Consider the following 72089-nt stretch of genomic DNA (forward strand, 5'->3'; position numbering starts at 1 on the left):
CAAATTGGGCCAATGGCTTATGTGCCAAAATTTAAAACTGTAAAATTGGCAATTACCCTTCAGATGACCCGCTCACAAAGTTATGTAATGAATTCAAGATTTTTCAAAAAGAGTAGAAACCATGTTGAGCCAAAATTAGATCACAATTGGAATGTACAAAATATGATTGGAAACAGAAGTTTAAGTGTAACCCAAGTCCCAAAGATTACTAATATGGGATTCTCTCCATATCAATGCCCTATACCTGTGTATAGACAGGGCAGAGTTGGCAAGAATAGGAGAGACAAGAGCTCTTCAGGCTTCTTGAGTCTCTTCAAGTCTCTTTGGGCTTCAGGCACTTCTAGCTTTCACCTTTGACAGAAGATGGACAATGCCAACCTCCCTTCAGGTTGCTGAATGAAAAGACTGGGAAGAAGTTAACATAAGAGGAATCTGCATTCTCCATCATGTCCCTATAACCAGCTTCCTATGTTAAAGAATTTAGAGAATTTGCCCTTCAGTGGGATGTGGAACTCTCTTTCTCTCCTGGTTGAGCTGAGTTACCTTACTCCCAATACCTGCCTTCCTTCCTTCCCTCTTCTCCATCTTCCCCTCCTTCTCCCTCCTCTCCTTCCTTTCCCTCTTCTCCTTCCTCTCCCTCTGTCCACATAGAGAATAATACCCTTGCCTGTGTGTGCTCTGCACAAAGGAATATAAATTTTGATTGATGAAACCTAGTGAGATATCTTGGGGTTTATGAACTAGATTTCTTTTTTATGGACCATGCCTTAGACCCAAATGTCATTGATTGGCTTTCATTGATTGACCAATAATAAGTCCCAGCCCAAGCCTCTCTTGGTCATTGTTTGGATTCTGATGGCTCAGAGTTAGTGTAAATAGCAATCATTTCTGTTTTGGCCAGAAACTCTGAGGTTCTTCTCCTCCCAGGTTGAATTTTTTTTACTAGATAATAGAGACCATTATTTTTATTTATTTATTTATTTTACCTAGTCTTAATCATTGAATGGGTGTTGCCTGAAATAAACTGGCAAAAACCTTAGTTTAAAAAAGCCAAAGCTTCCCACTGCATCTGGGGAGATCTTCAGTCATCCTTATCTATATCTTGCCACTGGACCCAGATGGCTCTGGAGGAGAGAGTGAGGCTGGTGAATTTGCACAGCCCCCCTCACTTAAATACAATTTATTTGCAAGTTATGATATCTCCTTCCTGCTATCATGGTCCTCTTTGAGAACAAAGGACAACAAAAACAATAAACAACAACAACAGCCAATGGGAAGGTTCCTTTGCTTTATATTATCTAATATATATTTTCCCGTGTATACTATTTCCCTGATTTTTTGGGGGGGGCTATCAACTTGGATAAATGGGTTCCTTGTTTACTTACTATATATGTTCACTATGCAACTGATAATTGGTAGGAATGGAATTAAGCCTTGCATATAAAGCTTTGGATATTATTAACCTCAATTAATGAAACAGAAATCATCAGTTAGCTTAAACATGAAAACCACATCCCCTAGATTGGTCTTTGAAAAAGAAGGATAAACAACAACAATCTGGTACCTCCTCTCTCTGTGGAAAGCAGAATGGCCAGGCTTCTGGCCCAGACCTCTTGCTTCCCTTCCTGGCAGAAATTAAAGAAAGAAAAGGATGAGCGTTGAAGAGGTTAGAGATATCTCTTTGAGCCACACAACAATATCCCATGCTATATGTGGGGAATAACCCTCATAATATAAGATTAATAAATTCATGTGGTGAATCCAAAAAATGGGGGAGGAAACAACAATGATTAGGCACTTATGATGTGCCAAGCACTGAGTGAAGCACTTTACAAATATTATCTCATTTGATCTTCTCAACAACCCTAGGAGGTAGGTCCTATTAAAATGCAAATACTGTAACAAGAAGGAATGTAACTGTCTAGAGTTCAGTTGAAGGACATTTTGCTCCAAACTGAACCCCAGATAGCCAGCTGATAAAAGTCCCTACATGGTTAGGATAGCAACTCCCTATCTTATGGGGACATCCCAGCATCCTCATCCTTGCCAAACCCTTTTTTGGAATCCCATAATCTTATCATGATGCCTCTGTTACATCCATTCTCATTAGAGTATTTGCTTTGGGTTGGTTTTTATCATGTTAATGAAGTTATTCTGTAGCCTGTGAGCAGAGAACCCTTAAAAACTCTTAGAAATAATGGGAGCTCTGAGCTCTCTTCTTAGGGGGAGAGTCTCCACATGATCATATGTTACATTTTTTCTTGGGATAAAATATTAAATTGATATTATGTTTTTTCTATCTGTCTCTAATCTGTTTTATAGGAGGACAGGTATGGACATCATGTTCTTTTATCTGGTTAGTAGGAGATTAATTTCTCTGATCTGGTTTTGGTAGGAGATATATTATAATTTCTCTGATCTGTTTATTAATTTTGTGGGAGAGATTAAAGATTAATTTCTCTGATCTGTTTGTAGGAGACATGCAGATACAAAAACTATATTTTAATATTCAACATCCAAAAGTACTAGTAATATATTCCAATGGTTTAAACATATTGAGAGGGTGTCAGGAAGTTTAATTTTGCTTTAAATAGAAAATTTAAGAATGAAAATTTTGTAGCTTGGCTTGAAAGTCAATGGATAAAGTTATAGAAGGATAGGAGGAATAAAAATGGAGGATACCATGTATTTCAATCTCCTCTTTTTTTTGTTTTGTTTTTTTAGTGAGGCAATTGGGGTTAAGTGACTTGCCCAGGGTCACACAGCTAGTAAGTGTTAAGTGTCTGAGGCTGGATTTGAACTCAGGTACTCCTGAATCCAGGGCCGGTGCTCTATCCACTGCGCCACCTAGCTGCCCCAGCTGTGTGGTTTTAAGCCAAGTTACCCAAGTTATGGGATTTGTATAAAAATAATGCCTAACATTAATTCTATAACTTATTGTATTAGAAAGATTATTAGAAATGTAAATTCTTCTTTAATTCTTTTGGGTTATGGATTTAATTGTTAAAAGACTGCTTTAAAAAAATAAGAAGAAATCAGCAGCAGATTAGTAACCAAGTTAGGGTGTTAGTATTTTAGGCTTTCAGGATCTAAGCACATGTTAGGTGGTCAAAGTGCAGTGATTTGACTTCAGTTTAGAACTATAATCACAAAGGAAAAGATTTTTTAGAAATCAGTCTATAACCAGCTATAGTCTAAGAGTAAGGTTTGATAATCATTTGGTTAATCTGTCCACCTACCTTTCAGGATAAATCTGTAGGAAAGCCTTCTTAAATCTAACACTACAAAAATATTGGGAATAGCACAGATATTGGTTATTGTGATTATTATATAAAATCTTAACTGTTTCCTTGTACTGTTCAATTATCTAATTATTATTTTAATTCAACTACTTAAGTAACTCTGTAAAAGCTCTTCTAGGTTTCTGCCTGGGGAAACTGGCCACCCTGCCAGCATTAAATAAAATTCCTTAGGTCTCTTTGCTTGGACCAAAAGCATCAGGTCAGCTTAGAGTCTTAGGAAATTTTAGCCCAGCACATTTTAAGCTAACCTGATAATAACAAGTGTGAATTCAAACTGTTTGTAAAACTTATACGTATTTCCTAGTATATACAGCTCGAAATTCTCAGGAAGATGGGAATAGGGGGTTGGAATACCTTTTATCTTGGCAGGATTTTATCTAATAAGTCTCAAAAGTAGAAGCAAGGGATCATAGATCTTTCAGGAAGTACAGGAAAAAATTTACAGAGCTGGGAATTGTCACCATATGTCATTTAAAAAAAAATATATGAAATTAAAAAAAAGGGGGGGGGCTAGGTGACACAGCGGATAAAGCACCGGCCCTGGATTCAAGAGTACCTGAGTTCAAATCCAGCCTCAGACACTTGACACTTACTAGCTGTGTGACCCTGGGCAAGTCACTTAACCCCCATTGCCCCGCAAAAAAAAAAAAAAAGAAAAAAGAAATATATTAATTTATGGATAACAATCTTTTTCTTTTAAAGTGCTAAGAGTACTGGACTTTAGAAATTAAAATATTATCATTAGCAATTATAAATATGGATTTTATTTGATTTAAGTAAAAAGTCTGTCCTAAAGAAAATAGGAATGGGGTCTAAGAGCTCTCTCCTTATCAGTAAATGATGATAAATTACAACTAAAAGATATTTATTTGGCATTAAGAAATTTATTAGCAGGGCATCTAGGTGGTACAGTGGATAAAGCACCTGCCCTGGATTTGGGAGGACCTGAGTTCAAATCCAGAATCAGATACTTAACACTTACTAGCTGTGTGACCCTCATTGCCCTGCCAAAAAAACAAAAAAAACCCCAAAAAACAAGAAAAAACGAAATTTATTAGCTGTATCAACTCAAGAGAGTTCTATTTACCTCAGTTTACTGTTCTGTAAGGGGATATAATAGAACTCATCTCCCAGGGTTGTTATAGTGATCACATAATTGTAAACTGCTTGGCATATGGCAAATGTTATATGAATGTTAACTGTTTTTATCATCTCTTTAATTACTTGTAATTGCTTAAGATTTGATAACTTTAAATGGGTTTTTAGATGTGATTAATATGTAATGCCAATGTTGAGAGGAATAATTTTCTGTGTAAGGTAATTTGGAAGTGCATTCAACTAAATTAAGGTCACCTGGTTGGTAATGGGTTTGTTTCAAGTTTTAAATACATAATATTTTTAGGGTACTGTTGTATTTCTAAATTTTCTGATATTGTGAAATTTGGTAAACAATTATATCAGCTATGTTGTTAGAAATGCAATTTCTTTTATAATCTAGATGTTAGATTAAGACTTGTACTGTTGTGTGTGTGTGTGTGTGTGTGTGTGTGTTTGGTTTCTTTTTTTGTTTTGGGTTTTTTTTGGTGAGGCAATTGGGGTTAAGTGACTAGCCCAGGGTCACACAGCTAGTAAGTGTTAAATGTCTGAGGCCAGATTTGAACTCAGGTACTCCTGAATCCAGGGCCGGTGCTCTTTCTACTGCACCACCTAGCTGCCCCATGTGTGTGTTTTTAAAGAATGAATGAGTTAAGACACTATTAGGGATGTAATTATTTTTCTTGATTTCTAGTGATATATTTACAAAGGGAAGGAAAAAATATTGAGTAAGTTTTTAAAAGTCTGGTAAGCCTTATTTTTGTGATAAGGACAATTTAATTGAGTATATATATATTTGGCTTATACAAACTGAATCACCTCCCCATTGCAAATATCTTTTGATGTAAGGGGGTGGTATTTAGGAACTTGTGATTAGGAATTTATTTTGTTATAGTACTTTGGGGATTTATTTATTATATTTTAAGACATTTTACACCAATTTAGTTTTGGTAAATTCTAATTTTAAAGATTTATTTTTGCTTATGGTTGAATAAGAGAGATACCTGTCATTTTAGAGAATTCTGAATAATTTACTTCATGAAAATTTATTGATTATTCCTTTTAACATCAGGATACATTTTTTAATTTAAATTTTAAGAAATTTTAAAAGGAATATTTAAGTTTAAAAATCTTTTGCGAAAAAAATCTTTTGTGTGATTTTTAGAAAGGCTACTACATTTTATTTGTAAGCTAATTTATTTCAATAATCTGATATTAATAACAATTGTGTCCAAACCTGTGATTCATCTTGGGTCTATTATGTCCTTGGACCGGCCTTAAATGGGTGCTTTCAGAGAAACTAAATCAGAGTTAGCATCTCAGTGGAAGCAACATCTGAGATCTAAGGCTAGTGAATATCTCTCTCTGGGAATAAGGTAGGGAGGTTACCTTGGGAAATTTAGGATTGGGCTCTTCTAAACTCATTTTCCCATACAAGAAATCTGTCCACCTAGTTCCATAGGATAGGCTACTTATAATGCCTTAAGGACCAGTTTTAATGCTATTGTAACCATGTCTCTGCTTATAGCTCTCATAGCAAACTTCTATTATCAGGGTAGACAAAAAAAATGGAAGTTTGTCATTGCAATACTGAATTATTAGTTATTAGAATAATACTAAAGCATCTAAGTGACTGTAATAAGCTGTAAGTGGGAAAGATCTTGCTGTTTTGATCAGATTTTGTTGTCATTCCATGGCCCCTGCGAGAGTTAAATTAGTGTTTGAACCTGTCATGTGTATAAGATTCAATTGCTGAAGTATCTCATTCTTTTAGAATGATATGAATACAATTAAACAAAGGTAAACAAGCTTATGAAATAATGATGTAAATCTATGAAGTTGTGAGATTAAAGTCAGGAACCTCTTTTGCTTTTGTTTTGAGGAATAGAATTTCAGTATAGACAGTTATGTTGGTGAAAAGTAGTAACTTATGAGCTATCTTATATCACCCTAATGGGAAATCTGATTTTACTTATGTTTGTTATTTAATCTGGAACTAGAACACATGTAGAAACACATGCAAACTACTTAAGTATCACCTTTAAGATGTTCCCATTGTTTAAATGGATTCTGAGAGTAATCAGTACTAATTGGTGGCTAAAAACTGAACATGTTTTATTATATATTATTATATGAAACATTGTCTAATCTGTTCTCTGTATACAATTTGACATTATTATATTTACACATCCCATTCCAAGTCTTTTTTGTTTGTTATTAAGCATCTTAAAACAGAATCATTTGTATAATGTTGGAACTTAGGAATGAAAAATGCATCTAATAAACAGAAGTACTAGTTATATCAAGATACAGTTTTTCTATAATGAATCTCTTACTGTTACCAATGTGAGATTATAGTCAATATTTATTATCTAGAGAATGTGGTCCTTGAAAGCTGAACCCACCTGAAGCTTTGATTATTGAAATTTGCTATTTAAGATGTTATGGGACTGATAACTGATCTTTTGCTAAATCTGACTCCGGTTATGATCATCACAGAATACTGTTGAGCCAATGAGTCATGATACCAGCAACCCTATGGAGTTTTACATGCATAAATTGCAAGTGGAGTTCTCATGAGAGGGTCTGGGAGATTGACTATTCACATGGTCCAATAGTAGAAGTCTCCTGACTCAATTTCCCCAATATGACATTTTTTGGAATATCTCACCTGGCTGACTTTAAGCCTGCCTCAATGCTATCTATATAACCATATAGATTGGTTATCTATATACCTTTTGCCTTGAATTGACATGAAGTTAGGGAAGCATTATTCCCTTACTGTATAGTTATGTCCATATTCTTCTATTATAGCAAATTTCTATAATCATGTCAGATGATCAGTATGAACATGGTATAAAATTTTTATCTTGTAGGCTAATACTAAAGCACATCTAAGTTACTATAGTAAGATGCAGGTATAAGATTTGAACTATTTGGCCTAGAATTTTGGTCCTTTCTATATTCCAAACAATTAACCAATCAATTATTTAGCCTTGACATCTGTTATGAGTTATATATTCCTGTGTAAGTTAGGATCCTTTGATTTCTCACAATGGTATGGGAATAATTAGGCAAGTGATGCAAATATTTGTGAAACCAGGATATGATTCTGTTATTTAGTGAATATTATAACTGTGTCTCAGTTCTGTGTTAAGGAAAAGCGGTATCAATAGAATTAGTTGCAAGATGATCTGTCAGAGAGAGAGAGAGAGAATTCAAAAGTAGTTCTAATTGGCACAATGTAGACTTGAAGCTCAGTAAATGAGGAGGAGGAATATAAAAAAATGATCTTGCCACTAAAAGGAAACCCCAATAAACATAAAGCTGAAGAATAAAGATAGAGCCTGGACCTATGATTTAATTGGTATAAGTGCAACCCCACTTCCACCCAAGCACAGGGTGTTTTTCCAGAGAGATAGCTGGTGTATGGAACTCTTCAATGAGAAATTCTCTGTCAGTGTAGGGCAGCATCTTCTTTGCAGTTCTATGGTCTATAGCCTTATGGTACCTAGAGTCGTGAATTCCAAAGTGGGGATGGGGGCTGTGAAATGGCCCTAAGGAACATGTGATCAACAAATCAGAGGGTGAAAAGAAGCATGGCATCTGACCCTTTCCCATTACAGCCAATCATTTGGACTTGTCGACTAACACATCATCACGTATGCCTTGACCCTGCCATATCACTCATCCCTCATTTGTGCAAGTTCCCAACTTCTTCCCCTTCTGAGCTAGAAGTATGTCCCTCAGGGTCATTCTAAGGGCTATGGGACCCCTACAGCAGCAACTAAGTAGGTACCATTGGGAAAATTTGCCTCCTACCACCTGCTCCCCAGATGACTTTGTAGCTATAATTATGTCCTTCAAAGAATGAGCTCAGGATGAGCAGGCATGAATATCATTGTACTTCCAAACTCCCATTAACCCAGGTTTTTATAACCTTGAGTCTTTTCCTCATCAATCAAGAGAGGAAATTCCATCATATGCAATCAGCTTTACATGTCTATCTCCATAACATCTTTCACATCTGTTCCCTTCTCTCACACAATGAGAGATAGTGGATAGAGCTCTGCAACAAGAGTCAAGAGGTGAGTTCAAATTTGGTTTCAGACATTTACTAGATGTGTAACTCTGGGCAAGTCTTAACTTCTATTAACCTCAGTTTCTTCATCTGTAAGATGGGGATAATTATAGCACCTTCTTCACAGAGTCATTGTGTGTGGATCAAGTGAAATGATATGGATAAAGTGCTTAGCACAGTGCCTAGCACATAGTAGATGCTATATAAATACTTATTTCCTTTCTTCCCTCTTTCATACCCACTACCTCAGTTCAGGCCCTCACTACCATTAATCTTGACCATTATAATAGCCCTATAATTAGTCTCCCTGACTCATGTCTCTCTTCATTTAAATCCATCCTCCTTGAGATATGACAAACACACCCCTAGTTAGTGGGATAATAGCCATAAATTTCATTTGGAGGAATGCTTGTTACAAATGTGGGGTGACTGTCTTGTAAAGAGAACAGCCTCTACCACTCATAAAAAGCATATGAGAAAAATTGGAAAAGTCCCTTAAATTATTGATAAGAGGTGCATCTACATGATAGAAACTGTCTGGGACAGGATACTGTGGCTGAAAAGACCCTTTCTTCCCAGGGAGTGGGAAAGAACTGAGATTTGTAATGATTTTTAACCTCAGTTTCACAGATGCTACTATTCTGAAGAGGCAGCTAGAATCATGAAGCAACATTGGAGAATGAGTGACTCAGATTCTGATTTATTTGTTTGAAAGACTGATTAGAAGCAATTATTATTCACTGCATAGTTGCTCTGGGTTCTGTATGGTAATTAATGGATAATTGTATATATCTTTGTAATTTTATCATTGACATCTAGCCAATTCTGTTTTTTTGTTTTGGGGGGTTTTTTTGGTGGGGAAATGAGGGTTAAGTGGCTTGCCCAGGGTCACACAGCTAGTAAGTGTCAAGTGTGTGAAGCCAGATTCAAACTCAGGTCCTCCTGAATCCAGGGCCAGTGCTTTATCCACTGCACCACCTAGCTGCCCCTGGTTTTGTTTTTCAGGTTTATTTGTTTGTCTATTTGTTTTAATGCAGTCAAGATAGAGTGGCAACACAGGGAGAGTCATGCATGGAGTCAATTTGCTTTTCCATGAATAGAATTTTAAAATATATTCAACTGAATTAATGTTAATAGTTCAAACAAGGGCAAAATAAGACTGTTTAATATTTTAATAGCTTGTGAGTGTTCTATGTTAGTGCTCTGTCTAGATAGATAGGGAGATGGATAAGTAGGGGAGAAAGAGAGAGAGAGAGAGAGAGAGAAAGAGAGAGAGAGAGAGAGAGAGAGAGAGAGAGAGAGAGAAACATACATTATATAACATTGTAGTGATTTTTGATCATCTACTGTGGGACACACTCTGCAGGCCATAATGACCAGCCCCTTTGCTGTAGGAATTTTTTCCTGAGACCTTAGGGTTGCTAATTATTACATCAGGACCTGAATTTCACAACTCCATATCATTAACCAACAGAACCACTCTGGGCCAATAACCCCCTCTGACGCAGTGGAGTTGATTCAGTATCAGGCCCACTACTGCCTCAGTCCCTGCCTAAGGGTCAGAGAAAGAGAAGAAGGGACTGACCTGACCCTGCCCATCTTCTGATAGAAAGATGATATATGCTCAGGGTGCAGAGTGAGATGTGCATATTTGGAAAATACGCAGTCCTCCGTGTACAAATTTGTTTTGCTTGGCCAGGTGTATTTTGTTTCTCTTTTATCTTTTTAAATTGGGGCGGGGGTGTGTGGAGATAAATCCTTGTTAAATAAAATATATTCTTAAAGGAAGCTAGCCTGACTACAAAATCAGTTAGCTCTGAAGGAATCTACTCTGAAGAGATGAAAAGAAAGGTAGCTACCAAGAGTGTCCTGAGGACACTTTCAGCTCCTCCAGAGATTCTATTAGGCAGTGAGCAAGGGTCAGAAGAGGGGAGGAGAGGGGACAGGATGGGATGGGAGAGGAAGAGAGAGAAAGATAGCAGAGGGAAGGGGAGGGGAGAGGAGAAAAGAGAGGGAAGGGAAGGGGAAAGTTGGAGAGGGGAGAAGAAGAGAGGGAAGGCATGGGAAGGGGATTCCCCTCACTCCTAATACCCCAGCCCCATCTCAACAATGGTGTCTCCTGGCAGAAACACGTGGCCATAACAGGAGTACTTGCATATGCCCTGAGTGGGGAACTTGGAATGTGACTTCAAGAAGCCTTAAGCTTTTGGGGAGGAAGGAAGTTAGGAGAAAGCTTGATGTCTGTAGCTGGGAGATGAACTGCTGCTGAGGAGATGACGGGCCTCAGAGCTGAGATTTCAAGGAAACAGAGCCAGAGAATCCTTACATTGGTCCAGGGTTACTGGCTCTGGCTTTTCTGAAAGAGCCCGACTACCTCCTAGTCAAAGATTTTAGCATAGCCTGAAATCAGAGGTGGCAGAAACTTTGGTCAACCAGAAGAGCCAAGTGTCCAGCCAACAAAGAACAGGCCCTGTGTACCTCGCCAAGGTGTCACCCTGTGAATCACAGGTCGGGGCATGGGGGGTGGGGGTGGGGGGTCCAAGAGAGGACACTGCACGCCATCCTGCTGTGTTGGTGGTACATTTTGCTCCTCCACATGTTTTCCTTATGCCAAAACTGGGTCTGAAAATATTCCTCTTTCAAAGAATTACTCGCCCATATGATCCAATCAGAATTTAAGTAAAAGTTTTTATTATTTGGCACACAGAGGTATGGCCGGGAGAAGAAGTCTAAACTTCAGCTCCCCGAACAAAGGAGAAGATGACAATTTTATAGAAGAGAGAAGAGAGTGGGGGGAGAGACTTAAGGCTGAAAAGTTACAGCAGTTTGGAAAATGATGATGCTAGCTATATGGATACATTTTTTTTTTTAGTGAGGCAATTGGGGTTAAGTGACTTGCCCAGGGTCACACAGCTAGTAAGTGTCAAGTGTCTGAGGCCGGATTTGAACTCAGGTCCTCCTGACTCCAGGGCCGGTGCTCTATCCACTGCACCATCTAGCTGCCCCTATTTGGATACATTAATAGTAGAAATTCCACATTTCTAATTTGAGATTATTGTCACTACCTGGTCCTAATCACATAGCAAACACAACTGGCTCCCAACTAAGCTCATGCTATAAATTCAAGGTGCTCAGCTTTCTGGGGGGCTGTGACATGTCTGCTTTATTATCTGTTTGACTAACCACTATCTGATTAATTAACTGCTTTGTTTTTCCAAAGAAAGAGTCATCTCTAACTAACCCAGCAAGCTGAACAACCATATTTCTCCATGGTCAGAGTGTCCCCCTCAGGTCCAGAGCATCCCTAACTGGGCACAGGCCTACCAGGCTGCTAACTACACTCACATGTAGGTCCCTCATACTCAGTCTCTGTACTTGTTCACGGGTCGTGGTACAAATAAGATCCCATGTCTGGTTCATTGTTGATGTTTATTTTCAAAGCTATGCATCTGAGGGGTTCATTCCCTTTGTCGGTGAATAGAATGGTGTATTTATCCAGTTCCAGTTCCCAGAGGCTATGTCATGGATGCTTTCTTCACCTCCACCTCCTGGATGTTCTGGATTCCTTCAAGGCTTACATTATTCAGGAAGCTCTTCCTACTCTCCACCCCACCCCCACCCCAATCCCATGCTGAAAATACTATGATAACCACAGGGAGAAGCACTAAAAGGTGTCTCTCTATTTATGATATCTCTTTACTTTTAGATCTGGTTTCTAAGTGCAGTTTCTGTTTCCTATCATCTAGGAATATTAATGGCTATTAATAGTTAATGGTCCCTGGTTACTGTCTTCTCAGGCTTCTGTTGATAGTAACCCTCTAGTTACTCAGGTCTGTTAAGGGGCTAAAATTCTAGCTAAACTGTCTAAAATATCTAATGAGTGGTCGCCAATAAATTATAAGCTTTAGCAAGAGTTAGACTTTTAAGCATTTATTAAGGAGAATAAGAATTTGGTAAAGAGAGAGAGAAAGGCCTAGATTTCTATCTATTAAAGGGAGAGCACATTTTTAGCTCCCTTCTCCGCCAGCGTCCTCAGGAAAAAGACCGAGACTGAGCGCCAGTCTCTTCCTTCCTCCTCCCACTAGTCTGCGTCACTTCCTGATGCCTGGTCTTGCCCTCAAAGACCTTCGCTTCATGGGCAGAACTCTTCTACAGTAAGTATCCAGCAGGTGGCGTTATTCCAATCGTTACAGGTCTTAGTTTCTCTCTTACCCTTTCTGGCTACTATTGATCAAGTCTTAGGTTATCTATCTTAGGATAGCTTAGGTTAGCTATCTTAGGATAGCTACAGTTGATTGGTTATCTGTTAACCCTTTTAGCCTCCTCCATTATTACTACTCTAGATCTTGAACCAGCACCTATTTTATTTCCATGTATTCAAACTATCCACTCACAATTATGATACTTTCCAATCTTAAACATAACCATTTACATAGCAATTAGGCAAAAGGAATAAAAACATCAAAAGTATTTACATATGATAAGTACAAATTTACTGAGAACTGGCTGATTTCCCACCCAGTCCTCCTACCAGGCAGATGAATTGCCTGGGGCTAACCAATCTTTGTCAATTTCAGACTATCCCCTCCCAATAATTCCCCTTCTTACTCCTTGGACTTTATGTTATTATGTAAAAGTACATTAAGTAGTTGCAATTTAGAGTTAAGTAGCTATATTTAACTCAGGATCAGTTCTATAGTTTCTTTTGTCAAAGGTCCATTTACATTAAGTAGTTAGTAGTTTCTGTAGTGACTCCTAGACAGTCTTTTGGTTCCCTTTTGTTCTGTTACCCCATAAAAACCCTATCCTTGAGTATTCCTAGCTTCTTGCTTTGTGATACCTCGAGCTATAGTTCCTCTGCCTGGATTAAAGACCTTATTTTCCCCTATATTGATTGTTTCCTTAATTTCCAGGTTAACATATAGTAAAATAAATTCAGGACTAATAAATATATTGAAGACCATGCATAGACCTGGGTCCCACTCCTCCACTCATGCATTTAGTATATATGGAAGTGAGCACATTTTACAAAAAATTGTCAAGGAGTGATGTGGGATGGAATTAGGGTCAAATTGATCATGAGTCGTCCCAAAAGAATTACAAGACTCAGTGACTCAGTTTCCCAAGTTTTATTGTGTAACGATTGGAATGATGCCACCTGCTGGAGACTTACTGTAGAAGAGTTCTGCCCATGAAGCGAAGGTCTTTGAGGGCAAGACCAGGAGTCTTTTCTTTGCCGTCAGGAAGTGACGTGGGCTAGTGGGAGGAGGAAGGAAGAAACTGGCGCTAGGTCTCGGGCTCTTTCCTTTGGACTCTGGTGGAGAGCAGAGCTAGAAATGTGCTCTCCCTTTAATAGATAGAAATCTAGGCCTTTCTCTCTCTCTTTACCAAATTCTTATTCTCCTTAATAAATTCTTAAAAGTCTAACTCTTGCTAAAGCTTATAATTTATTGGCAACCACTCATTAGATATTTTAGACAGTTTAGCTAGAATTTTAGCCCTTAACAATTGCAATACTGTGAGTGAACACAGGGAGAGAACCAGAAAAGTGGAAAGGTATCTCTTGAATTAGGAAAGAAAAGACGGTTATATTTATAGCATGGATAAACTAATTATCAGTCTTATAATAATCTCCACCTTAGGGAGGTATAGGGGAGGGCTTATCCTAATTTGGAGTTCCTGGAGTCCTAAGCCAACCCCCAAGGCAGGTTTCTTTTTCTGTGGAAGTGTGTTTTGGGGGTTTACACATCATAAGGTGAATCTGGGGATAAATTTGGCCTTTTCTGCGCATGTCACTTTTTGATTCCCATGTCCAGTTTCAAAATATCTTCATTTATCATTTGTTTCCAGTTTAAATTTCTATAGCCTGTCAGTTTATCATTGTTATTGCTAAAGTCTTTATGACCTGCCTCTGTATGTTCTTGTTATGGGTACTGATTTATGTGGGTAAGAGAACCTAGGCCCTGACTTGTTTCCCAAATCTTAAGTTAACCATCAACTGGGGTCTGAATCCCTTTTAGAGCTCATATCTAAATTAAATCTTGGGTTTTAGGTTTTTCTGTTAACCCCTTCTTTGCCTCCTACATCATTAGGACATGAATGAGGAAAACCTGTTATGGGTGTGCTGGTTCTTAGATAAACTCAGTTAAAGAATTAAACTCACACACTCCAAGATTTTAGATAAAAGTGGATTTGGTTTTATTGCAATAGAGTAACAGAGGGGGAGGAGAGAGCTCCTAATTCTCAACCTCTCTGAAGGAAGAAACTGCCAACTTTTTATAGGGCAGAGTAAACAAAAAGAATCATGTAAGGGGTCTTCCCTACTTCCTTGGGCTCCCTTGTGTGGGACCTCAGTGGAATATTTTGTCTTTTGAATATCACAATCCCCAGAGGCTCTATCCTTGGTCTCCACTGTATCTTGGAGCAGGGAGGCTCTAACCACATCCCTATGCCCCCAGAGGTTTACATAATTCAGCTCTTCTTTATTAGGGGAGAGAGCCCTTTCATGCTATGAAACTAAAAACAAAAACAATCAGGCCAGCCGGTCCAGTCCAGCTCTTTCTCAATGCCATTCTGCTATTTCTGACCCAGTCTCCCACTTCAAACCCATGTAATTAAAATAACCCATAACTCTGGAACTATAAACTTAAATGTCCTCTTTCTGCCTCAAAATCTGCCCATAAAAGTTCTGCAATATGATTTCTCTGAATTTATGTTTGAAAGTTTTAAGCAGAAATAAACTGTATGGGACAATTTCTTCAGTTTACCTAAATAATTTGAGACCAGCAAGTCAAGCAGAGACAGATTTATTTCATTCTCATGAGAAGGAGCGACCCCATGCAAGGAATGAGGAACACGCCGATGAGCTCAGGAGGTGGGTTTTTATAGAAGTTTGAGGGGGCAATCCCCTCGTGGACTAACATCCAATCTAACATCCAATCGTGTCCCAACCTGGTGGTACTCTTGTTGGGCTCATGATGAGAATATGGAGGCAAAGGGGAGGGGGAAAGTTTGCAGGAGGTTTCAAAACCACTGGTGGTTGTGAAACCACCTCACTGATGTGAGGGGAAAGGGGGAAGAAGGGAGGAATGGTACCAGGAGCTAGGGAGCTTGGGAATGCAAGAAGATAGGGCTGGTACCAGTGTGGGGTTACACTTACAGGAGACAGCAAGGAGAGGGTTGGGGTACACCATGGTCAGTAAGGCAAAATATGTGTTTCTAAGGGAGAGTGCTACAACACCCTGCTTCCAAAGAACAAAAGGGAGAGAGGGTGTGCTTTCGCAACAGGATGGAGTAAAGACAGAGCGGCCTAGCAATAACAGGGACTAGAGGCTAAGCTGACTCAAGTCCATTATATCCCATTCATAAACCAAAATCCAAATCGGCATCTCGATAAGGCTTAAGTTACCTCTTTTCTAATATGCTCTGTAAAAGCATAATAATATGCTTAAACCAATTATTTTGAGTTGGTCATGAGTACAGCTGTATCATAACTCAATAAGAAAAGCATATACCTCACACATCATTGTACGGTACCATTTATTTCAATAAAGCCCAATATAGATCAGAGTTTTTTCAACTTATGTTCTGGAAGTACTGAGAAGAATACAAATTGATTTTATCTCTAGGCCACTAAAACATATGCTGTTCAATTCGATTCCGATTAACCAATGCAGGGGCAACATTGACCATAAGAGCATAATTGACCATAAGATTAGTTTCACTACATGAAAGCACTTAGTCACAAAGGACAATTTTCCTTTAGGGTTCCTAGTGGATTATCTTTGTAATGATGTAGTGAATTACAGATCACCCTGTGATAACTTGGTTATATAATTTTCAGAATGCAATATATTTTCTATGTAACAGTTTAATCCATACATTTCAACCCTAATCAAGAGAAATACAATCTTGAATTTTTGTGCACAGTGTTTTTAAAGGTCCAGGTCTATAATGGCTAAATAAAAACTCCTAACAATGAAAATAAACTAGCACAAGGGTCTAGTGAGTAAACTTTATCTCCTGTAAGCCATCTAAAATGAATTAGCTTTTCACTATTATCTACAATTAAGCACAGCTTCAAGCTGTAATAAAGAGTAATAAATAGGAAAGGGGGAGGGATTCTATTTGAGGCTGAAATACAGACACTTTGAACAGGAAAAAAAATTAAATACATAATCTCCACACAGAATGACTCACTGCTATTGATCATGCATACAATCCATATAGCAAAGTAGACTCAGAATCAGCAAGATCCAGGCTCAAGAATCACCTTTGACAAATACTGGCTGTGTGGCCTACATACTACAAAAATTGCTTAACCTCTCTGTGCTCTAAGCCAGGGTTGTCAAACTCAAATAGAAATGGGGGCCCACCAATCCATGCATAAGGATCTCTGCAAGCCACATGCTGATTTAGTTTTAAAGTGTAATGTTATCTGTGTTTTATTGTATTTTTATTTATTTTGCTAAATATTTCCTAATTACATTTTTTTGGGCAGGGCAATGAGGGTTAAGTGACTTGCCCAGGGTCACACAGCTAGTAAGTGTCAAGTGTCTGAGGCCAGCTTTGAACTCAGGTCCTTCTGAATCCAAGGCTGGTGCTTTATCCACTGCGCCACCTAGCTGTCCCCCAATTACATTTTAATCTGGTTTGGGCCATACCACAAGAGCAGCTGGCCCACGTGTTTGATAGGTCTGGTCTATACAACTCCTCAAGTTGCCTAGAAGACTATAAGTTGATAACAAGAGCCAAAATGCATGGGTAGAAAGAGCTCCTTCATATGGGCATTCTCTATGTCAATGAAATCCCAGATGCAGCCCCTATCCCTGTCCTTCCTGTTGATGACAAGAGCTTTCATTCTGTTGAGAAGGCAAATACACACTACTGTTTTAAAGCATGCAATAAAATTAATTTCCGTGGAAAGCACAGTGACAATATTATATTGTCTAGTGTTAATTAAATTCAAATTAACAAATTATTTTGCCCAATAATTCTTTGCTCTTTTGACTCAAGGAATTTATTTGATAAGTTGTGAAAACAAATATATGTGTACAGGTGTATATATGTATGCTTATGTCTGTGTGTATATATACATATATACATACATATATAAACTCAATAGTTATTATTCTTGGGTTCTGTATTTGGGAATTTACCTACTTGCTAAAATTTATTTGTAACCCCAAACCAATACTTGTGGTGATTTAATTTACTGACATAAGCAGAGTAGTGAAAAATTTGAGTCTCCTGATGCACAAATTCCCAGCTTAGGCAGAACAAGGTGACATCTGCCTTGTTTCAGTTCGCATGTTGTACCCTCTTCACAATCTATTTAGAGCCACTTTTGCATTTTGGTGGTTTTTGTTGGTGATTTTGCTGTTTTAAATGGCCCCAAGTGTGGTGCTGAAGTGCAACATAGCATCCCTAAGCACAAGAAGGCTGTGATTCACTTTATGGGGAAAAAGGTACATTAGATAAGCTCCATTCAGCCTTGAATGATGGTGCTGTTGGCCATAAGTTCAATGTTAATGAATCAACAATATGGCCCATCCATACATGTGGCTGCTTCAGAAAGTACTAAAGTAAATGTGACCAGAGGCTCAAAGAAACCTAACCATGTATTTCCCTTAGAATATTGGTTCAGTATCTGCTAATTCAGTGTTCATGGAAACTTTATAGAACATAACTGTCACAAATGAGAATCAACTATCTATCTATCTATCTATCTATCTATCTATCTATCTATCTACCTATCATCTATCTACCTATCTTTCTATCTACCTATCAATCTATCTATCAGTCTATCTACCTATCATCTATCTATCTATCTCTCCACCTATCAACCTATCTACCTAGCTATCTATCCATCTTTGTGTGTATATATACATACATATATATATATATATATACACATATGTGTGTTTAACACACACATATATTAAACCCCTGTGATATATTTATCAAACTAAATAGTGTCTCTGTGTGTGTATGTATGTATGTATATATAGGCAGCTAGGTAGTACGGTAGATAGAGCACCAGACCTGGAGTCAGGAAAACCTGAGTTCAAATCTAGCCTCTGATAGTTATTAGCTGTGTAATGCTGAATGAGTCACTTAACCCTGTTTGCCTCAGTTTCCTCATCTATAAAATGAGCTGGAGAAGGAAATGGCAAAACACTCCAGTATTTTTGCCAAGAAAACCCCAAATAAGGTCACAAAGAGTAGGCACAACTGAAATGACTAAACAACAACCATAGATACACACATATGATTTAGTTTTTTAGTCATTGAAAAAGTCAATGTATAAATCTAAGGGGCTTATTCAGCTTTGAAATATTGATTCATAAACATGAACTTGTCATTTAGGCAATGTCTAGTCTGGTTGAATGAGAAAAACAAGAAGTATCGGCAGAAATGCAAAGCTCTTTATTGTAAGCAGGAAATAATTTATTCTATCACTGGAATGTGGATTAAAATGTTCTCTTTGTATTGACACATAGGCTAACAACCGAAAACCAAATCACTCTCTATACACAAATAGTCATTTCAAAATTACTATTTAAATGTAATGGCAGACTGGCCAATAAGCCCAGGCCTTATGATTGGGGATGAGGTGTACTCAGCTGCTGCAGTCCCCATGTGGACTTTATACCGTATGCTGATATTCTATAACTGCTTCTAGTCCACTAACCATGTAGAAGACTATTTTGATCAACTGGTGTGCCATTCAGAAAGAACCATCTAACCAAAGCAAGGTCAGTCCCCATGAAGTTCTTGAGCAGGAAAGACACCTCCCTTTATCTCCTCAACTAGGCCAAGTGGGTCTTGAGCACACAGTCCAGCTATCGTTGCTTCTGTCTCTCCTAGGTGTATTTTTCCTTTCTTTTACTTGAAGGAAATTGGAGATGGCTACAAACTTGTGAAGACAGGGTAAGAAACATGAGAAATAAAAAAGAATAGACCCATTTTCTATTGTTTTGCTTTTCACAAAGTACAACACACAGTGAATTAGGGAATCTGTATGTGATTATCCCCAAATTCCCATTTCCAACTCTGAGTTATATTCTTTCTATCCCTGACTTCCATCCCCCAAAGGAAAGAAGGTGGGGGTAGGCAGGGGAGGGCAGAGAAAATAAAACAATACCCAGGTATGGTTGGGTATCCTGCTTTCTGGGTGGTCTTCTTTGTATGAAGAAGGGGCTGAACTGTGGTTAACTGTTTGGAATGGTAAGGGGCTGTGAGTGAAGAGTGGGGAGGGTAAATTGCTTTGGGGAGGCCAAGCAGCAGAGAGGGTGGGCTAGGGTAAGTTCCTGGGAGCATCTGAATAAGCCCTGGATGCCCAAAGTGGATGTGCCAGGAGGCTGCAAAGATACAGCTCCTTCTCTGTTATGGAACTAAAAGTATTATGGGTCCATGTGGGACAGACAAGGTCCCATGATGAGTTCCTGCCCAGAGCTCTCAGTGCCCTCACTTTAAACTTGACCTGACTTCTCCACCTTCCATTTTGGTCCCTTCTGAAACACCTATTTCTGGCATTGCCTCCTCTTTCTTGCATCTTGACTCCCAACTCTCCTGTAAGATTGCCCCCAAACTCACTTGAGGAATTCTCAGCACCCTCTCCTACAAGGTGGCAGAGGTCAGCCCCCTCAGCCCCGCAGTCCCCAGAGTGAGGTCCTAGCATCCCACCCCTAGATCGATCCCTGCCCTGCCTCCCACTTTTCTGAGCTCCTCCACCCTCCGGGGCCCCACCCCATTAGTCCATGCCCTTCTCTGCCATCCTCTTCCCAGACCCAATAGTCCCAGGGTCTCCAAACCCCTCCAGGGTCTCCCAGTCATCTCTCCTCACTCTGGTGATTATCTACAGTTTATTTTGTCTATATTTTGTTTGCACTGAGTGATGTACACTATTAGGCTGAGATTAGATTAGACTGAGATGTACATGTGCCACTCCCCCCATTAGACTGAGATCTCCTTGAGGGTAGGGACTATTTTTGTCTTTCTTTGTGTTGCCAGCACATGGCACAGTTGGCTGGAACACAGTAGGCACTTAATAAATACTTATTGAAGGACTGACTGACTCCCATCCCAGGGAACTCAACATTTTCCTCCACCTCCTTCCTCCCATCTCATGCCCAAGCCCTGCCCCAGCCCTTCCCTCCTTCTCTGGGCACCACCTCAGGGCAGGAAGCAACTGGTTTGGTGATTTATGGGCATGTTGCCAAAAAAAAGCTTGGAGGTTAGCTTGCAACCATCTGACGTGGTGTCAGACACACAAAATCCCAGCAGCAGCAGAACCAGGAGAGCCTCAGGAAGCCTCTGTCCCAACATCTGTCTGTCTATCTGTGTTGCAGGTAAGTGATCCCTCCTGCATGCACCCCCCCCCCCACCGCCAACTCTGCCTCTCCTGCCCCTTTGCCCAGACCCTTCTTGTTCAGACTAGTCCTGCAAAAGGAGAGGGGATATTTGGAGCCTTCAAAGGTCTCCTCCATCAGTGATACACTCCCATCCACCCAAGGGAGGCTTTCTGGTAATGTGTCCAAAACCAAACTCATCATCTTTCACCCCAAACCATCCCCTCTTCCAAACTTCTCTTCTACTGTTGAGAGCACCACCAACCTCTCAGTCAGCTAGGCTCAGCTACTTAGGGGCCATCCTCACCTCCCCACTCTCTCACATTTCATATCCAAACACTTGGCAAGTCCTGGCCTTTCTAGCCCTAGAATATGCCCCCTTCTCTCCTCAGACACTGTAATGAACCATTACCTTCTCCCCTAATTGGGGGAGAACCTAAATGTGAACCACAGTTGTTTTGTTTTTAGATTTCCCTGGACATTTTTACTCTCTGGTAGGGACAGAGCTGGGGCACCCATCACCTCATGCCTAGACTGTTTCATGGCTCCTGGTTGGTCTCTCTCCACTCCAGTTTGTCCTCCTCTCATTTGGCCACTTGACCTTCCTAAGGCCCAGATCTGACCATGTCACACGCTCCTCCTTCATCCTGTTCAGTAAACCCCACTGGCTCCCTATCACCTCCAGGATCAAATATAAAATCTTCTGCTGAACCTTTAAAGCCCTCCAGAACCTCCCCCACCCCATCTTTCCAGGCTTCTTTCACCTTACTATAGGACCTGGAGTCTCTGGCCTTCTTGCTCTTTCTTGACTAAGACATTCCATCTCCCAGCTCCATTTTCTCCCTGTCCCCCTTACCCGGAATCCCCTCTCTCAGCTCTACCTCCTGGCTTCCCTGCCTTCCTTTAAGCCTCAGCTAAACTCCCACCTTCTGCTGGAAACCTTTCCCAAGCCCCCTTAATGTTAGTGTCTTCCCTCTGAGGATCTCCATTCTACATCTCATTTGTAAATAATTGTTTGCAGGCATTAGACTGGGGGCTCCTGGAGGGCAGGGACTGTCTTCTGCCTTTTGTTGGATCCCCAGTGCTTAGCACAGTGCCTGCTACATATAATAAATGCTTCTCCACTTGGCTTCAAGGTCCCCTACTATGACCCTTCTTACTCCCCTTCCCTCTCTCTGCCTTAATCTTGTGGGAGTGCAGTGAGGTCACTGCCCCGTCTGTCTCTTTGTCTGTCTGCTTGTCTGTCTCTGTCTCTGTCTCTCTGTCTCTCTCTTTCATACACACAAACACTTCTCTATCATACAAGAGCAATGTCAGATAGCCCATATCACAAATGCACCATGTCAAACATACACATACCTATCACACATACATCTCTGTCACCCTTGTGTCAAACCCAGAGAAAGGAAGAGACATAACTCCTGGTCGTTAGCAAGCCTGGAACACGGTTGGAAACTAGGACTCTCTGCACTGCACCAGGTGTCCTCCAGGGGCAGTGTTACACTCTAGCCTGGTGAGATTTCTCACCAGCTTCAGGTACAGGTAATCCCCCAAAGGAGCACAGATCACAGCCCGATCCCTTCGTACCTTCTCCCATTCCACCCCTACAGCTAAGGAAGGTCCCTAGGGCTGGTAGATAAGGTCGCTAAGTATGGGCCAAGGAAGCCTCATCGCTGAGCTCTGGTGGGAGTTATTTTTGTTGAGCTCAGCATCTCCCAAGACACAACTCCCCAGTTCCTAATTATTCCTCCTGGGAGAACGAAGTGAAATATCTGGTCCCCAGGAAAAGGTCAAGACTGGTTAAGAGGAAAGGAATTCAAACACATCCCCAAAAAGAGAAAAAAGGACTTATTTGTTCAAAAACATTTCTAGCAGCTCTTTTTGTGGTGGTGAAGAATTGGAAATCAAAGGAATGCCCATCAATTGGGGAATTGGTAAACAAGCTGTGGTATGTGATGGTGATAGAACATTACTGTGCTATAAGAAATGAGAAGCAGGATAATTTCAGAAAAGCCTGGAAAGACTTGTATGAACTGACGTATAGTGAAGTAAGCAGAACCAAGAGAACATTATGCACAGAGACAGCTATATTGTTTGATGAAGAACTGTGAATGACTTAACTATTCTTCAGCAATACAATGATTCAAGACAATTCCAAAGGACTAATGATGAAACATACAGTCTACCTCCAAAGAAATGGCTGATATTGATGGAACACAGACTGAAGCACAATGTTTTTAACTTTCTTCCATTTTTTTCTTTTATTCAAGTTTTCTTATATAAAATGACTAGTATGTTAATGTTTTACATAATTGCACATGTATAACCTATATCTGATCGCTTGCCACCTCAGGGAGGGTGAAGGGGAGGGAGGGAAGGAGGGATAAAATTTGGAACTCAAAACAATAAATAAAAATGTTTATTATTTTTAAAAAGAAGGAAGGAATTACTCAGCGCCAGGTGTACAGTAGGCCCTTAATAAATGTTTGTTGATTGTTAATTGAGGCAGGAAGGTGGTAAAGTGGACAGAGCAATGGACCTGGATTCAGGAAAACCTGAGTTCAAATGTGGCCTCAGACACTAAACTAGCTATGAGACCCTGCAAGTTAATTAACTTCTCTATAATTCATTTTCCTCATCTATAACATGGGGATAATAATAAAACCTACTTCCCAAGGTTGTTGTGAGGATCAAATGAAATAATATTTGTAAAGCACTTAGCATGCCTTAAAACATTATTATTGTTGGTATTAGACACTATAGAATGTTCCTAGAGAAGGAGGTTTTGTGTCTCAGAGAGGAGGGCTTTGGCCAAATTAAGTTGTTGGGATTTGGTCTGAAAGAACCTGGATGGCTTGAGAGCAACTGAGATATTTGTAAAACACTTAGCACATTTTGGCCTGGTATATAGCATGTACTTAATAAATGCTTGTTTCCTTCCCTCTCTTTTCCCCACCTGTTAACCTGATCCTCCTACAGCAGCATCTTGGCCCCCTGCTGTGCAAATAGAAACTTGGAGGAAAATCAGGATCAAGCAGCAGCCAAAGATACACACACATACACATATACACATATGTACATACATACATGCATACATACATATATATGGGGTTTTTTTGCAGGGCAATGGGGGTTAAGTGACTTGCCCAGGGTCACACAGCTAGTACATGTCAAGTGTCTGAGGCCAGATTTGAACTTAGGTCCTCCTGAATCCAGGGCCAGTGCTTTATCTACTGCACCACCTAGCTGCCCCAATATGGTGCTTCTTTTAAGATTTTCCATGGACTGGGTCAACAACTATTCTATGAAATAAGTGTTATAGTCATTATTATCTCCCATTTTACAGAAGAGGAAACTGAGGCACAGAAAAGCAAAGTAAGGTTGCACTGGGTCACACAGCTAATGTCTGAGGGAGAATCTGAACCTAGGTCTTCCTGATGGCAACCCCAGCTGTTCCCCCCACTGTGTTCTTTCATCTCCCACCCCCAGTGCATGCCCCAAATCTCCTCCAGGCTAAACATCCCCCTTTGCTTCATTGAATCATCCTCTGGCACCAATATCAGGCCTATCCCCATCCTTGTTGCTCTTCTCTGGTCACTCCAGCTTGTCCATTTCCATTTCTCTCTTCCATGTGAGGCTACCCCAAGAGATACAGAGTCCGGTATAGAGAATCACGTCAGACTTCTTGGAGGAGGGAGAGACTGGCAGAGAAGGGTGGGGTATCACAGGCTATAAAATTGAATGCTAGGAGGGGCCTTAGAGACCATCCCATCAACCCCCCTTTTATAGAGATAGAGACTGAGGTGCAGAGAAGGGCAGTGATTTGTCTAAGGTCATATAGCCAGGAATCAGCAGAACTCAGAATTAAGCTCTATCCTCTGACTGCGAATGAAACTCTCTCAGCACTGAGACTGGAGGGGTCCAGGATGGTAGGAGGGAGGTCTTTGAAGGACAGGAGGCAAAGGTTGAACTGAAGCCAATTAGAAAGACCTCATGGGTTGAGACAATCTGGTTACTAGTTGTGAATCAGAGAAACAGTGTAGTATGATAAGAAAGGAAGAAAAAGTCTTGGAGTAAGCAGACTTAGGCCTAATTCTTGCTGGGACATTTACTAGCTATGAGAACTTAGGCAAATCACATGCCTTTTCTTCTCTTCTCTTCTTTTCTCTTCTCTTCTCTTCTCTTTTGTTAATATTTTATTTTCCCCAAATTACATGTTAAAACAATTTTTAAATATTTGGTTTTTTAAAGTTCCAAATTCTATCCCTCCCTCCCTCCCCTTCCCCTGTCCTGAGACAGTAAGCAATCAGTTATAGGTTATACATGTGCAATCATGTAAAACATTCCCATATTAGTCATTTTGTACAAGAAGAGTCAAATGAAAGAAAAAGAATGAAAGAAATAAAGTGAAAAATAGCATGCTTCAGTCTGTATTCAAACAATATCAGTTCTTTCTCTGAAGGTAGATAGCATGTTTCATCATTAGTACTTTGGGATTATCTTGGATCATTGTATTGCTGAGAATAGCGAAGTCATCCACAGTTCTTCATTGTACAATATCGCTGTTACTGTGTACAACATTCTCCTGGTTCTGTTCACTTCACTTTGCATCAGTTCATGTAAGTCTTTCCTGGTTTTTCTAAAGTCATCCTGCTTATAGCACAACAATATTCCATCACAGTCATACACCACAGCTTGTTTAGCTATTTCCCAACTGATGAGCATCCTCTCGATTTTCAAATCTTAGCTACCACAAAAAGAGCTGCTATAAATATTTTTGTACAAATACATCCTTTTCCCTTTTTTTTCCTTTTGCATATCCCTTTTCTAAGTCTTATTTTCTACATCTGTAAAATGAGAATAGCAATGTAAGGGAAAGAGCATTTGTTTTGAAAAACCCAAATTCAAATGGTGTGTGACTTTGGACAAATTACTTAATCTCACTGAGCCTCAGTTTCCTCCCCTGCAAAATGAGGAGATTGGACTAGATGAGCTCTAGAATCCTTTTCCGGTTTGAATTCCTACAATCCTGTGGAAATCCTTGAAGTAGCTTTCTTTCTGGAATCCTTAAACATCCCTGGAAATGCTATGTTTTATTTTCAAAGGAAGGTTTGTAAGAGGGTCAAGGTACACATCTGGGTGTCAATTCCAGGCAATTTAGGGTCTGCCGCCTGGCTATGGTGGGCAGGATGCATTTGCACTCAATCTCTATCTGTTAACTAAGATATCATGGCCTGGAGATGAGTCCACTGCTGCCCTCTGGGGCTAAGGAGAACAAGTCTAATCCCTCTATGAACTGGCAGAATTTTAAATACCCGATGGCAGCTGTCATCCACCCTGTCCTTTCCTATCCCAGACCCAACATGTGCTCCATTGCCCCACATCTCCAGGCTAAATATCCCCATTTGGAGAGGAGGAGGGAAAGAGAGGAGAGGGAGAGGGAGGGAGCTCTTTGTCATCCTGAGCATTTGTCACAAGCTCGAGCTCCTTCTGAGCTGTGACCTTCCCTCAGCCACATTTCCTTGTCTCCATCTCTGCTGAGAGGCACTTTTAAGAGCCTGTGTAGCTAAGCTGGGCTCATTCTGATGCCTTCCCCTTTGTTTTCAAGTCATGGGGTTTAGAACTGGAAGAGACCTTGGAAATCATGTGATCCAATTACCTACCTCATTTTACAGATGAGGAAACTGAGCATCATAAAGGGAGAGGGATGAGTCATACAACTGGTTAGCAGGAGAGTTAAGATTGGAGCTGAGGGGGGCGGCTAGGTGGTGCAGAGGATAGAGCACCGACCCTGAAGTCAGGAGTACCTGAGTTCAAATCCGGCCTCAGACACTTAACACTTACTAGCTGTGTGACCCTGGGCAAGTCACTTAACCCCAACTGCCTCACTAAAAAAAAAAAAAAAATGATTGGAGCTGAGGACTTTCAATTACAAATTCTGAATTCCTTCTGTACCTCTCCTCACTGAAAACCTCTCAATCTGCCTTGAGCCATCCCCCATTTCAGAGTCTCCAAACAAGAGATAAGACCCATCTCCTCTCTGGACTTTGGATAAACTAGATAGATAGATAAATAGACAGAGATATAGATAGATGATAGAGACAGACATAGATAGATGATAGAGATAGAAAGACAAATAGATGATAGATAGATAGATAGATAGATAGATAGATAGATAGATAGATAGATAGATAGATAGATAGATAGATATGTTATAGGCCTAGCACCCCAGAAGTTTTCTGGGGTACATCAAAGAATCTTCTCCTTGAGAAACTAAACCAAAGGACAGACACGCCTAAAGAGATAAGTGGAACTGGATTGGGACTGAGCTAGCTCTGGAACCACCACCCTTCACTCCAGTCTCCCTCACCCTTGGGGAGATCAGATTAGGTGTGGCTTCTGTCTTTGTGGCAGGAGAAGAAGAGAGATGGCTTGAGAGATCCACAGCCACCTCTCATCCAACTCCTACAGCCACTGCCAGTAGGGGATGGTCCTCCCTCAATAAGGGAACTTTCCAGAGTCAGATGATCACCCCATCAGTCCTCTATAAAAGTACCTGCCTGTCTCCTGCTCGAGGAGATTGGTATCTCAGAGCCATGTTCTGTGCCATATCTTCTCCCCATGAGAAGTCCAAGGATTTCTCTCTTGATTTCCCTTCCCCGGCCCCTAAAAAAAACCTATTATCTTATTCTATTGGATTTGGGTGCAAGAGGGTGTAATTCTTTAAAGAGGAATTCCTAAGGACCCCTACTCCTACCCCAACCCCTTTCCCAAACCCCCACCTATTTCCCCATAACAGATAGATAACAGACATAGATAGACAAATAAATACATAAATAGATAAATAAATGGATGAATAGATAAATAAACGAATGAATGAATGGATAGATAGATAAAAAGATAAATAGAAAGATGAATAAATGAATGACTAAACAAATAAGAAATGACCAAATAAATAAATAAGTGCATGAATAGATGAATAAACAAATGAATGAATAAACAAACAGATAGATAAATAGCATGTATACAGCACTTACTATGTACCAGGCACTTTAAAAATATTATGTAGGGGCAGCTAGGTGGCACAGTGGATAGAGCACTGGCCCTGGATTCAGGAGGACCTGAGTTCAAATCCAGCCTCGGACACTTAACACTTACTAGCTGTGTGACCCTGGGCAAGTCACTTAACCCCAATTGCCTCACCAAAAAAAAAAAAAAGAAAGAAAAAATATATATATTATGTCATTTTATCCTCACTGTAACCCTAAAAGGTAGGTGCTATTATGATCCTCATTTTACAGTTGAGGAAACTGAATGAAGCCCAAGTTCACACATGTAATCTGAGTAGGATATGGTAGACTTGAGTCAGTTCAGACTCTGAGATTGGGGTCTGGAAAGTACCCAGCCCCCAGTCCCTGTTATTGTTAGATCATTCTGTCCAATATTGTAGTAATCATGTATCTTGCTTTACTGAACTTGATATACATTGGTACCATCCCTGCCCCGCGCCTGCATTTCAAAGCCCCCTTGTTATTGTTAGCCATTCCATTGCTACAACACACCTCTTACTCCCCTGTTGTTCTATGACCAAGCAGGAGAGCTGTCTCCTGCTAGCGCAGACCCACCCTGATACTACCTCTCCCTTATTGCATTCCTAAGCCTTAGTTCCTGGTACCATCTCTCCCTTCTTCCCCCTTGCTCCCTCCTTACACGGGTGGAGTGGTTTCACCCTGTCCCCCTCCTCTTTCCCCCAGCTCTCAGATGTAGCTGAGTATGCATCCATACCATAGTCATGAGCTGAACATGCATCCTGGGTGAGACAGGATTGGATGTTAGATTGTGAGCTCACCCTGTGCACAAGGGGACCCCCCCTCAAAACTTCCGTAAAAACCCAACTCATGAGCCCATTAGCACGCTCCTCATCTCTTGCATGGGGTTGCCCATTCTCATGAGAATGAAATAAATCTGTCTCTGCTTGACTTGGTGGTCTCCTCAAATTACTTGGGTAAACTGAGGCATTTGTCCCATACATAATCCAAGGCCAGATTTGAACTCAGGTCTTCCTGATTCTAGGCCCAGTGCTCTATCTACTGCTCCACCAGCTACCTTGGAGGTAGTACTACCAGCAGAGGCCAGAGGGAGGGGCACTCATCCAACATAAGGAAAGTCAGGGTGTTCTCTGGCAGCCAGATGCTGGCCTGGCCTCCCCACTGAGTGGTCCCAGGTGTCTTCCCGATCTCATCACTTCTGTCTATTTGGGAAAAGCTAGAGATTCAGGGGAGGCAGATGCCTTGGAGAACATGCTGAACCCAGGGAAGGTCACAGAGCCTGTTTTATACATTTTCCTCAGTAGGTCACTGCACAAAGATGGGTTGAGTGCTGAAAAAGCCAGAGGGGAAGCCTAGACTGTCGATACTGGAAGGGCCCTACAATAATGTTTGTTTCAAACCCTCACCTGAAACTGGAATCCCCTCCTAAAGCAAAGGAATCTCTCAGCTTCTGACTGAATACCTTCAGTAACAGGGAGCTCATTACCCATTGCAAGGTCTATCTAGCTCTTCCTAACTCTACCAATCTCCCAGTCCTCCCAGCTCAAACACTGTGTTCTAAAGGCCCAGCCTTGATATTCTGGGTTCTGAGGGGCCCTCCCAGTTCTGACATTCCCTGTTCTGAGGCCCCTCCCTGGTTCTAGGTTCTATTCTCCTGGCCTGGGAGCTGCCTTCCTCACTTCCCATCCATGCTGCCACAGCGGACAGCTCTGGGCTGGACTAGGCCAGGGGCAGGCTAGTGCTAGACAAAATCCGCAACACTTCAGTTTTCTATGCCAAGAAAGATTTGGGCAGTAGCCAGCATGTCTGAAGAGTACCATGCAGCCAATTCCCTTCCAGGTACCTGGTGGTGGCAAGGTGCAGTAGAAACGGTTCTGAACAGGGGGTCAAGCAGATCTAGGCTCTAGGTCCAGCTCTGCCATTGACTTTGCCACATGAGCTCAGGTACATCTGAAAAATGAGGAGACAGGGTTTTTGTAAGGCTCCTTGCAGCTTGACATTCTCTGTTTCTAAAATAGATGATCTAGGTGAACTGACTAAGTTAACCAGAGTTGGGGGCAGCTAGGTGGCACAGTGGGTAGAGTACCAGCTCTGGATTCAGGAGGACCTGAGTTCAAATCTGGCCTCAGACACCTGACACTTACTAGCTGTGTGACCCTGGGCAAGTCACTTAACACTCATTGCCCTGGGGGGGGGGAAGTTAACTAGAGTTTGCTCTGTCCTCAGCCTCTTAGACATCTCCAGTAAAATCCTTGGCCTTTTGCCCCCAGGATGCTGGCCAACCTGTACCAATGGTTTTGGAAGGATGAGTACTGGCTGCCTCCTGGGTACACATGGGCCGACATGGAGGATTCCAATGGGGTCACCTACCCTCACCCCAAGGACCTTCTGGCAACCATTCCCCTGGCATTCATCTTCGTGATCATCCGATATGGCTTTGAGAGGTGAGTCAACTACATGCTCCTCTGTCTCTCCTTTTCTGTCTGTTTGTCTCTGTTAGAATTAAAGATTTATTGAGGGGGCAGCTAAGTGGCACAGTGGATGAAGCACTGGCCCTGGATTCATGAGGACCTGAGTTCAAATCCAGCCTCAGACACTTGACATTTACTAGCTGTGTGACCTTAGGCAAGTCACTTAACCCTCATTGCCCTGCCCCCCCCCCAAAAAGATTTGTTGAGACTTTTTGTTTTTACACAAGTCACTACAATTCATATTGTATCCCTCCCCCCAACCTCCCAGCAGCTTGAGCTTTCTCATGTAACAAAAAACAAATGATAAAACCATGCCTGACAACAAATATAACATCTGTAGTCCCCCCATTTCTGTGGGGGCTCATTTCTTCTCAAAGGACAAGATTGGTTACATAGCATTTGGATTCTTGCTAATGTTCTTTTTACTTAGATGATTATAATCATCTCCTGGTTTTTCTTCCTTCCTTCCACTCAGTTTGTAGGAATTTTCCCAGGTTTCTCTGATTTCCTCACATTTGTTATTTCTTATAGGATAATAATCAATTTTGTTGATCAATGGGGGAGAATAGGTGGTGGGGGTCTTTAGTTACTCCTCTGTAAAGATTTACACTTTCATAGTCCCTTAATTACTCTCTCTCTCTCTCTCTCTCTCTCTCTCTCTCTCTCTCTCTCTCTCTATATATATATATATATATATATATATATATATATATATATATATATTCATCTTTGGTTTTGCTTCTCACAGGAGAAACTTCTTCTGACTAATCCTAAGCCCATGTCAATATCAATCAACAAAGATTTATCACATACCCAGTATCTAATTTGCTGCTGTACCAGAAGGACTATCACACTTTTCCATGTGATTTGCATCTAAAACCTTCCATATGTGTTATCTTCCCCATCAGAATGTGAATGGGAACTGGCTTGCTTCTCTATTTGTATCCCCAGTGATTAACATATAAGCACTTAATACATTCTTTTTTCACTAATTCATTCATTCATTCATTCATTTATACCATGTACCGGGCCTTGTGCTAGTTCCTTGGGATACAAAGAAAAGCACAAAAGTCTTTCCTTTCAAGAAGTTTACATTCTGGGTTTTTTGGGGGGGGAGGGAAGGGACAAGGGACAATATGTACCACATGTTCACATACAGCAATTTATCATACTCTTAATCACTGGGGAATCACTATGCTTCCAATTTTGTTTTCCAAACAGTACTGTTATGAATATTTTGTTATCTATGGGACCTTTTTATCCGGCCTTGGAACTCATTGGAGCACTGAGATGTCTGGGTAAAATAGTATGGACAGTTAATGACTTTTCCCACCCCAATCCAAATTGTTTTCTCCAACAGTTTAACAAATTCATAGATTTACTAACATTGTATTAGTGTATTTGTCTTTCCACAGGTCCTTTAAAATGGACTCCTTACATCTTTGATCATCTTTGCTGACTTGTTGGGTTTGAAATTAAACTTTAGAGATGTTTTGACTTGCATTTCTTATTACTAGCAATTTAGAGAAGCCTTTCATATTGTTTTTTATAGCTTACATCTTTTCTTTGGAAAGGCAAAACATTTAGCAAATGCTTATGACATGCCAACCACCGTCTACCAAACACTTGTGAGAATTACATCCTTTGACCATATAGGTATTGGCAAATTTTTTTTTGTATTGATTCTCACTCCCATCCTAAGAGAGGATTGTGTCTATCTGCTTAGTTTTACTTATATTAACTTGATCTTAGTCTAACTCTACTAGTTCCTCCACCCCAAACTCAATAAGCATTTGTCTTAGTCTATCCCTCATTTTCTTTCAAAACCCCAACGAGTCATTTGATTACCATAAGGTAAAAAGCAGAGCTAAGATTCCAACTCTAATCCTCTGACTTCAATTCCATTGTTCTTTTCACTGAACCATATAGCTTATTTTATTTTTCAAATTAAATCTTTTAAAATTAACTAATATTGTTTCCTCTCACTGTCCCCCCCAAAGATAAACAAAACTTTTCTATGAAAAATATGCAAAGTCAAGCAAAACATTCCCATATTGGGTGTGTCATTGAATTGAATCTATCACCTCTCTGTCAAGGTGGGCAGCGATCTTCATCATCAGCCTTCTAGAGCCGGGATTGATCATTTCATTGATCAGAGTTTTTATGTCTTTCAAGTTATTCGTTTTTACAATATTGTAATAGTGTGCATTGTTCTTCAGGTTCTGCTCACTTCTGTCTGTATCAGTTCATCCAAGTCTCCCCAAGTTTCTCTGAAATTGGTTCCTCCATCATTTCTTGGGACACAATGATATTCTCTTACATTCACATAACCTGATTCTTTCAGCCATTCCTTGATTGATGTGTACTCCCTCAGTTTCCAGTTCTTTGCCATCAAGCAAAAAAAAAAAGAAGATCTATCAATATATTTGTATATATGAATTCTGTTCCTTGTATTCCTTTAGGCTATGGGCCTAGTAGTGTTATCTCTAGGTCAAAAGGATGCACAGTTTATATACCAGGTCATTTAAAGAAGCTAGCTAGGTTGACAAGGTGCTTTCCTCACAGTAATTCTGTGAACTTGTGGCATATAAATATAATGGAATATTTTTCATGCCATTGGAAATGGAAGTGACACTTATCATGTCTCTCCATGTGCTCTACATTCTGGCATAATAATAAAAATAATAATAATAACTAGCATATTTATATAGCACTTACTATGTGTCATGTGCTATACTAAGCACTCTACAAATATTATTTTATTTGAATTTCACAACAACTCTATAAGTTAGGTGCTATTATTATCATCATTTTTCAGTTGAGGAAACCAAAGCAACTGAGACTAAATGACTTCTCCAGGGTCACAGTTATTAAATGTCTGAGGCTGGATGTGAATTCAGGTCCTCCTGACTCCTAGCCCAGTGCTCTCTACTTCACCACCTCAACTAGATGATCTTCCAGGCCTCCCTTCCTGTCTCCCTAGACCCCCTTCTCACATAATTTCCTACATCCTCCCATTTCCATGCCCCTACTATATTCTCTATACCTGGAACATTCTCCCTTGCATCTTTACCTTTTGAATTATTCTCAACCTTTAAAAGCCCAAGTCCCACGGGTAAGCTAGGTGATATAGACACTTGACACTTACTAGCTGTATGACCCTGGACAAGTCACTTAACCCTCATTGCCCCACAAAAACAAACAAATCAATCAATTAATTAATTAACTAGTAAGTAAATAAATAAATGAATGAAAAAAATTTAAAAAAATAAATAAATGAACAAATAAATAGATAATTAAATGAATTGGCAGATAAATGAATAAATAAATAAATAAAAGCCCAACTCCTATACTACTTTCTCCAGAAAGCTTTTGCTGATCTTCTTCTTCCCCCTCCCACTATGAACAATGACCTTGGGGCAGCTAGGTGGCACAGTGGATAAAACACTGGCCCTGGATTAAGGAGGACCTCAGTTCACATCCAGCCTCAGATACTTGACATGTACTAGCTGTGTGACCCTGAGAAAGTCACTTAACCCTCATTGCCCCGGAAAAAAAAAAAAGCTTTATACTGCAGGGCTTTGACAACCATTAACAATGACCTTGCCTGTGGGACCTTTAAAAAGGTTTGAGAGACATAGTTTCTGGGTAATTTAAGCATTTTATTAACGAGGTCAGCAGGTTATCAATAAAAGGATGGTCATTTGGACATCTCTCTTGGACCAAAGACAATGTAGGCAGAGCTCACAATTTATATACCCTTAGAAATAGTAGGTGGTAAATAGGGCTGAGAGTGATCCTTGAACAGAGAAAACATCTCTACTCAGACCACCCCCAGCTATACCAAACTACTCCCTGCCTTGGGCTATCTAGACAAAAGGATCTTTCTCCAACCAAGCTTGAGTAGATAGATGTCCCCATCCTGGATTAAATTCCTTGAAAGGTTGGACAAAGTCTGACCAATCTCATTATCAGTAATGTCCTACAAGAAAAAGTGGACTTAAAGTCAGGACTTTGGAAGAAGGGGGACAGAGCCCTGAATCTCCCCAAGATATTGGTTATTAATAATCATTTCTCACACTTGTCTTGTGGTCCCCTTTTTATTTTTCAAGTGCCCTTATGCATTTATCTTGTGATATTATGAAGATCTGTGAGGATATCACCCCTACCTCCACCTCACCCTGTATACAGTAAACTTCATGATTTTTTTTTTCTGAGGGGCAATGAGGGTTAAGTGACTTGCCCAGGATCACACAGCTAGTGTCAAGTGTCTGAGGCCGGATTTGAACTCAGGTATTCCTGAATCCAGGGCCGGTGTTTTATCCACTGCGCCACCTAGCTGCCCCCATACAATAAATTTCAAACTGTCTAAGAACAAAAATTATGTCTTCTCTATGTCTATATTTCCAACATCTCAGTATCAAGAATGGGACTTTTTTTACAGTAGGCCCAATACTTGCTGGATTTGAGGGGAGGAGAACATTTGCTCTTTGACTAAAGCACAACTCAAGGTAGGCTCTCCAATCAGGGACTCATTTTTGCAGGGATGCTTCTACCCCTTTCATGACAGTCTGAAAGCGCCCCCTCCCATAAATAAAAATGATGAACTTCTTTTTCCCCAGGTTCAGCATCCTGTATGTGCTCCCAGAGAGATACCTCTGCCCCTTCCTATAGCCTCCATACATCCCCCCCAACACTTTCTATCTCTCTCAGGCTATGCCAGGTTAACTTGGTTGGTCTAGTTGATGGGAAAAAAGTTGGCAAAGGAAGCTCCCAAATGGCTAGAGATGGGGGTGGAGAGAGGGTTGACATGGGTTTCTGAGTCAGAGATGGTGTGGGTGTGAGGAAGGGTGGACATGGATTTCTGGGTCAGAGATGTTGAAAGAGGCCTGATGTAGGTTTCTGGGTACTCACCTTCTCCTGTCTCTTCTTGAAGGAACATTGCTATATGTCTGAGCAAGGTCATGGGTGTTCGTGACCACCCTAGATTAAAGGCTGCTCCCAACCCCATCCTGGAGTCCTTTTTCCAGACTCAGAGTTGGAATCCCCAAGAGGTGAGCAGTCCCCACGTTTGAATGCCATTCAGGAACCAGAGATGCCTCCAAATACCTTCAGGAGCAGCTATACATGTACATATGTGTGTGTATGTATATGTATATATGTATGTGTGTGTATGTGTATGAATGTATGTGTGTATGTATGTATGTATATACTGGTTCTTAAATAGGAGGTAGATAGAAGATGTGGAAAGAACTCTGTACCCAAGACTGGCTCAGACACAGACTCCTTGTGGTATCATCTCCCCTGGGAAGACTGAACTCTAATTGATATCAGAGAGAATTGGCAAAGCCTGGGTTCTAATCTCAGCTCTGTCACTAACTTCCCGTGGGACTATGGCTATGACACTTCTCCTAAGAGTTAGTTTTCTCACCTGAAAAATTGAGGGGTTGGACATTATGATTTCTAAGATCATTTACAGATCTGACATTCTATTTCTGTAAACATAGGTTTGCCCATTAAAAGTCATCCTTGGTTCTTTATTCTCACCACCACATTTAAGTCAGTGCTCGCCATGATTTATGTACCTTGAACGTTTCTCGTGCTCATCCCCTTCTCCCCACTTGCACCACAACTACTTTAATTCTGACCTTCATTACCCTTTGTCCCCATTTTTGCAGTAGCCTCCAGATAGATCTCCTTGCCTCCAGTCTCTTCCCTCTATAATTTACCTTCTGCACAGCTGCCAAGCTGATATTCGTAGAACAGAGATCTGACCTTGTCATTCCCTCACTTGAGAAGCATTAATGGTTTCCTTTTTTGACTCTAGGATAAATGAAAACTCTTTTTGATATTGTAAACCCTTCATAATAGGATTCCACTCTATCTTTCAAGGATTGCTACACATCCCTCCTGCTCTAACACTCAGTATGCCAACCAAACTGGTCCATGTACTATTCCCCAATACAGCTTTCCTCTTCTCCATCAACCTTTGCACCATTACTAATTCAATGAACATTTATTAAGTGTTCAGTATGTAGAAGGCACTGTGCTAAGTACTAGGAATACACTCTGCCTCCAGGAACTCAGTTAGGAGAGAGAAAACAAGTATTATACAAGATGGAATTGGTGCAAATGGAAGGTATTGTCAGAGAGGAGGCAGCAACAGCTGGGGGACCAGGAAAGGAAGGCCTGCAGAAGTGTAATTTGAGCTTTATCTTTTCTTTTTCTTTTTTTTTTTTTTGGTGGGGCAATTGGGGTTAAGTGACTTGCCCAGGGTCACACAGCTAGTAAGTGTCAAGTGTCTGAGGCCAAATTTGATCTCAGGTCCTTCTAAATCCAGGGCCGGTGCTTTATCCACTGTGCCACCTAGCTGCTCCCGGTTTGAGCATTATCTTGAAAGAAGCCTGGGAAGCTGAAAGGTGGAGGTGAGGAAAAAGAGCATTCCAGGCAACAGGGTCAGCTAATGCAAAAAGGGGATCAACTTGGGTCAGCTAGGTGGTGCAGTGGATAAAGTACCGGTCCTGGATTCAAGAGGACCTAAGTTCAAATCTGGCCAAAGACACTTGATACTTACTAGCTCTGTGACCCTGGGCAATTCACTTAACCCTCATTGCCCCACCCCCCAAAAAGGGGGGGGGTGTCAGCTAATGCAAAAGGCACAGAGATGGGAGATGGAATATTGTGTTAAAGGATAGAAAGAAGGGGGAAAATCTTACATGATAACTTTATTATATAATTTAAAGGAATAGCAAGTTATACATAATAGATTTGCAGTTTCATGTGTAAATAATTTTTAAAAATTATACTATGTTATGGAAATGCTTGTTTTATTCCATTAATTGAAAGAAATGTTAAAGAGAATTTATCTAAATGAAACCAAAATGGCAACCTGAGAGTGAAAACAATGAAATGGATATAAAACTCAAAAAAAAAAAGAATAGAAAGAAGGGCCGTGTCACTGGATCATAAAGCATGTTGAGGAGAGTAAAGTGTCAGAAGATTGGAAATGTAGGGAGGGATGAGGCTGTGAAGAGTTTTAAATGCCAGAGGATTTTATATTTGATCCTGGAGTTATTAAGAAGCAAGTGAAGTTTATTGAGTGGGGTTGGGAGGGGGAGAAGTGGGGGTAGGTTGACATGACTTGATAGAAGTGTGATTTTAGAAAATCACTTTGGCAGCAGATTGAAGAATGGATTGAAGAGAGGAGAGATTTGAGTCAAGAAGACCCACCAAGGGCAGTTAGGTGGCACAGTGGATACACCACCAGCCCTGGACTCAGGAGGACCTGAGTTCAAATGAAGCCTCAGACACTTAACACTTACTAGCTATGTGACCCTAGGCAAGTCACTTAACCCCAATTGCCTCACCAAACAAACAAACAAACAAAAAACAAAAAGAAGACCCACCAGAAGGCTACTGCAGTAGTCCCTTCTACAGGAAGCCTTCCTTCCCTAACCCCATTTAATTCCATTGTTTTTCCTCAGTTAATTAGTTCCTATTTGTCCTACATACAGTTTCTTTTGTTATATCTGTATGTTGTCTTCTTCCATTAGATTGCAAGCTCCTTGAAGACAGGGACCATCTTTTACCTCTTTTTGTATCCCCAGTACATAGAACTATCCCTCATATACAGTAGGTGATTAATAAATGTTTATTGAATCAATTCATGAGGGCCTACACAAGGGTGATGGTTGTGTGAGTGGAAAGAAGACAAAAAAGGAATGTTGGCAGGGTAAAAATAAAACTTGGCAAGAGATTTTTGGATGTGTGGAATGAGTTCATGAAAGAAGTCAAGGTGGATAGCCAGGTGGTATAGTGGATAAAACACTGGCCCTGGATTCAGGAGGACCTGAGTTCAAATCTGACCTCAGACATTTGACACTTACTAGGTGTGTGATCCTGAGCAATTCCCTTAACTCTCATTATCCAGAGAGAGAGAGAGAGAGAGAGAGAGAGAGAGAGAGAGAGAGAGAGAGAGAGAGAGAGAGAGAGAGGAAGGAAGGAAGGAAGGAAGGAAGGAAGGAAGGAAGGAAGGAAGGAAGGAAGGAAGGAAGGAAGGAGGGAGGGAGGGAATGAAGAAAGGTCAAGGATGACCCTGAGATTTTGAGCCTGGGGGGATGACTGGAAGAATGGTAATACCCTCAGTAGGACACAGGCCAGCTGACATTCATGGAATGCTCTCCATACTCAACTCCACTTCTTGGAGCCCATAGTTCCCTTCACGGTTGAGCTCTACTGTCACCCTTCATTTTGTCAGTATAGTTATCCCTTCCACATTGCAACTCTCCCCATCATAATATATCTCAGGCCAGCATAAGAAATTAAATGAGCATTTTGGAGGGAGTTTTGCAGAAGCCACAGGTGACACATGAAGGCTAAGATAACACCGAAAGTTTAGAAACTCAGAAATACAAAAAATGTATGTATGGTATTATATAATATCAACATATTTTATCTTTTAATACCATAATAATTCAGACATTTTCTCTGATATGAAGGGAGGGCCAAAAATTTTTATTGAGATTTTCCAGATTTTTTTGTGGGGGGCGGGGGGAGGGCACCACACTCCTAACTTTTGTTATATGGAAGGGATAACTGTAATCTGTGTTCTCCCCAAATTATTTCATGTTTATTTTACATGTACTTTGGGTTTTCTTAGCATACATTCCCCCTCCCCTCAGTTGAAAACAAGCTCTTGAAAGAAGAGAATATTGGGCTTTGAACAATACCTGGCACATAATGGACACCATATTTGCTGAGTTCCCCATAGTCTCTAAGATTTGATGTCTTCCCTTTCCCTTAATCCCCAGGATCAGCTGAGTCACTTGGCCAGTCAGTGTGGCCTCTCTGTGAGAGAGACCCAGAGGTGGTTTCGACAACGAAGGAACCAAGAACGACCAAATCTGACAAAGAAGTTCTGTGAATCCAGGTAAACTGGGGCAGGGTAGAGGGTGAAGGCTAATGAAGGAATAGCACCAGGACCAGGACACTGGGGGGAGCAGGTTAGAGTCAAAGAGCTTCTTCTTCTTCTTCTTCTTCTTCTTCTTCTTCTTCTTCTTCTTCTTCTTCTTCTTCTTCTTCTTCTTCTTCTTCTCCTTCTCCTCCTCCTTCTCCTCTTCTTCCTCCTTTTTTGCTTTTTTGTCATTTTCTTTTTTAATTAATTAATTGATTTTTAGAATCTTAATAGTATTTTTTCCAGTTACATGTAATACTAGTAAGGTTCTCTCAGTTCTATTTACTTCACTCATCATCAGTCTTAAGTCTTTCCAGGTTTTTCTGAAATCTACCTGCTCAGCATTTCTTATAGCACAATAATATTCCATTACATTCATATACCACAGCTTGTTCAGCCATTCCCCAATTGACGGGCATCCCCTCAATTTCCAATTCTTTGCCACCACAAAGAGAGCTGCTAGAAATATTTTTGTACATGTGGGTCCTTTCCCCTTTTTAATGATCTCTTTGGGATATAGACCTATTAGTAGTATTTCTGGGTCAAAGGGTGTGCAAAGTTTTATAGCTCTTTGAGCATAGTTCCAAATGGCTCTCCAGAATGGTTGGATCACAACTCCACCAACAGTGCATTAGTGACCCAAATTTTCTCCATGGTTAAGGAGCTTTGTTATCAGACTTCATTGGAAAAGCAAAAGACTCACTTGTTTGTTTTCTAGTCCACTCTACCACCAACCCCCACCCCCAACAGTGGCCCTATCTATATATCTCATCCTCCCCACCTTCCCTAATTCCCTCTCCTTTGTTTTCTATTTTCAGTTGGAGATTTTTCTTTTATTTTTCTTCTTTGTTTGGCGGCATCCTCACCATTTACAATGTGAGTACATCCTGTCCCAATCTTACCATAGGGCCTCTCCATTCCCCTCTGACCCTTCATCCTCTCTATTCTCTTCATATCCTCATTATCCCTCTGACATTTTCCACTACTATATCACATGGTTTTTCTTTAAGTAATTTTTTTCAATTAACATTTATTTTCTCTTCTTTCCACTACTCCCCCTCCTACTCCCACACCTGCCGAAGAAATTACTTGTGACAAATATAAATAGTCAAGCAAAACAAATTCCTGCATTGGCCATGTCCAAAAATTTCTTTTGTCCCTGACCATCCTTCACCCTTCCCCAAACTTGTGCTCTCATTTCCTCCATTCCCGTTTTCTTTGGTCCAGTTCCCATATTTACCATGTCCCCCACCTCTAAATTCCCAAGTGCCCAAATTTATCTCTTTCCCTACCTTTTTGCCCTATCTGAGCATTCTCTTTATTCCTCTTCTTCCCCTCTATCCCCTGTCCTTTCTATACCCATCACCTCGCTTGGGTCTCCATCTTCTGGACCACTCTCCTCCCTCCATTCCCCTTTATTATTCTTCATTGCTTTTTATTCATCTCCACTTCTTCACCAGCTATGTATGCAATATAATATGTGCACATATATGTATATATGTATATATACATACATACAACATGTAACTTTCAAAGCTATAGTCCCTTTCTACCTTCTTTCCATTCTCTTATGTGCATTTATCCCTTCCTAACTCCTTCCTACAATAGCTATTTCATTATATTCCTTGTTCCATCTTTACCTTTTCCCTCAGTCCCTGTCCTCCATTCTCCTACATCATCTCTCCTTCAAAGTCCTTTGGGGTATTGGGGTGTGGAGAATGGCTGTATAGTGGGACTGGCTTGCCTAACCAACAAGCAGGGTGGATTAGAAATCCTGAGTCCTGATGAATCAAAACAAATCATGGCATCAGACTACTGAAGTAAGACTTGCAGGGACAGCTGAACCAGGCTGAAGATTTGGGCAGAGGGGTGCAGAATGGAGATTGATTTCTTTCAAAAGATATGGTTTCAGGAGCCTAAGTCAGACTTTGAGGGTTACCTCAAGCACCTAAGCTGGCAAAGTGCTAACCTAGGGCTCAAGAAATAGGCAAACTCAAGTACTTTGTTGGGGTGGGGTAGTACCCAGATTGATGTATGCACCAATTGGAAGGCAGACAATTTGGCCAGGGTCCTATTTGATAAACTCCTAGTTTGGCAGATCATCTTAGCTCTTCCACTACACAGGCCTATGTCAAAGATAACGGGGAATTCAGGTCCTGATGGCCCAGAGTAAGGAAGAAACAAGAACAAGAATTGGGGTAAAAACCTCTCCTTTCACCAGAGGCTTTGCCAGATGGGTTTGACTTTGATTGTGTCCTGACCTGAGGAAGAGAGAGAAGGTGAGGCCAGAATAATGATAAAGAACACTGCAAAGTGGGAATGGGATGATTTTTGTTGAGTGTTAGAGTTCTCTGCGGAATTAATGGGGACACAGCTGACGCTTGTGGAGATTGTTTGTTAAGTGCTAAGAGTTTGTTTATTTTTCCTGTGATTTGTCCTTTGTTTCTCCCAGGAAACATGGTTTTGGGAGTCAACGAAATGCTTTGAGGGATACCCCAAGCAGGTGAGCAGGAAAAGACAAGGGTGGATATCTAAGGTGCCTATAAAATAGGTCTTAGAAGCTGAAGTTCATTCCCATTCAAAATCATACCATCTGTGTCATAAAAGAACCTCTGAGGCCATCTAGTGCAGACTCTACCTGACAAATGGCAGAGAGGAATCCCCTCTACAACCTAAGAGGAGCTCACTGAACTTCTACTTGAAGACTTGCTGGGAAAGAAAACCAAAGTTTCCCAAGGCAGTTCATACCACTTAGAGATAGCTTTAATTGTTAGGAATGTTTTCCTTATATCATCTAAACTTACATCTTTGCACCTACCACCCTTTGCATCTAGTTTTGTCTTCCAAGGTCAAATAGAACAAATCTAATTTCTCCCTTCTCTTCTCCAAGCTAAACCTCCCTAGTTCCATCAGTTAGGTCACAGCATGACATGATTTCAATGCCTTTCACCATTTTGGTTGTTCTTCTATGGACTCGATCCAGAGAAACTTTTAAAATGGCCTCCCTAAAATATGGCACACAGAGCTGAACAGAATAATCCAGAAAAGATGAAACCTAAAATCTCATTATCTTTTTTTTTGGCTGCCTCTGCACACTGCTGACTCATACTAAGCAAAAAACAAAACAAAACCCAAATCAAAACAAGCCTATTTCATCTCATATTTGTGAATCTGATTTTTTAACTAAAGGGTAAGACTACATTTATCTTTGATTTATTTATATATTTTAAATTCTGAGCTTAATAAAAATAAAATGAGCATTTCCACACACATGTTAGGATTGTACATAAAACTGAATTTTGACTATGTGCAGTTAGTTTTTAAGCATATTAAATATATAGCAAGTACCTATGTATGCAATATAATATATGCACATATATGTATACATACATACATACAACATGTAACTTTCAAAGCTATAGTCTCTTTTGGCCTTCTTTCCATTCTCTTTTGTTCATTTTTTTGTAGGGCAATGAGGGTTAAGTCACTTGCCCAGGGTCATACAACTAGTAAGTGTCAGGTGTCTGAGGTCAAATTTGAACTCAGGTCCTCCTCAATCCAGGGCCAGTGCTTTATCCACTGCACCACCTAGTTGCCCCCTTATGTACATTTTTAAAAATGCTCTAATGACCCTCTTTTCTTTGTTTTTTGGAAGCCCTTATCCCTAGCTCCTTCCCCTTCCTATAAACCCTGACCTCAACAGAAAAAAAAAAAAAAGGCAAAACTCTGGTAACAGATATGCATAGGCAAGCAAAATAAATTCCCACATTGGTCATGTCTGAAAATGTGTCTTATTCTGTATCTCGAGGTCATCATTTCTCTGTTAGGAAGTAGGGAACATGCTTCATAATTGGTGCCCTGGGATGATGGTTGATCTTTACATTGATTAGAGTTCTTCAAGTCTTTCAAAATTCGTTCTTTACAATATTTGCTGTCTCTGTATGAATTGTTCTCCTAATTTAACTCACTTCATTTTAATTTAGTTCGTACAACTCTTCCAGATTTCTTTGAAACAGTCCATTTCATCATTTTCATCATACCAACTTGCTCAACTGTTCCATGACTAATGGGCACCCCCCCCCCCTTTAGCTTCTAGTCTTTTGCCACGACAAAAAAAAAAAAAAAAAACCCTGCTATAAACACATTAGTACTTATGTCTTTTTCTTTGATCTCTTTAGGATATAAGCCTAGTAGTAGTATTCCTAGGTCAATGTGTAAATACAGTTTAGTGATTTGGGGCCATAGTTCCAAACTGCTTTCAAGAATGACTGGACTGAGGGGCAGCTAGGTGGCACAGTGGATAAAACACCAGCCCTGGATTCAGGAGGACCTGAGTTCAAATCTGGTCTCAAACACTTGACACTTAGTAGCTGTGTGACCCTGGGCAAGTTACTTAACCCCCATTGCCCCACAAAACAAAATGACTGGATTGGGCAGCTAGGTGGCACAGTGGATAAAGTACCTGCTCTGGATTCAGGAAGACCTGAATTCAAATCCGGCCTCAGACACTCGACACTCACTAGCTGTGTGACCCTGGGCAACTACTTAACCCTCATTGCCCCCCCCCAAAAAGAAAAAAAAAGACTGGAATAGTTCACAGCTCCACCAACAGTGCATTGGTGTATATATTTTATTATTCAAAAAACTTAATTCAGTGTTGGCTTTCGATGCTGATAGTATCTTCTTTGATTTTCAGAATTTCTACTTTGGTATTGTGGTAGATAATTAATAATAATTGAGGAAACAATATGAGCTATATTATTTGTTAGCAAACCAAGCATAATAAACAGGTTAATGGACTACATAGTAAGTCCAAAGACCTTGAATAAAGTGAGACAAATTTTTATGTATTAAAAACAATTACTCAAATAAGACCAATTAAAAAAAATTAACAGGATATAAGCCAGGATACAAAATTAGGTAATTTGATTTTTAATTGGAGGAAAGATTAGGGGCTTTCCAAGTTGGGAGGGGGAGGGGGAAGAGTTAATTTCAGTCAAATTATGTCTTTCTTTTCCTAGAATTGAGAGATGTTGATTAATTGCATCCATCTGCATTTATAAAACAATAGCTTCCCATGGATGATTTGTAGAAAAGCAATAGGATGGAAGATAACACATTTGGCAGTTAGTAATACATGGGAGTCAGTGTTCATGAGATAGAACCTATTTGGTTCTCTCAGTTCCCATACCAAACCAACTCCATTTTGTAACTAGCCTTCACTTCATTTTACCGGTATTTGGTCAAGATTTTTTTTATTTGGTGTGTGTCTTTGTAATTTTCATGCCCAGTTTTCTCTCTTGTTGAGTCCAAATGGTTGTGAAAAGAGAAGGTAGAAGGCAAAGTCCTTGGTCCTATGAACCCTAATGAATTTTTGTCTCCTTTTGAAACCTATAGCATTGGGTCTGGGTGTTGGTTTGGTTTGTTTGTTTTTTGGTGTGTTGGGTTTGCAACATCATTTGACTATATGATGCTTTGACCCTAAGCCTCTGAAGACTGGTATATATTGCTGGTACCTGCTGGAGATTAGCTTCTACCACTCTTTGTTGCTCACTCTGCCCTTTGATGTGAAGAGGAAGGTGAGCATAATTAGAATCCAGGCTTCAGGGAAAATCTCTGCTTCCTCACCCCCCCCCCCCCATCTAGATAGGAGGAGAGAACAGGAGTAAAGAGGTAAGGCTCACTTCCAATCCCTACCTTCATGGGAAAGTGTCGAGGTTAGCCATGGCCCGGAAGGTCAAGCCCCAGGACCATACATAAAGCCTCATAGAAGCAAGGGCAACCCTGGTGAATATAAGCTCATTGTCCTCTGCTGAGCAAGGTCTGGGCTCTGTGGAGGTAGGGTAGGGGAGGAGGCTGGATCTTTGGGGCCACATCAATTTAGTTTAATTCCACAACCAGTTTATACCCTTTGAAGCTTGTCTCACCATATCTGAACAAGTTTCTATTTCTCCTGCTTTGTTTTTCTGCCACCTCTACCTTTATCTCCTGCTGATGTCATATATGCCCTGACATAGCATCTCTTGCTTCTATCTCACTTAATGTGACTCTGCCTCCCCTTGACAGACCTAGTCCTACCCTAGAGGAGGCTCCTGTAGTCAGGAAGTGGTATGCACTATTCTTTAGCTCAATGGATCAGACCAACCTTGAACCCAGGGAAGTTCTCGAGGTCCTAATGTAATGGCTGCCTTCCTTTTCCCAGGACACCAAGGAACAGGTCATTCACCACTTTATTGTCATTGCCTTGCTGTTTCTCTCCTATTGTTACAACTTTATGTACTTTGGAACCCTGATATTGCTGCTACATGACATAACAGACATCTTATTAGAGGTGAGTGAGCCATCCCTCATTCTCTTGACAGGGTGAGTGAAGATGGGATCAACCTGAGTCTCTGGGAGCCTTGTGTATACAAGGGCTATTGTCCCAGAGAAGTGCACAGAGCATCTCTACAGTACTATGCACAGCTTTAGAAACCACATTTTGGGAAGAACAAGGCATCTAGGTGGCACAGTGAATAGAGTGCTGGCCCTGGAGTTAAGAAGACCTGAGTTGAAATCTAAACACAGACACTAGCTGTGTGACCTTGGGCAAGTCACTTACCCTCTGTTTGCTTCTGTTTCCTCACCCATAAAATAGCGATAATAGCATCTACTCCCCTCCAGGTTGTTGCTAGGATCAAATGAGATAATATTTGCAAAACACTTAGCAATGTTTTACACATAGTAGGCACAATATAAATGCTAACTATTATCATTATTATTAGATATGAGTATCAGCAGTGAGGGATCCATCTGAAGAACTGACAAGTGAGAGAGATTCTGAAGAAGAGTGACCAGGATAGGTAGTGGACTGAAGTTCAAGCCAAACAAGAATCCATTGAAGGACTTGGGTTTGTTTGACTTGGAGAAGAGAAAACTTGGGATTCAAAGTTGGTGAGATATAATAGCTGATATTAGGTATTTGAAGGTCTGTGACATGGGAGAATAGCTTTTTAATTGTTCATTCTTTAGCTTTCCTGATGCTATTTTTACAGAACTATCCTGCACTTTTTATATTCATCTTCTGTTAATTGGCCTTGCTTCCATATTTTTCATATTTCTTTTAAAATCTGAATTCCTTTTCACATCATTCTTTTCAAATAAAACTCATTTTTCCTCCTCAACTGATTTGTTTTCTTTTGTCTCATTACAATTAATTCCTGAGCATTCCCTATCTCTCTTAGGCAAATTCCCCCAAAGGATTGGATCCTATCTTTCTTCTGAATCCACTAAAAACTGCTTTCCCTAAATAGGCTACATGGCAGACTATGCCCAGTTTTCTTCTTCTTCTTCTTCTTCTTCTTCTTCTTCTTCTTCTTCATAAACTCTGGGATGGATTGGTCACCAACTACTACTATAATATGATCTCCCTTAAAAGTTTTAAAAAAAGATGATCTCTCACCTGATAATTTATTTTGCCTTCTTCTGGAAGGAAGATCCTCAAATTTATTTTTTTAAGCTTTATTTATACAGCTGTCCTTTTCTTTCCTTTTCTTGTCTGTATACTCTCTTTTGTACTTTATCATCCTGAGAAAAGTTGTCTTCTCCACCTCAGATCCTTCCCCACCCCAATCAATGCCTTGCCTTTGTTTTGTTTGGGTGTCCTTCATCCTCCAAATCAACCTGGAGTGTGGAGAGGTATTCTTTTAATCCCTTTATCTTCTTCTCTGAGTGGGAAATCAATTTACTCTTGGAACACAAGTAAGAATCATTCACTGTTGTTATTGGTGGTGGTGGTCCTTCACTTTCTTTTATTTTCTTGGGTAAATAAGGGTTAAGCGACTTGCCCAGGGACACACATCTAGTATGTCTCAAGTGTCTGAGGTCAGATTTGAACTCAGGTCCTCCTGAATCCAGAGCCAGTGCTTTATCCATTATGCTACCTAACTGCCCCGGGTCCTTCACTTTCAAAGAGGACCAATGGCATCATAGATGATGTGCTATCTTACCAAAATCACCTTGTATCTGTCTTATATGCTCTATCCCCAAACTGGACTTTTAAGTTATATTGAGGAAATCATCTGTTTTCAATTTTGTCATGGCATCTAGTTAGTGCCAGCCCATAGTAGGTATTCAATAAGTAATGGTTGATTGATCACCTGATTTACCCTAGAGGACAGAACTAGGAACAATGGGAGGTGAGGGAAGCGAAGAGAGGCAAAGGATAAGTAGTTTTAGGTTAGACTCAAGGGGAAAAAAACTTCCTAAGGATCTGAGCTGGATGAAAGTGGAATGAGTGATCTCTTAGAAGCAGCAAGATCCCCATAGACTTGTCAAGGAATTGCAAAGGAGACTCCTCTTCAAGTCAGCATTGGACTAAATACCCTCTGAGACCTCTCTTAACTCTGAGATGATGTAATTCTAAGATTTTCTTTCTCTTCCCCTCCCAGGCCTGTAAGATGTTGCATTATGCACAGTGGAAACTTACATGTGATATACTCTTCATCATTTTTGCTGTGCTATTCATTGTCAACCGGCTCATTCTCTTCCCAAGCAAGTGAGCATTTTCCCAGGAGTTGGTAAGGGTTGGGGGAAGTAATTGTGAACCCTGGGAAACCTAAGGGATAAAGTCTTCCTCTTATAAGACCTTCTGTTGCCAAAAGCTGGCCCTCAAAAAGCTGATGAAACCTTCTACATATGGGAAAGTTGGCATGGGGACCCATTAAGGGTTGATGCTCCAGTGACCAAGGGGGTCTGGAAGGTTCCCAAAGTGAACTCATTTTCTTTCTCCCCTGCAGAATCATCGGGATGATCTTTTATTCCAGAGACTTGTTAAAGCCCTTCTTTGGATTTTATTTGACCATTGCCCTCCTACTGGTCCTACAGGGTCTCCATGTCTTCTGGTCCTACTGCATCCTCCGTTTAGTCTATTCAGTTCTTGGGCATAACAAGGTATGTACAAAGCTGGCCCTAATCTCGGCTTCTGATCCTTCTATATCTTGGTGAGCTTCCTGTTGTTTCAGTGGGCAAATAAACAGGAAGCCCAGCCCCAGAGATCTTTGCAGCTGTGTTCGGGGAGACAGTGCAAGAATAGGGGGAATGAGGACTCAGGCCTGGCATTCTAGTGCTAATGAGCATTTAGGCAGTACTGGCAGAGGGGGTGTCTGGAGAGGGGAGCATTCAACTCCACCCAGAGCTTTCCTTCATAGCAGCACAAACTGAATTTTGCAGTTCATTCCACTTTCCATCTGCAGCTCTGCTTGGTCTCAACTCCATGGAAAAAGATGCCCCCTCATGTCGCACTCCCCATATGGCTTCCTTTTGTGTGTTTTTCCAATAGATAGTAAGCTCCTTGAGAGCAGGAACTATCTTTTTAAAAAATGTGTATTACCTCTGATTTGTTACTTTCCATCTGTCCATCCCTCTTACTCTGTTTCTGATCCACTTCATTTCTTGGCCTCTGATTTTTAGGAGCTGAGTGATGTGAGGAGTGACTTGGAGGAACAAGACACAAGTGATGAGCAGTCAGAGAAAGAGGGGCAAAAGAACAGGCAGCTCCAGTCCAATGATGACACCAACTCCTGCAACTTCCTCCGGGCTCGAGGAGAGGGGCTCCCAACTGATTAACGTGCCTGTTCCAGCAGCATATCTGATCTAACCTAAGGCCATCAGATTGCCCAGTAGATGGATGAAACCTGAATGATGGGTCTTCTAAGGATTATGTCTTTATGGGAAATCTCCCAGATTCTTGTTGGGTGTGGACTCCACAGAACAATACTGGTTCTGGACCAGAAACCTTTACTTCTGTCTCTCCCTGTCTGTCAGTTCATCTCCATCCCATCCCCTGGGGGAAGAAGGGGAAGCATGCATTCTCTCCATGGGATTTTAGGATGGGTTTAATGATCACCTTCTTGAGCCAGTGTTCCTGGCCTGGCTGCTAAGTACAGTCCGCATTTATCATAAGGCCTTTGTAAGAGTAATGCCAGGGAGGGGGTGAAGATTCTTTAGACCTTCCCCAGATTATTGGTTCTTTTCCAGCTATGCAGATACTACTGAAGAGAGAGATGAGGGCACCCCCAGATCCCCATCAAGGCTAAGAAGGAACCATCAGCTCCCTGAACCAATGAGAAGGGATTCAAGCATTAGGCCTAGGGCTAGACTAAACTGATTAGGCTCTCTCCTTGCAGATCCAAGAGAATCAGGCCCAGACATAGGAATAATAAAGCCTGTCTCTGAGCCCCTGGTCTCTTTCTTTAAAAACTGTGTTCCGCATTCAGAGCTCACTCTTAATATTCTCGCCACATCTTTCATAATTGTTTCATTATTTTAATTTTTAATAAATTTTCTGATACAGAACCTTAGAATTCCAGAACCAGAAGAGACTTCAGAGAGCCCACCTTAACAGAATGCCCTCTACAACTTCCCTAACAAGTGGGCATTAGGCTTGTGTTTGAATACCAGAGGTAGGGATAGAGAGTTACAGCCCATTCCAGAACTGATTGCTGGAAGTTAGGAAATTGTTTACTAAACTGAATCCAGAATTCTCTCAATGTCATTTTTCAGATCCTGTTGTCCACTGCCATGGGCAGCAGTAGAAAATCAAAGGAGGAAGCTACCTTAGGGAGATAAGTTTTAGATAGGCTGAGGCAAAGATAAATCTAATAATGAGGTCCCTGAGGATTTGGAGATCGTGCTAGAAGTTATCCATCCTCCTGCATCCAAACCACCATCTTTTAAGACTCAAACAGATCTGGATTATTAATGTCATCAATATTCCCTCTAACGATGAGATCACCTCCCCCTCCATGCATGACTGAACAAACTGTGCCACTCTTGAGACAATTGATCAAAATCTGGACCTAAAGGAAACACACACACACACACACACACACACACACACACACACACCCACCACCACCACCACCACCACCACCACCACCACCACCAGGGAGGCTAAAATCCCACACCTAGATCTCAGCAAACCTCAGGCAGGCAGGAACATTATATGGGAAATGGTAAGCCATAGGGTTACATTTGAAGGTCAGTCATAGGAGAGTCCTGGATGGAGGTAAGGAGCCAAAGAAGACAAAGCCTTCTAGTGTAAGACCCCAGGGCCACTTTATAGGGCCATAAGGACTCAGATCTAGAAGAGACTTTATAGATAATCTGGTTCATCATTTTGGACATGGTGAAACAGACATGCTGGTATCTGGAAATATCCATTGCTCTGTCCAGTGTAGGATGTAAGTGTCATCACTCCCTTTCTTCCTTTATCTCAGAGACTATCTATCAGCTTCTTTCAAGTGGCTCTCACCAACCTTTCTGGTCCCTACTGAATAGGAAGGAAAGTTCTTTGAGATTTTCTGATATTTTTTTCTTTCTAAAAAGGTCATAGAGAAAGACAAAGAGAAAAATTCTCAATCATAAGACCCTCCATGGAAAGACAGTTTCACAATGCTTTGCTAATTTTAAAGGAAGGGAAAAGAAAAAAAAAACATTAAGTGCCTACTATGTGCCATGCACTATGCTAAGCACTTTACAAATATTATCTCATTTGATCTTCCCAGCAACTCTAGGGGGTAGGCGATATATTATTCCCATTTTACAATTTAGGAAACTGAGACAGAGAGCAGCTAGGTGGCACAGTGGTTAGCATGTGGGTCCTGTGGGAAGACTCATCCTCCTGAGTTCAAATCTGGCCCCAGAAACTCATTCTGTAACTCTAAGCAAGTCACTTAACCCTATTTGCCTCAGTTTTCTCACCTGTAAAATGAGCTGGAGAAGGAAATGGCAAACCACTCCAGTATCTTTGCCAAGAAAAAACTAGATGAAGTCACAAGGAAAATGAAAAATCTCTTCAAGAAAATTAGAGATATCAAGGGGAAGTTTTGTGCAAAAAAATGGACATGATAAAAGACAAAAATGGTAGGGGTTTAACAGAAACAGAAGAGATTAAGAAGAGGTGGTAAGAAGGGGGCAGCTAGGTGGCACAGTGGATAAAGCACCAGCCCTGGATTCAGGAGGACCTGAGTTCAAATCCAGCTTAGACACTTGACACTTACTAACTGTGTGACCCTGGGCAAGTCAATTAACTCCTATTGACCCACAAAAAGAAGAAGAAGAAGAAGAAGAAGAAGAAGAAGAAGAAGAAGAAGAAGAAGAAGAAGAAGAAGAAGAAGAAGAAGAAGAAGGAGAAGAAGAAGAAGAAGAAGGAGAAGAAGAAGAAGAAGAAGTGGCAAGAATACACAAAAGTACTACACAAGAAAGATCTTAACATCACCAATAACCCTGATGATGTGGTTACTGATCTACAGCCAGACATAGTGGAGAATAAAGTCAAGCAGGCCTTAAGCATTGCTAACAATAAGTCTAGTGGAGGTGACAGAATTCCATCTAAGCTATTTAAGACCCTAAAAGGTAATGCTCTTAAAGTGCTGCACTCAACAAGCCAGCAAATTTGGAAAACACAACAGTGGCCACTGGATTAGAAAAGATCAGTTTATGTCCCAATCCTAAAGAAGGGCAATGCCAAGGAATGTTCCAATTAACAAACAATTGTGCTCATTTCACACACCAGCAAGGTTATCCTTAAGATTCTGAAAGCTAGGCTTCAGCACTATGTAAACTGAGAACTGCCAGAAGAGCAGGCTGGTTTTCCAAGAGGCAGAGGAGCTAGAGACCAAATTGCCAACATTCATTGGATGAGAGAGAAAGCAAGGGAGTTCCAGAAAAACATCTACTTCTGCTTCACTGACTACACCAAAGCCTTTGACTGTGTGGATCACCACAAAATGTGGCAAGTCTTCAAAGAGATGGGAGTACCAGATTATCTTGCTTGTCTCTTGAGGAACTTGTATGTGGGCCAGGATGCAACAGTTAGAACCAAATATGAAACAACTGATTGGTTTAAGATTGGAAAAGGAGTATGACGAGGCTGTCCATGGTCTCCTTACTTATTTAAATTATATGCAGAGTGCATTGTGTGAAATGCCAGGCTAGATAAATCAAAAGCTTGGATTAAAGTTGCCAGGAGAATTATCAACAATCTCAATATGCAGATAATATCACTCTGATGGCAGAAAGTGAAGAATTAAGAAATCTCTTGATGAGGGTGAAAGAGCAGAGTGTACAAGCTGGCCTAAAGATTAACATAAAAATAATCTAAGCTCTAGGCAACTGATCCCATCACTTCCTGGCAAGCAATGGAAGAAGAAATGGAAACAGTATCAGATTTTTCTATTCTTCGGCTCAAAAATCATTGTAGCCATGAAATTAGATGATGCTTACTCCTTGGAAGGAAAGCTCTGTAAAATCTAGACAGTTACGAAGAACCACAGACATCACTTTGCTGACGAGGGACTGTATAGTCATAACTATGGTTTTTCCAGTAGTATGTCTGTGAGAGTTGAACTATAAGGAAAGCTGAGCACAGCAGAATCTAGGCTTTTGAACTTAGATGCTGGAGAAGATTTTTGAGATTCCCCTGGACAGCAAGGAGATTGAATCAGTCAATACTTTTTTTTTTTTTTTGCGGGGCAATGAGGGTTAAGTGATTTGCCCAGGGTCACACAGCTAGTAAGTGTCAAGTGTCCTGAATCCAGGGCTGATGCTCTATCCACTGCGCTACCTAGCTGCCCCCTGAATCAGTCAATACTTAAAGAAATTAATTCACTGGAATATTCACTGGAAGGAAGCTGAAGCTTAAATACTTTGGCCACATAATGAAAAAGATAGGACTCACTGGAAAAACCCTGATGTTGGAAAAGATTGAAGGGAAAAGAAAAAAGGTGGCAGAAGATGAGATGGATATCATGGAATCAACATGGAAACAACAAACATGAATTTGGAAAGACTCCAAGAGATAGTAGAGGATAGAAGGGCCTGGAATGCTATGGTCCACGAGGTCATAAAGAGTTGGGCATGACTGTACAACAAGAAACTGAGGCACATAGGTTAAGTGCCTTACCTAGGGTCACACAGCTAGTAAGTTTTTTGTTTGTTTGTTTTTTTGGGGTTTTTTTTTTGTTTTTTGCAGGCAATGGGGGTTAAGTGACTTGCCCAGGGTCACACAGCTAGTAAGTGTCAAGTGTCTGAGGCCGAATTTGAACTCAGGTACTCCTGAATTCAGGGCCGGTGCTTTAACCACTGCGCCATCTAGCTGCCCCTGCTAGTAAGTTTTTGAGACTGGATTTGAGCTTAGGTCTTTCTGACTCCAACTCAGGGTTCTACTTCTGTGCTGCAGCTAATGATGAGTATTTCTACCATGGGATAAAGTCAGATCTAGTCAGCTATCAGCACAGTTAAGTAGTAGGGCCTAGAGGTAAGGAGGAAGAAAAACAGGCTCTGCCTCACCCAAAGCATTGGGGACAGAGAAATAGAAAATAAACCTCCCTCAGCTCCTCATTCCTCTCTATAAGAGTTCTTCCCCAAAGAGGCAGTAAGGAACCATCCTAGAAAGTTAGGACACAAGACCTACCTGATGCAGGGCCTAGAAGACTCAGTAATCTCCTCTTTCCAAAGCAAAGAATCCTCCAAAGAACTGTGGGCCCCTTCCTAAGGTTTCTGAGAGGCCTCAGAAGACCCTCTCTGTATCCCATCAGCCACTTCCCACCCGGGATAAACACTAGAGATTCTTTAGGATCAAAAGGACCATTTTACTAAACACAGACTCAGGTCAGAGTAACAACAAGATTGCTTAGCTTCCCAATGAGGGGCTGAACCAGTTCCAACTCTTAGACCACATATGTAGAATGGGATCCCAGCCCACCTCATCTCCTGTATTTCCCATGATCTCCATTTTGAAAATCCTTTGTCCTAAAGCAGTTTGGTAGAAATGAAGTTATAAAAAAAATCTTAATTGGTGGTTAGCATTTATATAGCACTCTAAAGTTTGCCAAACAATTTACATTATCTCATTTTTGTTCTCAAAACACCTTTTCGAGGTAGTTGTTATTATCGTACCCAGTTCACAGATAAAAAAAACTGAGTCTTGGAGAAAGTAAGTGATTTGCCCAAGTCAACACAGCTGGTGAGTGTTAGAGGCCAGATTTGAATTCGGGTCTTCCTGACTGCAAATCCAGGGCTCTATGCACTAGGTTGTCTATCTGCATATAAGTTCAAAATGGGCAAACAATTAGAATATTAAAGACTACACAATAAAAATAAAAATTAGCAAAAAAAAAACCCAAAACCCACAATCAGATATCTCTCCCACTTGTAGCTAAGAAGAAAGTTTTAAATTACACTATTATAGAGGAAATTACCAAGTATACTCTAGTAAATCCTGTGGTCTCATCCCAGTGATACATATTATAAACCACCCATGCTTGTCTATCCTGTGCAACTCTAGTCTACATGACTTGTCCACCTTTTTCTGACACTGCAAGGATACCAGCAGACCATTATCTGTTCATCTATCATCCCTCATGCTTACCACTTTACCTTGTTGTTCAGTCATTTTCAGTTGTCTCCTACTCTTTGTTACCCCATTCAGGGTTTTCTTGGCAAAGATGCTGGAGTGGTTTGCTATTTCTTCCTCCAGCTCATTTTACAGAAGAGGAAACTGAGACAAACAGGGTTTAGTCACTTGTCCAGGGTCACACAGCTAATAAGTGTCTAAGACCAGATTTGAACTCAGGAAGAGGAGTCTTCCCGACTCCAGGACCAGCATTCTATTCACCGCCCTATAATAGCACCTACCTTCCAGACATGTGGAGAGGATCAAATGAAAGAATATTTGTAATGTAGTGTAAGTTTGCAAATCTTAAAGCATTATAAAAAGGCTAGAGCTATTATTAGGGTCATTGTTATTTGTATTTCCCTATATAAGTTTGTAGAAACTATGCTCCCTCACAACCTCCCTACTATCACCTTGACTGTAAGATTCTCTCAGGCAGAAATACTCAGGTGGACTCTATGTTGAGCTTCACAGGTAAAAAGACAGAATATTAAACAGGGCCTCTCTTTCCACAAGCTTACATTCTATTGGTTGGGGGCAAGTGGAGAGACAAGAACATGTAGAATTGTAGACTTAGAGCTGGAAAGGGCCTTACATTCAATCCAATATAATAAACACTAATTAAGGGGCAACTATGTGCCAGGCACTGTGCTAAGTACTGGGATACAAAAAAGGCAAAAAAAGGCAGTCCCTGCCCTCAAGGAGCTTACAATCTAATGAAGGGAGACAACATGCAAATACATGCAAAGCAAGCTATAGATAGAATAAAAAAGAAATCATTAAAAGAGGGAAACCACTGGAATTAAAAAGGATTAGGAAAGACTTTCTGTAGAAGATAGGATGATAGAGGCCAGCTAATCAAACACTTTCATTTTACAGATGAGAAAACTGAGGTCCAGATAGGTTAAATGACTTGCCCAAAGTGTCGAAAGTAGTCATTGGGGGCAGCTAGGTGGCGCAGTGGATAAAGCACCGGCCCTGGATTCAGGAGTGCCTGAGTTCAAATCCGGCCTCAGACACTTAACACTTACTAGCTGTGTGACCCTGGGCAAGTCACTTAACCCCAATTTCCTCACCAAAAAAAAAAAAAAAGTAGTCATTGGTAGAGCTAATATTTGTACCCAAGTCCCCTCATTCTAAACCCAGTAAGTATGCCCTGGTTTCCTCAAGGAAGAGTTCTCTAGCCTGGGAAACTATTTTGTTGGGAAGAAAGCACAAACCTACATTGTGGAATGTGACCAGTCCTTATACCCATGGCCCAGCATTTAGTACTGCACTTTGTTCCCAACAGACTCATTAAAGGATGAGTGGATAATGCTTGTAGGTGCCTGTAGGTACATGAACACATGGAAGAAAAAGAGAATTACTTTAAACCTTCACCCAGGACTTAAAAAGAACATAAGACACTGAGAGCCATGATGGTAGAAGCTATAATCAAACAATCCATAAGCATTTATAAAACACCTACAATGTGTCAGGCCCTTCTCTAGGTCCTAGAAATACAAAGACAAAAGTGAGAAAGTCCCAGTCCTCAAGGAGCCCGCAACATAGGAAAGGTACACAATGTCTCCATGTAACAATTAGAACCCCACTTGGACCCAGGGAGCATGGGCTTGGTGCCTTCCCCCTCTCCATTAAGAAGTCTCTCTCTGGGGGCAGCTGGGTGGCACAGCAGATAAATCATCAGCCCTAGATTCAGGAGTACCTGAGTTCAAATCCGGCCTCAGACACTTGACACTTACTAGCTGTGTGACCCTGGGCAAGTCAACCCCCATGGCCCCGAAAAAAAAAAAAGTCTTTCTCTGCTCTTGACCTACATAGGAGGATCAGGTTCAGTCCTGGGAAAGTCTGGCCACCTAAAAGAAGCTCACAATCTTTGTCTCTTAACACCCCTACCTTGGAGCCACAGGGGAAATTACTTTAAGTTTTGACACCTGTCATGGGTTTCTCCAAAAAACAGTAGAAATATACTTAAATTACAATGTAAGGGGCAGCTAGGTGGCACAGTGGATAAAGCACTGCCCTGGATTCAGGAGGACCGAGTTCATATCCGGCCTCAGACATTTGACACTTACTAGCTTTGTGAACCCAGGCAAGTCACTTAACACTCATTGCCCCCCCCACCCCACCCCCCAAAAAAGACTGGTATGGTGGAGAGAAAAGGAACCTTCCAAATTACTTGAAGACCCAGGATTTCTGGACTCTGGAATGCATAATGTAGCCTCCAAAACTGGAAATGTCAAGACTGATGCTTGATTACTCACTACGAAGAAAAGAAAGACAAAACAGAAAAGAGAGTCAGAAGCTCAGGCTTGAGCTCATCTAATTGAGCTTCTGTTCTAGCTACCAGAGAGGAGCAGTCACCATACTACCTCAATAGAAAAGACCACCCTTTCCTCATCCACTGGTGTGCTGGTAAATATTTAACAATCAACTCTTGTGGGGGCGGGGAATGGGGGAGAAGAGGTAAACAAGTCATGCTTTTTAAGTTAAATTTTTCCATCACTTTTTAAAGTTTAGTCAAAACAATAAATCAAGCACAGATTTATAATGTTTTGCCTCTGACGATCTGTTCTCCCTCAACCCCATGCAAGCACTTAATAAATAATTGCTTGTTGAATGACTGACTGCAAAGGATCATTTAGTCCAACATGATATATTAGAAGGAGGACAGGCTTGGGAGTCAGAAGATCTGGGTTTAAATCCTGCCCTCCACCCATTGCTTACTACTATCTGACCTCAACCAAGTCACTTAATTTCCTTGGACCTCATTTGTAAAACCAAGGGGTTAGACTAGATCTAGAAAGACAAGGTCTCTTCTGAATCTATGAGTCTCTAATTTTATGTGAAACACTTGCCTCTCCTCCTTCTAAAAATTTAGTCACACTAGGGAGTGTGACTAAAGCAACTCCTTAGGTTCCAAGCTATTATATGATGCAATAAAGCTTTATATGCATCAGTTCAAGAACTCTGAACAGCCCAGATTATATCAGCCATCCAAGTGGGCTTACCAACCTAAATACCATAAAATTCTTTTTCTTTCCTCTAATTAAGCACCCCTACTATGTGCCAAACTTTGTGCTAAGCTCTGGGGATACAAAAAAAGGCAAAAGGCAATCCTTGATCTCAAGGAGCTAACAAGCTAATGGTGGTGACAATTTGCAAACAACTGCACAGGAAGAAAATGTAGACAGGATAAATTTGAGTTAATCAGGACGGGGAAGGCACTAGCATTAAGGGTCATCATCAAAGGCTTCTTGTAGATGGTGGCATCTAAACAAAACCTGCTGCTCATAACAAATGAGTTCAACTCATGATATGCTTATTAAGTAAATCTGCTGCTCAGCTCGGGGTCCTGTCGGTTGCCCACTACCTTCATGTTGAATCCCTCTAAGTTTCAGACTGCAACTGCAATTCTGGAGGCCTCCAGGCACTTGGCTGAGTACAACAGTGCCATCTATTGGTGGGATTAATGAAGGACTCGCTTGTAGTGGGAAGCTCACTTATGCTTTAGGAGAAATGGGAGGAATCTTTATGCAAGTTGCTGAAGACAATTGTTACTAGAGTACATGTAATATGTGCTTCTATTGAACGTGTTATTAAGTGTTATCTTGCTTTGCAGAATATTGTTCTGGTGATGTTCTGCTTTACTATATATGCTATTTGCCAGGTTATTCATTATTGAGCAGCTAGGTGGCCACAATGGATAGAATACCAGGTGTAGATTTGGGAAGACCTGAGTTAAAATCTGGTCTCAGGGGCAGCTAGGTGGTAACAGCGGATAATGCACTGGTCTTGGATTCAGGAGGACCTGAGTTCAAATCCAGCCTCAGACACTTGACACTTACTAGCTGTGTGACCCTGGGCAAGTCACTTAACCCCCATTGCCCGGCAAAAAAAAAAAAAAAAATCTGGTCTCAGACATTTACTAGCTGTATAAAACTCTGGGCAAGTCACTTACTCTCTGCCTCAGTTTCCCCATTTGTAAGATGGAGATCATGAAAGCACTCACCTCCCAGGGTTGTTGTGAGGTTAAAACCTGCACTTAACCAATGCCTGGCACATAGTAAGTGCTATATAAATGGATTTTTTTTGTGTGGGGGGCAATGGGGGTTAAGTGACTTGACCAGGGTCACACAGCTAGTAAGTGTCAAGTGTCTGAGGTCAGATTTGAACTCAGGTCCTCCTGAATCCAGGGCCAGTGCATTATCCACTGTGCCACCTAGCTGCCCCCATAAATGGGATTTTTTATTGTCATTCAGTCATGTCCAAATCCTCATGACCTTATAGGCTATTACACATCAGGCCCTACTATCCTCTGCTATCTCCCAAAGTCTGTTGAAGCTCATGTGCATTGCTTCCATGGACAACCATTTTTTCCATTTAATCCTCTGCCAGCCTCTTCTTCTGTCTTCAATCTTTTCCCAAATCAGATCTTTCCCAGTGAGTCCTATTGTTTTTCATTATGTGGCCAAAGTATTTAAGCTTCAGCTTCAGATTTGACCTTCCAATGAATTAATTTCTTTAAGTATTGACTGATTTGATCTCCTTGCTGTCCAAAGGACTCTCAAAAATCTTCTCCAGCATCTCAATTCAAAAGACTAGATTCTGCTGTGCTCAGCTTTCCTTATAGTCCAACTCTCACAGCCATACTACTGGAAAAACCATAGCTTTGACTATACAGTCCCTTGTCATCAAGGTGATGTCTGTATTCTTAGTAACTCCAGATTTTCCAGAGCTTTCCTTCCATCATCTAATTTCATGACTACAATGATCTTTGAGCCCAAGAATAGAAAATCTGATACTGCTTCCATTTCTTCTTCCTTTGCTTGCCAGGAAGTGATGGGATCAGTTGCCAAGAGCTTAGATTTTTTTTTCTTTTTTTTTTTCTTTCAGGGCAATGGGGGGTTAGTGACTTGCCCAGGGTCACACAGCCAGTATGTGTCAAGTGTCTGAGGCAGATTTGAACTCAGGTACTCCTGATCCAGGGCCAGTGCTTTATCCACTGTACCACCTAGCTGCCCCAGATTTTTTTTTTATGTTAAGATTTTTTTTTGCAGGGCAATGAGATTTAAGTGATTTGTCCAGGATCACATAGCTAGGAAGTGTCAAGTGTCTGAGCCTGGATTTGAACTCAGGTCCTCCTGAATCCAGGGCCGGTGCTCTATCCACTGCACCACCTAGCTGCCCCTTTATGTTAAGCTTTAAGCCAGCTTGTACACTCTGCTCTTTCACCCTCATCACAGAGATTTCTTAATTCTTCACTTTCGCCATCAGAGTGATATTATCTGCATATTGAGATTGTTGACATTTCTCCTGGCAACTTTAATCAAGCTTTTGATTTATCTAGCCTGGCATTTCACCACAATGCACTCTGCATATAATTAAATAAGTAAGGACACCATGGACAGCCTCGTCATACTCCTTTTCCCAATCTTAAACCAATCAGCTGTTTCATATTTGGTTCTAACTGTTGCATCCTGGCCCACATACAAGTTCCTCAAGAGACAAGCAAGATAATCTGGTACTCCCATCTCTTTGAAGACTTGCCACATTTTGTGGTGATCCACACAGTCAAAGGCTTTGGTGTAGTCAGTGAAGCAGAAGTAGATGTTTTTCTGGAACTCCCTTGCTTTCTCTCTCATCCAATGAATGTTGGCAATTTGGTCTCTAGCTCCTCTGCCTCTTGGAAAACCAACTGCTCTTCTGGCAGTTCTCAGTTTACATAGTGCTGAAGCCTAGCTTTCAGAATCTTAAGGATAACCTTGCTGGTGTGTGAAATGAGCACAATTGTTTGTTAATTGGAACATTCCTTGGCATTGCCCTTCTTTAGGATTGGGACATAAACTGATCTTTTCTAATCCAGTGGCCACTGTTGTGTTTTCCAAATTTGCTGGCTTGTTGAGTGCAGCACTTTAAGAGCATTACTTTTTAGGGTCTTAAATAGCTTAGATGGAATTCTGTCACCTCCACTAGACTTGTTAGCAAATGCTTAAGGCCTTGCTTGACTTGTATTCTCCACTATGTCTGGCTGTAGATCAGTAACCACATCATCAGGGTTATTGGTGATGTTAAGATCTTTCTTGTGTAGTTCTTTTGTGTATTCTTGCCACCTCTTCTTAACCTCTTCTGCTTCTGTTAAATTGCTACCATTTTTGTCTTTTATCATGCCTATTTTTGCATGTAATGTTCCCTTCATGTCTCTAATGTTCTAGAAAAGATCTCTTGTCTTTACCATTCTATTGTTTTCTTCTATTTGCATTGTTCATTTAAGAAAATCTTATCTTTCCTTGTCATTCTCTGGAATCTTGCATTAATTTCAGTATATCTTTCCCTTTCTCTTTTACCTTTCACTTTTTTTTTTCTCTCTTGGCTATTTGTAAATCTTCATCAACCAGTACTTTTGCTTCTTGGCTCTTCTATTTTTTCTTGGAATTTTTTTTTGTTGTTGCCTCCTTTACAATACTGTGAAATTCTGTCTATAGTGTTCAGGGCACTCTATCTACCAGACCTTTAAATCTATTAAGTGCTTCTACTTAATATTCATAAGAGATGCTTATTTAGGTCATACCCATAAGGTCTGATTCTATTCCCTGCTTTCTTCAATTTAAGTATGCATTTTATAATAAGCTCATGATCTTAGCCAGAGTGAGCTAGAGATGTTATTCTTAACTGAATATAGAGCTTCTCCACCTTTAGATGCAAAGTATATAATAAATCTGGGTTAATGAGGTGAAAGAAATAATTATATTAATAAGCAATTATTAATTTGTATTCTATCCTTTTTTCCTCTTGTTTTGTCAAGACCCACTCCTGAAAAGACTAGTCAGTCTCTGAAGTGCATAGAGGAGTAATATGAGCACTCCTAGCCCAAGACATCTGCTTATTCACTAGTTTGAGCTGGGCCTCACACAAATGGGACTCTGGCTTTTGTTTCCTCTGTAAACAGAAGCCAAACTGAGCTGGTTGATGCAACCCCAGAGATATTGATGTGTTTGAGATTAGAGTTTGAGGCACCTGACTCATGAAAGAGAACCGTAGTCAGAAAAAATCCTGATGGGGTTCCCAGATTGCTGTAGGGGGCTTAAACCTCAGGACTGGACCACATTCCTCAGCTGATCTTCCCCCTCCCAAAGATGAATAATTCTGAGGAGTTGAGAGCTCTTAGGCTACTTCCTCATTTAATATCAAGGGTTGCTTTTTGTCAGGAGAGTTCCCAGTAATTTGCTGCCAGGAAGACAGACCTGGATTTATACTCCTGAGGGAGTTTCCCTTAGTGTCTTTGATTACAGAGAGAGACCAATGACCATCTATTATTGGATTATTGGCCAGCCTAATTAAAAAATTGATTTTTAATACCAGGAAACTTTGTATATGGGAATTTTATTCACGACATTTTGATATTGACCATCTGGTGATGTTCAGAGTATTTGCTATGACCAGCAAGTTATCTTAACAAAACATTATTAGTCTCAGCCCTGCTTCATTTTGTACTCCAAGGCCAAGCTTGCCTGCTATCCCAATTATCCTTTAATTTCCTACTTTAACAGTCCAATCCCCTATGATAAATGTGACATCTTTTGGGGATGTTATTTCTAGAAGATGTTATAAGTCTTCATAGAACTGATCAACTTTGACCTCTTACACATCAGTGGTTGGAGCACAGACATGTATTATTGTAATGGTGAAAGGTTTTCCTTGGATTAGAACAAATGTAATTATGTTATTTTTTTGAGATTACACTCAGTACTGCTTTTCTCACTCTTTTACTGACCATGAGGGCTACGCCATTTCTTCTAAGGGATTCTTGCCCACAGAGGTTTATGTAGTGATCATCTGAATTAATAAAATAATTAACACCCAAGATGTTCATGTTTAATCTTTCCATTTCCTGTTTGACCACATCCAGCTTACCTTGGTTCTGATCTAACATTGCAGGTTCCTATGCAATAGTGACCTTTACAGCATCAGACTTTACTTTCATCACCAAACACATCTGCAGCTGAGCTTCCTTTCAGCTTTGGCTTAGTTGCTTCATAAGTATTGGAGCTACATGAACTTATCCTCCACTCTTCCCCAGCGCCATGTTGGAAACCTTGCAGCCTGAGGGTCTCATCTTTCAGTGTTATATCTTTTATCATTTTAATACTGTCCATGGTGTTTTCTAGGCAACAATACTGGAGGAGTTTGCCATTTCCTTCTTCAATGGATCACCTTTTGTCAGAACTCTTTACTATGACCTGTCCATCTTGAGTAACCCTGCATGGCATAACTCATAGTTTCATTGAATTATGCAATCCCCTCCACTACAAATTAGCCATTATTGTTTGTTCTAATTCAAATTCATTTGTGTGTTAAGCCAGAGAAGAGATTGGGAACTTCTAATCTAGAACAGTAGCATAGAGATCAGCTTCATATTTGAGGAATTAAAAGAAAAATATTAATCTGTGCCTGAAAGAACTCTGCCTGATAGCAGTGGCCCAGGCAGGGAAAGGGCATAGGCTCATCAAAGCTGACAACCATAGCACACAAAGTTTTGCTGTCTGGTTGATTAGCAAATTGGCCTGGGGTTATCTATGGACCAGGGAACAGACCAGGTGAGTAAAGAACCTGCCCCTCCTTAAATCATACCACCTGGAACTCCCTGAATCTTGGGACAGTGCAGCCTAGAAGCAGTACCCCACTTTAAGGAGCTAAAAGTCAAGTAAAAGATAGGTAAGATGACCAGACAGAGAAAGGTGAGGACCAGAGAAAGTTTCTTTAGTGACAAGGAAGATAGAGGATAGCAACATCAGGGCTCCTACATTCAAAGCTTCCAAGAAAAATATGAATTGGTCTCAGGCCATAGAGGCACTCAAAAAGGACTCTGAAGATAAAGTCAGAGAGGTAGAGGAAAAAATGGAAAGAGAAATGAAGGTGATGCAGGAAAGACATGAGAAAAAAGTCAACAGCGTGAAAAGCCAAATGGAAAAGCTCTCCAAGGAAAATAATTGCCTAAGAATTAGGATTGAACAAATGGAAGCTAGTGACTTTATGAGAAACCAAGACACAATAAAGCAAATCCAAATGAATTTTTAAAATCGAGGGCAATGTGAAAGCACTCTGCCTGACTTTGTTCATCAGCCTCTTGCCTGGGTGTGATGACTCATAGACCTTAGCTATAACCAAGTATCTGTCAGCCTTTCCTTATTAAAGATGCATTATTGTCTGCTTTGTTCTAGCAGATAGGAACTGAAATGACCAGCAGATGACCCTGAGAAATGAAGCCCAGTATCTGATAACAAGGAGCCATATCCCATCATTCGTCATGAGATAAATGAATCAATATTCTCAAAGGAAAACAAAGACAGAGGTAGTGGCAAAGAAAAAAAAAAAACAAACACCACAACATTGCAAGGTGATATCATATTCCTGCAGGACTGGAGGTATAATCTGGGAAAGCTGAGAAGGTAAAGTCAAAATGGCAGAATGCAGGCAGCAACTCAGCTGAACTCTCACAATATTCCCCTCCAAACAACTTTTTTTTTTTGGTGGGGCAGTGAGGGTTAAGTAACTTGCCCAGGGTCACACAGCTAATAAGTGTCAAGTGTCTGGGGCTGGATTTGAACTCAGGTCCTCCTGAATCCAAGGCCAGTGCTCAAACAACTTTTTAAAAAACACCTCAAATTGAACTCTGGGGCAGCAGACCTAACAAAAGGTTGGGATGAAACATCTTTCTAGCCCAAGACAACTTGGGAGGTTGACAGGAGAGCTCTGTGACACCAGGGTGGGAGTTGGCCTGGAGTGCAACATAAGCAGTGGCAAAAACAGAAGCAGGCTCTTAAGGTAGCTGTATAGCAGCAGCAGCTTTGGGAGACTTCAGCCCAGAGATGGTAAAGGAGGGCAGGCCAGATAACTGATCAGAAAGAGATTATAGGGGGGCAGCTAGGTGGTACAGTGGATAAAGCACCAGCCCTATATTCAGGGGGACCTGAGTTCAAATCTGGCCTCAGACACTTGACACTGACTAGCTGTGTGACCCTGGGCAAGTCACTTAACCCTCATTGCCCTGACCCTCCTCCAAAAAGAGAGAGATTATAGGAGACCTTTTGCTGGCACTGGGTATAGGACAGTTTTGTATTGCCTTTTTGCAGTTCCAGGTCTCAGTTCCACAATGAAGAGGAGCACCAATGCTTACAGCCCAGGGGAGTAGGATCCCTGGCAACTAATATTTCAGGGCCTAGAGGAGAAATATTACTTGCAGTTGTCAGAAATTAGGGAACCTGGTCATAGTTCCAGGGCCAATCAATAGGAGCATTAGCACTTGCAAGTTCAGGGTAGCAAGGTCCTTTCTTCAGAAAACACCAGAGCACCGGCTAGGAGAGCAGTGAACATACTTCTCCTTGGATAATAATACCTTGGAAGTACCAAAAACTAGTTCTGAAAAAAATAACATGAAAAACCTGAAGGTTAGGACTATACCCCCTCCACCCCAGGAGCAGAGCCCAACTTTAACATAAAGTTCCAAGTCAAAAAATAGACTGGAGAAATGAACAAACAGTAACACACACACACACACACACACACACACATGCACACACAAACATAAAAGAACCTGACCATAAAAGGTTACTATGGTGACAGGGAAGAGCACAAACTCAGAAGAAGACATCCATGTCAAAACAGCTACAAGCAAAGCCTCAAAAGAAAAAAAATATGAATTGGATACAAGCCCTAAAAGAATTCCTGGAAGAGGTTTTTAAAAATGGCTTTAAAAATCAAATAAGAGAGGTGGACGAAGAGCAGCTGGGTGGTGCAGTGGATAGAGTGCCTGCCCTGGATTCAGGAGTACCTGAGTTCAAATCTGGCCTCAGACACTTAACACTTGCTGGCTGTGTGACCCTGGGCAAGTCACTTAAACCCAATTGCCTCACTAAAAAAAAAGAAAAGAAAAGAAAAGAAAAGAAAAGAAAAGAAAAAAAGAGAGGTAGAGGAAATATGTGGAGCCACAGTCAGAATCAAACAAGATTTAGAAGCTTCCGCATTAAATGAATGGAGGGCTTGGAATATGATATTCCAGAAGGCAGAGAAGTTAAGATTATAACCAAGAATAACCTACCGAGCAAAACTGTGTATGATTCTTTGGGGTAAAAAAGTGGATATTTAATGAAATTGATGACTTTGAAGCATTCTTGTTGAAATAACAAGAGCTGAATAGAAATTTCAACTTTTAAATATAAGACTCAAGAAAAGCATAAAAAGGTAAACATGAAAGAAATTGTAAGGGACTCAATAATTTTTAATCATAAAAGTATTTTATTATTTTCTAGTTACATGTAGAGGTAGTTTCCCACATTTTTGTAAGATTTCTAGTTTCAAATTTTTCTCCCTTCCTCCTCCTCCCCAAGACAGCAAGAAATCTAAGTTATGTATGCACAATCACATTAAACATATTTCTGCATTAGTCATGCTGTGAAAGAAGAATCAGAGAAAAAAGGAAAAACTTCAAAAAACAAACAAACAAAAATAGAAATAGTATGGTTCAGTCTGCATCTAGATGCCATAGTTCTTTTTTTTCTTGATTTGGAGAGCATTTTCCATCATGAAGGACTCAATAATGTTAAACTGTTTATATTGCTACATGGGAAGATGATACTTGTAAGTCTTAAGAACTTCATTATTAGGATAGTTAGAAGTTGTATACATAGATGGGGGGATAAACATAGAAAAATATAATGGAGAGAAATATACAGTTAGTAATGATAACCATGAATATGAATGAGATGAACTCATAAAATGGAAGTGGATAGCAGAGTGGATTAAAAACTAAAATCCAAAAACATGTTGTTTACAAGAAAAATACTTGAAACAAAGAGACATATACAGAGTAAAAATAAGGGGCTGGAACAGAATCTATCATACTTCTGTTAAGGCTAAAAAAAAAGGTGGAGATAGTTATGATCTCAGAAAAAGCAAAAGCAAAAATAGACCTAATTAAGAAGAGATAAGCAGGGGAACTACATTTTTCTAAAAGTCACCATAGACAATGAAGTAATATCAATACTAAATATGTATGCACCAAATGACACATAAATAAATGGATTAATTAATTAATTAATAGAACTAGGAGCTAATTTTATTTTTAAAATCACTAAAATAGATAAATCAGTATCAAAAATAAAAAGGGTGACTGCACCATCAAGGAAGAAGAAATTAAAATAAATATTAGGGGCTATTTGACCAATTTGTATGCCAATAAATCTGATAATCTAAGTGAAATGGATAAATATTTATAAAAATATAAATTGCACAGATTAACAGGAGAGGAAACAGAATACTTAACCCTATCTTAGAAAAAAGAAATTGCACAATGAATAAATGAGCTAAGAAAATTCCCCAGAATCTAATGAATCCACAGTGAATTCTACTAAAAATTTCTTAAAAATGGATTTCAATACTATATAAACTATTTGGAAAAATAGGCAAAGATGTCTTGCCCACTTCCTTTTACAACATAAATATGGTGCTAAAAACAGAAAGAGCAAAAACAAAAAGAAAACTATAGACCAATTTTTCTAATGAATATTGATTCAAAATTTTTAAATAAAATGCTAGCAAGGAGATTACAGAAATATTTCATAAAGATCATACACTATGACTAGATGAGATTTATGCCAAGAATACAGGGCTGGTTTAATTTTAGGAAAACTATCAGCATAATTAACCAAATCAATACCCAAAACAACAAAAATCATGATTATCTCAATAGACTCAGAAAAAAAACTTTTGAAAAAATCCAACACTCATTCCTACTAAAAACACTAAAAAGCATAGGCACAAATGGAACTTTCCTTTAAATGATACATAATGTCCACCTAAAAGAAACCTCAAGCATTATCTGCAATGGGGATAAGATACAAGCCTTTCCAATAAGATCAGAGGAGAAGCAAAGATGCTGATTATTGCAACTATTATTCAATATTGTGCTAGAAATGCTGGATTTATAGCAATAAGAAAAGAAAAAGAAATTTAGGGAATTATAATAGGCAGTAAGGAAACAAAACTATCACTCTTTTCAGATAATATGATGGTTTTCTTAGAGAATCCTGGAGTCAACTAAAAAGCTAGTAGAAACAATGAACAACTTTAGCAAACATATAAAATAAAACCACAAAAATCCTCAGCATTTCTATATATTACCAACAAAATTAAGAAGGAAAACATAATATCATTTAAAATAACTGAAGACAATCCAAATACTTAAACATCTACCCGCTAAGACAAATCCAGGAACTATAGGAACACTATTAGAGAACACTTGTCACACAAATACAGATCTAAACAATTGGGAAAATAGTAATTACTCATGGATAGGCTGAGCCAATATAATAAAAATGACAATTATACCTAAGTTAATATACTTATTCTTTGCAATAACAATCAAACTACCAAAAATTATGTTATAGAGCTATAAAAATTATAACAAAATTATCTGTAAGAACACAAGATCAAGAATATCAAGGGAATTAGTGAAAAAATGTGAAGGAAAGGAGACTAGCAGTACCAGATTTCAAATTATATTACAAAGCAGTAATCATGATAACAATCTTGTACTGGCTAACAAATAGAGCAATGGATCAGTGGAATAGATTAGATACACAAGACACAGTAGTAAACAATTATAGAAATCTAGCATTTAATAAATGCAAAGATCCAAGCTTTGGGACAAGAACTTTTGACAAAAATTTCTGGGATAATTAGAAAACAGTTTGTAGAAACTAGATATAGACCAACATCTCACACTATATACCAACATAAGGTTAAAATGGGTATATGATTTAGATATAAAGGGTGATATGAGCAAATTAGGGGAATATGGAAAATTTTGCCTGGATAAGATAAAAATGTATACCAAAGAAGAGATAGAGGTTTTTTCATATATATTTATCTATATAGATATAGATATATAATTTCCCCTAATTACATGTTAAAACAATTTGAACATTTTTTTTAAAGTTTTAAGTTTCAAAATCTATCCCTCCCTCCCCCCTCCCTGAGATAGTAAGCAGTCAGATATAGGTTATACATGTGCAATCATGTAAAACATTCCCATATTAGTCATTTTGTACAAGAAGACTCAAATAAAAGAATGAAAAATGAAGAAAAAAGAATGGAAGAAAGTGAAAATAGCTGCTTCAGTATGTTTTCAAATAATATCAGTCCTTTCTCTTGAGGTGGATAGTATGTTTCAACATTAGTCCTTTGGGATTATCTTGGATCGTTGTATTGCTGAGAATAGCTAAGTCATTCACAATTCTTCATCAAACTGCTGTTACTGTGTGCAAGATTCTCCTGGTCCTGCTCACTTCACATCAGTTCAAATAAATCATTCCAGGTTTTTCTGAAATCATCTTGCTTGTCTTTTCTTATGGCACAATAATATTCCATTAGAATCACATACCACAGCTTGTTTAGCCATTCCCCAAATAATGAGCATCCCTTCAATTTCCAATTCTTAGCCACTACAAAAAGAGCTGCCATGGATATTTTTGTATAAATAGGTTCTTTCCCCTTTTTTGAATGTCTTTGGGATATAGACCTAGCAGTGGTATTTCTGGATCAAAGTTGTATTCACAGCTTTATAGCCTCCTGGGCATAGTTCCAAATCACTTTCCAGTATGGTTGGATCAATTCTACCAATAGTGCATTAGTGTCCTGGTTTTCCCACATCCTCTCCAACATCTATCATTTTCCCTTTTTTGTCACATTAGCCAATCTAATAGGTGTGAGGTGGTACCTCAGAGTTGTTTTAATTTGAATTTTGAGATCGAGATGATTAAGGGAGGTTAAAGAGGATAATTTTGATTACATTAAATTAAGTAGATTTTGCACAAACAAATCCAAAGCAGCCAAGATGAGAAGGAAAGCAGGAAACTGAGGGGAAATTTTTAAGCAAATTTCTCTGATAAAGGCTTCGTTTCTCAAATATATGGAGAACTAAGTCAAATTTATAAGACTATGAGATATTCCCTATTGATTAATGGTCAAAGGATAGGAACAGGGAGTCTTCAGGGAAAGAAATCAAAGCTATCTATAGTCATATGAAAAAAAAGTTCTAAATCACTTTTGATTAGAGAAATGTAAATTTAAACAACTCTGAGGTACCATCTCATACCTATTGAATTGGTGAATGTGACAGAAAAAGAAAATGACAATTGTTGGAGGGGGTGTGGAAAAATTGGGACACTAATATAGTGTTGGTGGATTTATGAATTGGTCTAATAATGCTAGAGAGTAATTTGGAAGTATGCCCAAAGGGCTATAAAACGGCACCTATCCTTTGACCCAGCAATACCACTACTAGGTCTGTATTCCAGAGACTGAATAAAAAAGAAAAGGCTCTCTATACAAAAATATTTATAGCCACTCTTTTTTTTGTGGCAAAGAATTGAAAATTGAGGGGATATTCACCAATTGGGAAATGGCTAAACAAGTTTTGGTATATGATTGTGATGGAATATTATTGTATTATAAGAAATGACAAACCGAATAGTTTCAGAAAAAGCTGGGAAAACGTAATGTGAACTCAATCAATGTAAAGCAAGAAGACCTAGGAGAACATTTTACACAGTAAGTTATTTTTGTAAGGATGATCAGCTGTGAATGACTTAGCTATTCTGATCAATACAATGATCCAAGATAATTCCAAAGGACTTATGATGAAAAATGCTATCCACCTCCAGAGAAAGAATTGTTGGAGTCTGAATGCAGATTTTTTTCACTTTATTTTTCTTGGGGTTTTTTTTTTTTGCAACATGGCTAATATGGAAATGTGTTTTGCATGATTTCACTTGTATAATTGATATCACATTTCTTGCCTTCTCAAAGGGCAGGGAGGGTGGGAGGGGGAGACAGAATTAAAAACTCAAATATTTTTTTTAAATGTAATGATAAGGGGGCAGCTAGGTGGCGCAGTGGATAAAGCACCGGCCCTGGATTCAGGAGTACCTGAGTTCAAATCTGGCCTCAGACACTTGACACTTACTAGCTGTGTGACCCTGGGCAAGTCACTTAACCCCCATTGCCCTGCAAAAAACAAAAAACAAAAAACAAAAACAAAATAAATGTAATGATAAGGGGGCAGCTAGAAGGCACAGTGGATAAAGCACCGGCCCTGGATTCAGGAGGACCTAAGTTCATATCTGGCCTCAGACACTTGACACTTACTAGCTGTGTGACCCTGGGCAAGTCACTTAACCCTCATAGCCCTGCAAAATAATAATAATAATAATAATAATAATAATAATAATAAGTTGCTATAGCCACACACACCCTCTGTGTGTGCCTGCCCCACTTGGTGGTGGGGTTACCCATGGCAGAGTGTGTTCCAATATATGTATGAGAGGAAAGGAAATCTTTTTTTTTTTTTTTGAGATATTTTATTTTTTTCCGTTACATGTAAAGATAGTTCTCAACTTTTGTTTATACATGCTTTACACTTTCAGATTTTTCTCCCTCCCTCCCTCCCCTCCCTCCCCCCTCCCCTAGACAGCAGGTAATCTGATATAGGTTATATCTATATATATCTATACATATACATATAGATATATATATACACACACATATATATACACATAATAACATTAATCCTATTTCTGCATTAATCCTGTTACAAGAGAAAGAATCAGAGCAGTGATGCAAAACTTCAAAATAGAAAAAAAAAACAACAGCACCCAAAACAAAAGAAATAATATGGTTCAATCAGCATCTATACTCCACAGTTCTTTCTTTCTTTTTTTTTCTTGGATTTGGAGATCCTCTTCTATCATGAGTTCCCTGGAACTCTTCTGTACCATTGCATTGGTGAGAAGAATATAGTCCATCACAGTAGGTCAACACTCAATGTTGATGATACTGTGTACAATGTTCTTCTGGTTCTGCTCATCTCACTCATCATCAGCTCACGTAAGACCCTCCAGGTTTCTCTGAACTCTTCCTGCTCATCATTTCTTACAGCACAATAGTATTCCATTGTATTCATATACCACAACTTGTCCAGCCATTCCCCAATTGATGGGCACCCCCTCAACTTCCAATTCCTTGCTACCACGTAAAGAGCAGCTATAAATATTTTTGTACATGTGGGTCCCTTTCCCCCTTCCATGATTTCTTTGGGCAAAAGACCTAAAAGTGGGATTGCTGGGTCAAAGGGTATGCACAGCTTTATCGCCCTTTGGGCATAATTCCAAATTGCTCTCCAGAATGGCTGGATCAGCTCACAGCTCCACCAACAATGCATTAGTGTTCCAATTTTCCCACAGCCTCTCCAACATTTATTATCTTCCCTTTTTGTCATTTTAGCCAATCTGA

General features: G+C 40.1%; 1 protein-coding gene across 1 annotated transcript; it reads left to right on the forward strand.

Moving 5' to 3' along the window:
* The first annotated feature begins 30142 nt into the window (after positions 1–30142).
* On the forward strand, positions 30143–48910 carry LOC122736311 (ceramide synthase 4-like). Its single transcript, XM_043978457.1, has 10 exons — positions 30143–30324; positions 35288–35405; positions 39162–39280; positions 40123–40180; positions 41757–41807; positions 44791–44883; positions 45507–45635; positions 47734–47840; positions 48082–48235; positions 48755–48910. The coding sequence occupies exons 1-10, from the start codon at positions 30152–30154 to the stop codon at positions 48908–48910; spliced, it is 1158 nt and encodes a 385-aa protein (XP_043834392.1). The 5' UTR covers positions 30143–30151.
* Positions 48911–72089: the final 23179 nt, after the last annotated feature.

Source organism: Dromiciops gliroides, chromosome 1 (assembly GCF_019393635.1).
Source record: "Dromiciops gliroides isolate mDroGli1 chromosome 1, mDroGli1.pri, whole genome shotgun sequence".
NCBI lineage: Eukaryota > Metazoa > Chordata > Mammalia > Microbiotheria > Microbiotheriidae > Dromiciops > Dromiciops gliroides.

What these genes read in the sequence shown, in the direction of transcription:
- LOC122736311 (XM_043978457.1), top strand. Translation starts at nt 30,152, where the DNA reads ATGCTGGCCAACCTGTACCAATGGTTTTGGAAGGATGAGTACTGGCTG. An exon ending in TTGAGGGATACCCCAAGCAG is followed by an intron (nt 41,808 to 44,790) that starts GTGAGCAGGAAA and finishes TTTGACCCTAAG; the next exon opens with CCTCTGAAGACTGGTATATA. An exon ending in CAGTTCTTGGGCATAACAAG is followed by an intron (nt 48,236 to 48,754) that starts GTATGTACAAAG and finishes TCTGATTTTTAG; the next exon opens with GAGCTGAGTGATGTGAGGAG.